The sequence below is a fragment of the Cyprinus carpio genome, chromosome B5 (assembly GCF_018340385.1).
Source record: "Cyprinus carpio isolate SPL01 chromosome B5, ASM1834038v1, whole genome shotgun sequence".
Taxonomy (NCBI): domain Eukaryota; kingdom Metazoa; phylum Chordata; class Actinopteri; order Cypriniformes; family Cyprinidae; genus Cyprinus; species Cyprinus carpio.
In genome coordinates this window covers 5,764-77,852 of record NC_056601.1, presented here as the reverse complement: position 1 = coordinate 77,852, position 72,089 = coordinate 5,764, and the positions used below count along the sequence as shown (strand labels likewise).

Sequence of the window (72,089 nt, the reverse complement as noted above, 5' to 3'; positions counted from 1 at the left end):
TCTGTTAAGATTTTCAATCTTCATTAAATTCGCAATGCTAAGCACCAAGGCCACTGAAAATGTGGGTGATGTGGTCTACTGGGTCAACATAGACACCTGACAGTGTGACAGGAACAAAGGCACAAAAGTAACATGAAATAGAGGCAGAATGAAACATTTATATATATATATATATATATATATATATATATATATATATATATATATATATATATATATATATATATATATATATATGAAGAGAAGTAGGAGAACGTTTGAGAAAAAGGTGAAAAGCACACGTCTGTGTTCCTCACATGAATGCAGAGGTTTAGTGTCCTCCAGTGAATACAGACCCTGGGTGGGCTGTCTTACCCTCTCCCTGAGGTCCTATTCTCCAGGAACAGCCTCAGAGAGAGAGAGAGATGGCAGATTCTTTAAGCAGACGCCGGTTCTCCATCCCACCTCCTGGCAATCCTCTCAGCTGTCCCGCTTATTATTTAAGAAAACATACGTTTAAATTCATTTTAACTGAAATCAAATCACATCGATTCAGCTTCATGCAAACTCAAGCAAAATCCAGGATAAAGAAAACAATAAAAAAAAATAAAACAAAAAAAATCAGCAAGAGAGAAAAGAGAAAAACCATCTCAAGAAGGGGAAAATATCAAAGAGTAAGAGAAAGAAAAGGACAAAACTAAGGACAGTACACTCTTAAAAATAAAGGTGCCATTCACAGCGATGGCACAGAAGAACCATTCAGTCACAGAACCATCTCTTTCTTAGCTTTTAATAATCTTCAGATGTTCTTTATGGAACCATTTAGATAAAAATGTTCTTCTATGGCATTGTCAAGCACCTTTATTTTTAAGAGTGTATTTCATCACAGTTTGAGTATGAGGATGTCTTTACCAACACCAAATGAAAGCAAAACTGGCTGGCTTTGTCAAGTTGGATGTTACATCTGAAAATATTATTTTCTTAAACGGTATTTTGTCAGGTTTTCCAGTTCAAATATCTACACCTCCTTAAAACAACTCATTTCATAAACTATGTAAGAAAAGATTGATTTTTAAATATTATATCATGAATAAAGTTCTTTTTTTACCCCACTGACAAACTTTTCATTGTTTTAAGTATAAATCTGATCAAATGTGCCAATTCTGCAGTGGGATAAGAAAGACAACACATTCAAGACTTTAGGGTTTGTATGATTTCTTAATGTTTCAGAATAAAATAATAATAATAATAATAATAATTATCTTATGCTTACAGAAGCAGCATTTATTTAATAAAAAAATACAGTAAAAGCAGATATATTGTCAAAAAATTATTATCACTTAAAATTCTATTTTATTACATTTTAAAATTTAATTTATTATTGTGGTGGCAAAACTGGATTTTCAGCAGCCATTCTTTCAGGATTCTGTGATTAATAGAATGTTAAAGTAAACAACATTTATTTGAAATAGAAATCTTTTGTTGCATGATAAAGGTCTTTACTTTAAATGATCAATAATGTGTATTCAAGGTTTTATTTTTTTTTTTAATCTCACTGGCCCCAAACTTTTGGTACCGTTTAGTACATCTAATTCTAAAAATTCTAAATGACATGAACAATATAAATCATACTTTTGTTTACATGTTTCAGGGAAGTTAACCAACAAATTACTTATGGTTTACTCCATATATTAAAATGTTATAGGTGAAATTACAATCTTTTTTTTTTTAAAATCACCCATAATAATTCCATTGTCAAAAGACAAAAAGATAGTATTATTTACAAAATGTTCTCAACATTGGCAGGTGTGGCAAAAAGCTAATTTTGTACCAAGTGTCTGTACACTGTGTACACGTGCATTACAGAGTGCAAAAATGTGTAGAGAAGTACAGGAAGCATATTACGCAACTGTCAAAACACTTCAGGCACTTTGAACACAGACAAACATACATCAGAAGAAATACAACTCACAACGCAGACCAGTATAGCTGCAGGGCTGAGAGACAGACAGACAGACAGACAGACAGACAGAGAGAGAGAGAGAGAAAGAGAGAGAGAGTGTGTGAGAGAGAGAGAGAGAGAGAGAGGGAGGAAACACAAACCACCTGATCAGAGGAATTTTAAAGTCTCAAACCGCACAGGTGTCATAGACAATAATCACAGAGTTTCACCCTTCCTGTTCCAGACATGCTTCACACGTGTGTGTGTGTGTGTGTGTGTGTGTGTGTGTGTGTGTGTGTGTGTGTGTTGGGTTTGGCTTGCACATTAATGGCTGTGTATGCAAAGAGGCCTGCATCTGCTTCATGTTTGTTACATTAAAAATACCAGGAGAAAAAAAAAAGAGAGAAAGAGAGATGGACCACCCACTGACTCATTGACTGCTGGAGGAGTGATGAGACCCTGAGGAGATCTGAGAGAAACAGCCACCAGGACGGAGAGCGCTGCTGTAACACAACAAAACAACACACCATTGCATACACACACCTAAAAAAACCCAACTAAAAAATCCACAGGAAGATTCCATGCATTTTAAAAAGGCAAAACAAATCATTGTTTGTTTTTCCGTCAGTACTTTTGGCTCCAAACCACTCCTGGCAAAACACACACAAACTCTGGAACTGTTAGCCTTTAATTGCATTTCCTTTCTGATTAAACCTGCGTCTTTTCAGATTCGAACAGAGGAAGAGTGGACAGCCACACCTCCAGATCCCTGCCGGTCCATTCCCAGAAGAAACTTTTAGCAAAGTGTCAAGTTATATCATGTAATAGTATCACGTTTTAAGTGGAATATCAGCTGTCAGCTATTATGTTTCTCTTAAATTCCTCATGAGAAAATAAAGAAACAATGATACAGTTGTTGAGATATACATAGAGTTTGAGAATTAATGTGGCCTGCGGAGTTCTGATAATTTGGACTTTTATGAAAGATAATTTCATTTTGAGATCTCCGAACACTAAGATCTGACTGCAAACTTTGGCATTTCAGCAAATTCAAGCACATTGAAACATTCTAGAAGAGATGCATTTGTAGTTGATTGATTGATTGATTGATTGATTTAAAAGGCACAATTTTTTTACACTATATTTATGTAACATTAACATAAATAAAAATGTACTTGAGTTTCTGCCCAAGGGATCTGAAAATTAGTCTAATGTACTTCAGTTAGGCTAATTCAAGTACATTAGACTAATTTTTATCAGCAATCCCTTTTCCCGATCTTGATTAAATTTGAAAAAAGAACAGAAGTGAATGAGAAAAAGAAAGAGAAAAAAAAAAAAAAATATAAAAAAAAAACACATACAGCTAAGTCAAATAGGACATATATGATACACTAAAATAATAAAAGTATAATAGTATAAATGTAGTCTAGTTTCTCAGGAGAAAAACATTCTAGCGAATAAGAATTATTTATCGATTGACTGATTTATGGGCAATATACATAATTTTGCATGCATGTAAATTATATTTATGCAATATTAACATAAATATAAATGCTATGCACAAATATAATACACTAAAATATTAAAGTATAATATATATATATAGCCTCATGGATGAGAAAAAAATATCAGTAGTGGGAACTTTTTCTCAGGAGAAAGGGGAGAAGACTTGTATTGATTGATTGATTGACTGAGTTTTATTCATTTGTGCTTTATTTATTTATTTAAAAGGGCAAAGCACATTAATATAACATACACGTAAAAAAAAAAATGTAACATTAACACTGACATAAATGTTACAGTACCAGAGTAATAAAAACTCTGGCTAATGTAATATAAGTAATATTTTGGTAATATATGAAGAGATCATTTGCAAAAAAAACTCAAAAATCATGTTTTTTCATTGTGCATTCCGATTTAATCTCAATCAAACTGCAGTTGGGTTATTTTGATTAGGTAAAAAATAACTAAAAAATACAGCTAACATAATAAAACAAAACATAAAATAATAAAAAACAGAGTTGTCTGATTTTGCATATAAACTCTTCATGTAAACTCTGGTATGATGGTAGAAGGGAAAAAGTAAAAAATGAGGAAAAAGCATTGGTAGCTCAGTTACATATAGTTAAACACTGTATATATTTATATGACATGCCTAGTATAATATAAATGACAGATGAGGGGGGAAAAAAACTTTTTTTTTCTCAGGAGAAAAACCGGAGAGGCAGAAGACTTAATTTTGCTCTCCATTAAATCTCACTGGTGTCAAGGAGAAACAATTGGGATCTCATTTAAGAATTTTTTCCTCTCTATTGGTTATCGGCCAGACGTTTCCACTGATGTCGTACAACCTTAACAGTGACAGACTCTTTTCACATCTCAATTACGAGCTCGTACCTCTGCGACTCCTCTTCCCCACAGAAAGCTCCTAACTTCAAGACAGGGGCCTCCTCCCCGGGGCCTCATCCTCAGCCTCTGTGGTCTGGTTTCCTCTCTCTGCAGAGAAACCAACACACGCAGCAGCTGAAGCCGCTGAAAGAAAACACCCGCTGCTGGTTTAAACCATGGGAGCTCATCTGCATCAGCAATAATGAGCTTGCTGTGCAGAGCCAGGATAAACACACTTAAAACCACCACAGAAAATCCAGCCCTGATTCAGCATGGCTTCTGAAGCTATCACGGACCCATTCATCACAGAGAGTTTATTTATAGGAGCTAAATTTGGGGGGTTTACAAGTCATAAACGTTCTTTACCTACAGAAGAATTAACTTAGGACACTGACTTCACCACAGAATCACACGGAGGCGTACAGTTTGAAATACAGTTTGTGCTGTGCCTGCCAGAATCTTCAGATTGATTACAAAATAAGATGCTAATAAAACCATTCAAACCATTCGTTTTGTAAAATCACTGCAGTCTCTCGGGGGTCAAGTGAGGTCATGCGTCAGTAACTGTACCAACCACTGAGAATGATTACCAACCCTCCGTGCCAAACATACAGCTCATGTACAGTAGAAAGGAATATTCATACACAACATGGGGATGCTGTATAGATTTCTATTATTTAGTTTACAGTTACTTAATACAATAAATAAACCCACACCAAAACATAGCCCTAAGAGAAAACTTTCTGCATGAATGAAGGAATGTATACATACAAACAAACTTCATTTTTAATGCTTAATTATGATTTAAGCTTAATTATAATACCAAACCTTTGTAAAAATAATAATAGTAATAATAATGATTTAAATTACAAATAATACATTAGTAGTAATCATGAAATGTAAAAAAAGGGGGGGGGGAGACATTAGGGAGGAAAGGAAAGGAAAGGAAAGGAAAGGAAGGGAAGGGAAGGGAAGGGAAGGGAAGGGAAGGGAAGGGAAGGGAAGGGAAGGGAAAGGGGAAGGGAAGGGAAGGGAAGGGAAGGGAAGGGAAGGGAAGGGAAGGGAAGGGAAGGAAGGGAAGGGAGGGAAGGGAAGAAGGGAAGGGAAGGGAAGGGAAGGGAAGGGAAGGGGAAGGGAAGGGAAGGGAGGAAAGGAGGAAAGGAAAGGAAAGGAAAGGAAAGGAAAGGAAAGGAAAGGAAAGGAAAGGAAAGGAAAGGAAAGGAAAGGAAAGGAAAGGAAAGGAAAGGAAAGGAAGAAATAAGAAATTTAAAAAAAAAAACTTTTTTTAAGATTCTAAAATAGGATTATAAAGTAATGTAGTAAATATACACACACAAAGCAAAAACATATTTTAATATGGTTTCATATTTGTTGATCCAAAATGAAAAAGAAAGAAAGAAAGAAAGAGAGAGAGAGAAAGAGAGAGAGAGAGAGAGAGAGAGAGAGAAAGAAAGAAAGAAAGAAAGAAAGAAAGAAAGAAAGAAAGAAAGAAAGAAAGAAAGAAAGAAAGAAAGTTGATAGACGTTTGTATTTCTATCTCTGTCTGCTCTTTCAGAGGCCACTGCTTCACTCAACATTCCATTAACAATGACAGAAAATCTACAAGCTCGGCCTCTGAAGCCTAATTTGCATCAGTAAACATTCATGCAGCTCCTTCAAAGCACTGCGGGCAATGAGCCATGATGCTGGAATGTGTGTGTGTGCGCGCGCGCGTGTTCATTTATTGATTCTTGCTCCAATGTAAATTATATTTCATGTTTACAATCCTGCATAAGTTTCCAGTATGTATTTTTTGCATACGGTGTGTATTTGTCCAACTGCACACGATGGAAAGCAAGCAGAAGCGTGCACTCTAAGTGCGTGCTTGCACACATGCCTTCACTGATGTCCTGCCACCCAAGTTGCATGGACAGGTGTGTGAAAGGTGAAGTGGTCCATCATGAGAGAGAGTGAGCCATCTCAGGCCTGCGACCCGAAAACATGTGTGTGTCCAAACACGCCTAATATAGATGGGTCACCTGATACAACATTAGAGACACAGCCCTCCTCTGATGCTCACCGCACCACAACACACCACAAACACAAACTTGAACCAAAGTGCCACGGGCAAACAGCTGAAAGTGTATGTGCCTATCATCTGTGTGTGTGTGTGTGTGTGTGTGTGTGTGTGTGTGTGTGTGTGTGTGTGTGTGTGTGTGTGTGTGTGTGTGTGTGTGTGTGTGTGTGTGTGCTTAAAACTGTATAAAGTGCTATACAAATAAAGGTGACGACTTGGAAAGTAGTATTATGGTGACAGCTCTACACAAGGGAAAAAAAAAAAAACTATGAAAACTAGAAAAACGTTTGTCTGCATTCTTTTTTATTGCTTGTTCATGAATTTGCTGGCTTCTGCAGAACCTCAACTATTAAACGAATACAGTAAATCATAACTGAGCACTAAGGCACGCAGTGTGAACATAGCCAGAAAATAAAAAATAAAAAAGTCAAATTGAGCAATAACCGTTGCATTTAGGATCCCATTAAAAATTCTTCATCCATCTGCAAATTTACATACGCATAAACAAGAAACATAAGGAAGCAATTCAGTGATCTATTGTAAAAATATCCCATGTGAAATGAAACAAGAAAACAACAATTTAGAATTTCAATGTGCTTAAAAGCATTCTTTTGAGTGGACAGATTACATGAAGTGACAAAAGCAATTATCCTGATCCCTGATAGCAAATCATTCCTGGCTCTGCACTGGCTGACACAAAACAGGGTTCCTGTTCCCTTTCCATCTGTCTGTGTCCATCTCGCTGCACTGCAGATCACTGCTGGACCACAAAGGGGAGCTGCAGCTTTTTAGAAAACCACACACACACACACACACACACACACACACACACACACACTGAACTACAAAAACAAAATACCCACAGACACGTTTCTCCATGTCTAGAAACCCCTGACAATTCAACAAACTAAAAACAGCAATCACTTTCATCAAGTCAGCATGCAACTTCAGAACAAAAGAAACTCTGCTAAATAAGACCTTCAAAATAAAACGACACTTCCATTCAGTTCAAGGGTTGAAACATGCTTCGGTAAATTTGCTCACACATGGACTGGGCCAAATATCCCATCATACAGAGTCCCACACAAAACCGGGACTGTGAAGATGAATGGAGGGAGAAATTAGACCCAAACGCGCTCTGTCTTTTTTTTTTTTACCCTCGTCTCATTACTGTGTTTTCGCTCCTCTCGTTTTATCCACATGGGAGGTTACTACAATACACTCCAGCAAGAGGCTTCACTCTGTTGTCTGTTTTTCTTTTCTTCACTCGCCTAAGATTCACTACATATTTCAGTCCGGGTGAGGGTGTACAAATAGGTCTGTGTTGTGAATTTTGTTTGACTGAGAGTAGAAAAGGAGACCCCGAAAAAACAAATACTATGCTCACACAAATCACTATTCTTTTGACTAGTGAAAATAGTAGAAATGCTGAAAAAATCCCAACATTTTTGTGTTGATATACTGGATACCGGAATTCATTTTAGGGATGAATTAAAGTCAATGGATTTAGGGTGGTGTGTGATAGCATTTTCTCAAAATCAAAATCAGAATCAACACTGAAAACATCTGCATTAGCCCGAAAAACAGAAATGCTTATAACATCTAACAAAACCTGAAATAAAATGTATCCATGTTTGAAAGTTTTTACTTTTAACAAATAAAAAACAAACAAACAAAGATCTTAAATTAGACATTCACAAAATGGTTACGTATATGCATTCTGCTCAAGAATGCAGTATGCTTTGTTGTTATTAAAGTACAAAAATATTATTATTATTTTTTATTTTTATAGCAATGAAACCAAGTAGTAACTAAATAAAGAAACTCTGTTGTCTTTATCAACTGCAAACAACAGAAACCTTATTTTATGGAACAATTATTAAAGTATATATTATTAAAATATGTGATAAAGGAGTATAGCTACCATGTATGATCTATTATTTTAAAAAGACTATGTATTTATGTTGTGAATTAAAATAAAATAATACAAATAGAGGAAGAAGCATACTAATGATCAAACAATTTAAGATCTTTGTCTATGTTTCTATTCCCCACCAGATTAAAAAATTAGGCAAATAAGTCAAGCACTATGCAAAATCACCTTAAAAATACATCTAGTATACAAATATATATTAAATATTTCCACTATTTCAGCAGCCTAAAACTGAAACAGCCTATGTTTTGATGAAGAACTTCATGTTACAGGAAATGTAATCTGCTGTACTATTTTTCTCAGTCTCAAATGTTAGTGCCATCTACTAAACATGCCTTAATGGATGCAGATGGAGGAAGTGCATGACACACATCATATATGGTTGTACGTGCTCCGCGAGAAACACAGCGGTCAGCCTCCACCTCTCCCATGACACTCTGGCCACCGTAAACAGCCCAAGCACTCACATTTCCATAACTGCTCTTTCATGGTAGGGGGTGTTGTTCCTAGAGTGCAAACACCAACATACCATGGCCTTCACACACAAATGCACACATACAAACATTTCCAGACACATCCACCTGCATATGCATGCAGCGCTGTAAATGACACATATAGAGATGAACACACTCAGACGTGCACTTCTGCATTCCTTACACATTTAGTGCACAGTATCACATCTATCTGACTGGACCACATGCTACCTCATCTTTCAGTGTCAGAACGCACTTCACAAAGAGATCAAAACAAACGTGTGAAGGCAGCCGGCGGTAAGATGATGGATCACTCTAATCTGCCCTGCGATCTGATTGGCTGTTTTTTTCTCACAAGGCCATGCCATGTTATGATGACGTCTACGAAAAAAAAAAAAACACGAAAATGGACTTGATTGCAACTTTGAACACTTTAATGGGCTGTGGTTATACTTAAGGCATTGATTGAGAGTTATTAATTGAGATTATCATGTCATTTTCCTTTAGCTCAAACAGTAAAGCAATGCCAAGGTCATTGGTTCAATTCCCAGGGAATGCATGATAAAATGTGTACAATAAATGCACTGCAAGATGCTTTTGATAAAAGCATCTGCCAAATGCATACAATGCAATTCAAATGCAGTATGCATTTCATAAATGCATAAATAAAAAAGTTTTTTTTTTTTTTTTTTTTTGCAATATATATCTGGAAAATTTTCTTACAGTTTGCTTTTGACAAGAATTCTTCCAAATGTAGTATTTCAGCCCATGTGAATTTTGAAATACATATATATATATTTTTTTTTTTTTTTTTTTTTTTTTTAGTGGAGAAAAAAATAATTAATTAAAAATTGGTAGATTTACTTCAATTTTCATTTAAAAATACCTACATTTCAAAATAAATGAAATAAAAATAAAATATAAATATAGCAAATAACACCTTGATTTAAACATGAAAGTTTAAATCAAGTAGAAAGACTGAAATACTATTTGCTTGTAAAATGCACTTGAATTTCATTTCATTAGGGGGAGTCGTGGCCTAATGGTTAGAGAGTCGGACTCCCAATCGAAGGGTTGTGAGTTCGAGTCTCGGGCCGGCAGGAATTGTGGGTGGGGGGAGTGCATGTACAGTTCTCTCTCCACCTTCAATACCACGACTTAGGTGCCCTTGAGCAAGGCATCGAACCCCCAACTGCTCCCCGGGCGCCGCAGCATAAAAATGGCTGCCCACTGCTCCGGGTGTGTGTTCACAGTGTGTGTGTGTGTTCACTGCTCTGTGTGTGTGCACTTCGGATGGGTTAAATGCAGAGCACTAATTCTGAGTATGGGTCACCATACTTGGCTGAATGTCACGTCACTCAAAAAAAAAAAAAGATTACAACTTCAAAAAAAAAAAAAAAAAAACACTTTGCAGTGCATATGTGGAATATTCTGTCAGCTTACATTTGGTGACAGACCAGAATTCTTCCAAATTTAGCATTTCACTCAAACCCCACATTGTTCAAAAGCTCATGTGACTTCCTGCTCTTCATCTGGATGGCAGAGATGAGGAGCACAGGAAAGGGCAATGGCAGATTTCCTGTATGTTTTGCTCTTTGTGAACCAAACTTCAGTTTAGATGGTTTTCCAGTCACTTTGTTCGGTCGGTGTGACCGGTGGTGATGGATATAAATTCAGCATTCTAAGATTTTAAAGCATCTTATGCCAAATTTGACTCATTTCCTGTACCCATGTGTGAAGATCATCAGTATGCACCATTGTTAAAATGGCTAAAACTCAAATCCAATGCATAAGGGAGCAGTGTCGTCGAATTACATTCCCACAATGAATGAAATTCAGAAGAAAACAGACGGAAAGTGGGAGTTTGAGGAGTTTGAGAGTAGAAATGAAGAGCAGTAAGTCATGGAGTCCTCTAATGCTGTCAATCATGCTTGCTCTTTACTGTACGCCAAGAACAAACACTCATTCACTGCAGGCTTCAGTTCTCAGAAATGGAGTGAAGGTAATAGAGAGAGGACAGCTGCGGTCAGCAGTAGCAGCAGGAGGGTGAGAGAGAGAAAGAACGGGAGAGAGATGAGCTCGAGATCTCTCCAGAATAACAACACAGGACCTTCGCATATTAAAATAAACACTGGCTTGTGTCTGTGAAGAGGTCAGCTGGAGGAAAACAGAGAGATACGGAGTCGACATTAGAAGAGGAACTACTGATAATAGTCTGAGATTTTCCATATATTTCATTCTGAGAGACACGGATGCACCAGATCCCTCTCAGATGGAGAAAAAGGTCTTAATTAATTTGGAAGATCACTGCGGCCCTGACTCCATATCATGGGTTTTTTGTAACAGGAATGCCAGCTATTTAGCAGCTGGCCAATGGGAGAGCTGGAGAGATGTTAGGTGATGATGGGCTTGCCGTCTCTGCTCAGATAGGAAAAGGATACTTTTCAAAAGCTAAAAGCTTTCCCATTTTAAAACAAAGGAGGGGGGTTGATTTTTCATTCCAGGGTCTCTCTGTGTTCTGTGAGAAATCTGCTCGACAAAATATGTTTGCGTGGCCCTTTCGAGACTGCCTGGATTTATATGCAGCGTAAACCTGTGGAAGACCACTATAGCCACATTTATCACTAGATACACGGTGAAAAACATAAATGGCAAGTTTAAAATAAAGTGTCATAAATTGACAATTTGTCTGCACATTTCACATCAAAAACAGGCACCTATAAAAACATAACCATGTAACATTTCTACACTGAAGGTGAAGTACAGCTGGAAGGATGTCACAAATATTACATACATATTTTGTTTTGGATTTTAAAAAAGGGAAAATTAATTGCAAGGTTCATCCCATGTCAGTAGAGCCGAAACGTGGAGCTCTGAATGATGAAAATAATGATAATAATTTGATGCATTTAGGCATATATGAATAAAAAATAAAATTAAAAATTCTAAATACATTTAAATGTACTCTATAAATTAAGTAGTTTAGTGAGTACTAGTCAGTTCAGTGGTCTATGAAATTACTTAACATTATGCAAAACTATGAGGGGTGGAGAAATTAATAATAATATTAATAATAAATGCAATCTGTGACAAAGTCGTTACAAATAATAAATGCTAAACAAGGACGTTTATACATCTACTGACGGGTAAAATTCAAGGTCAAAGTCAAATTGATATTTTAATTATGGGGCAAGCGTGCGTGACAAACACAAAAAGACCTTTCAAAGGTTAGAGTTTTTCTGGACACATTGTATCCATGACCATTGTGTTTTTAGGTCCCCATGCTCAAATGATAAAAATAAAAAACGAACAGTTTAAGAGGAAACATTAATTTATGAGCCAAAAAGGAAGCGTGTTTACAGTAAATGTTCTTTAACCATGCCCAGTTCATATCCCCAGTTATTGTCACATTTCCCGTTCTGACAGACAGATCCCATCCATCGTAACTCCAAAGATACGACAAACACTAAAATGTGTTCATATTGTGTCCAAACTCGATGCTTTCGTTTTAAAACCCAGGTAAAACACAACAGACATTTTTATTAACATTATTATTATTATTATCGACATACTGATGCATGTTTTAATAACAACAATTAACGACAATGTTATTATTAATCATAATTCATTACTGGCAACAGAACATGTTCTCAAAATAAAATGTTTAAAATTCTTATTTAACTTTAAAATAAACGCCTATCACCACGAATATTGTAAATAAGCGAACTTAAAGCACCTTCATAAATATTCATATTATAAAAAAAAAAAAAAAAAAAAAAAAAAAAAAAAAAATTGAATATTTTTGAAAGGACGTTAACTTACTGCAAAATACCACCAATAATAACAATCTAATACACCAACACTAATAGTATAACATCAGATTATTATTATTATTACCTCATTATTATTATTATTATTATTATTATTATTATTATTATTATTAAAATATATATAGGCCTAAAATGAAAGCCCATCAACGCAAACATAATATATTTTACATATAAAAACAATATAAAAAAAAATCCAATCTAATATCAGTGTGTGATGCCAATCATTATGTAAACAAAATGAACATTATAAAAACCACAATGCCTGTCTTCTGAAATAATACTAATTGCATATGTCTTCATTCATCGTGCACCAGCATTCAGATCAACTTTACACATGCAATATTTGCAGAATTCATTTCCAGTGTATTTTTGAGCATTCTGTGTTGTATTTGCACACGACTGCTCTGTGAAACCGGTCTGGGAATCAGGGACATCTACTCAGCAGCCCAACTGTCAGCGGTCAGCTGCTCCCTTCCTGCGAGTCTTATTCGGGGATGTGGGCTAATATTTAGATAGGATAGGATTTTATATACCGTCCCCACACATGAATGCTGGAAAATCAGCGCGGCGCGCTCCTCTGACACGCCGTGATTTATTATCTGCTAATTGATATCGGGTTCTAATTAACATCTGACCGTTTTCTCTCTCCGGGGTTTTGTAAAAATTGAAGAGACAGCTAAAAAACGCCTGGAGGCATACATGCAGTGTGGAAGGATCCCATTCATAAACACTGGATGCTGATAGACGCAAATATCACGAACAGAACGCAGCGTAAAAGATGAAAACGGTCCCTGAAATCATGCGTTTGCAAAGACTTTCCCCTCCTTTGAACGCATACAGAACATGTCTTAACATATGAAAGTTTCTAATGAGGCATCGAGTCTCGTGTTACCACAGCAGAACCCAAACCCCGAGCAGGACCACACAGTTCACTCTCTTTAGTGCAGGAAAAACTCAAAGAGTTAGCATTTATTTCTACAAAGATATTCTGATAAAAATACCAGTATCCTACAGAAGATCCAGTTTTCTTTATTATGATTAGTACATTCTCTTCTACAACATTGCTAGTAGCCTAATAACAAAAAGCACCAACAAATATAATCTATTATATGCCACATAAAATAAAATAAAAAACCCCACCTACTAAATGAAGACCGAAATAAAACGTAAAATTACTAAACTTATTCCCAGTGTAAATGTATATGAAGTCACGATAAATAAATAAATAAATAAACAAATAAACAAACAAAAAGTTTCAGTACTGTTTTCTGTGAATAATGACATTAAAAATAATTCGATAACCAAATGTGAAAAAACACTAAAACATGAACGCAGTAGTTTAATATTGCCTCTTTATTAATATACTGACAGGCGAGATTCTTTCTCATTTAATCGATTGTAATATTAATATGATGACGTTTTTAAATAAATTAGGGCAATTTACGGCTTGTCGGGAAATAATTAGCATTTACATTGGGCTAATACATTAATTTTCTTATGATCCAAAAGGTGCATCCAGCAGTTAAAGAACAATATAATATTAATATTACTGTGGAGTCAATTTATGCTAATATCTTCTGAACATTTGCATATGTTATACATTACAGTCGTGTGTTATTTTACTACAGAAGCACTTAGTCCAGAAGAAAGTATATTTCCTAACAAAGGATCCGTAATAAATGCCTTAACATAATCTCTGAATAAATGATACCACTATATATATATATAAATATATATATATATATATATATATATATATATATATATATATATATATATATATATATATATATAAAAACAATCGTTTGATCATGAATGAATCGTGCGAAGTGATTTTCATATTAAAATAATGCTTTGTCATTTTTTAAATTTATTTTTTAAACTTATTTATAGTAATTTTCATGTTGAAAATCTTACTCAAATTATTGCATAAGCATCTCCACACGGTGAAAGAGAGAATTTAGTATAACACAAATAACACTTTTTCTCAACTATTTCATAGTTATTGGAGCTCCATAACGGTTATCACGACAAAAAGAAAATATCTAACAATGTATCAAGCTGCGTGACTGTCCAAGGACGCACATCTTGACCATGTCTGCGCTAGACTACTGTGGACTGAACGTGAACTTGGCAAAAAGAATTTTGCTCAAAAGCAGATTCAAACAAACAAATCGCTGGCATTTAACATTATTTAGAGCCTTACAAATGAATAGTCACGTAATTCAAATCCTACGTTACGCAAATTGAATCAGTTCAAGCTATTCAAGTTGACTGTTGGCCTTTGAAGCTTCATACAATTTGCAATAGAATTTATAAAACGTCACACTTATTAAAAGACATGGCTTTTTGTCTTATTTTATTCTTTCTTGAGCAAAAATGGCTTCTACTTTAGATGTCAGAAAGAAATTGCACACACACACACACACACACACACTCTCTCTCTCTCTCTCTCTCTCTCTCTCACACACACACACACACACACACACACCTGGTAGATTCTGAAAGGCGCCGCTGAGAGACAAAACAGGAAAAGTGTTTCCCTTGAAAACAGCATCCAAACCACAAACTAATGACGCATACTAATTCTACTAAAATATAACTTATGTTGTACTTGTATCACTGTTATCAAACTGTGAGTGTCCAACAGCTCCGGAAGACATTACTTAGTAACTAACCAAGAAGTTTCAGAAAAGCATAAGATATTAATTTAAAGCATATTGATAAAAAGGAGCTTGTCCAGACACAAGAATAATAACAATAACAAAGAAGCCTCCAATCTTTAAAATCTGCAGTCAGTATGGAAGTTTTTTTTTTCTCTCTCTGTCTCTCTCTCTCTCTCTAAAATATGATATGATAAAGCTACGAGTGCCAAAAAAGAAGGACAAAGGGTGCACAGTATTCCGAAGCTGAAAGGCAAATTGGGTTAGGACAAATATAAATGCATTTTTGTCCCAAAATCTGAATCTGCTGTTAATGGGTTCGCTTAAACTTGTAACTGCAGATGTTGCTGTGGAAAAATCAACTGATATTTACAGAAATGACTATTATTTGAATGCAACTCATTTTTCCTTGTGCAAAATCTATTTTCTGTTGCTCAACATTACGGTCTGGCCAGTTTTTATCAAGCTCTGAACTGTGTCTGTTATCACCTGAGTATTTACAAAGAACGCTTCCGACTTGACAGTGATGAAGTGACCTGGAATCAAAAGATGCATCTGATAAAAGAAGGAAATACTTACGCACGTCTGCTGCTTGATCTTGCACAAAATCACTGCAACCGCTCCTACAAACAGAAAGAAGAAAAAATAAATAAAAACTGCTTTAGATTGAGGGATGACTCACCAATGCAACAATTTCGTTTTCCGTTTCATTGCTGAATACTGTAAAAAGTTGTGACATCTAGGCTACTAGGCTAAAATAATAATGCAACAATATTGCGTTTAATAATCTTTACGACTTTATTTTATCTTTAAGTCAAATATAATTAATGAAATCATGTAAATGGTCCAAATGACATAACCAGAAGAATATAATAAGTGAAATGTAAAGTGGAGGTTAATGCACGTTTGGAATTATTTTTTTTTTTTAACACTATAGACTAATTGTTAGTTAATCTTTGAATGAAAGGGCCACACACCTCAAATCTTTCCTTAGAGAAACACATTTGTTTATTTACGACCGATTGCATGCTAGGCGTAAGATAAACATCCAAAAACAAATAGTGTTAAGCTGAAGTGAAAACAGTGGTGTAGTTAACTAGGTTATCTCATTAGTGCCCCGCTGCTTGTGCCTGTTATTTAATCGCACGAGTGTAAACTAGATTCAATCCGGTTGCTATCGCTGCAGGTCAACAAAACATAACTTTTGTTTCTATTCATTAATTATGAACCTTGATAAGCCGATAACCAGTCAGATATTGTATACAAGAGAGAAGGGTCAAGTGCCTAAGCCACGCGATACACTCCTTACGTTTCACGCGCACTTGGGTCATTATCTAGATGCACAGACCTGAAAGGCGACTGAATGATTTGAAGAAAAAAATAAAATAAAATACAGATATGTCAGCAAGCATGTATGCCTTGCTTACAGTTACTGCCCACTGAGAACGGGCTAATAGTACTAGAGCAATTTTAAACAAATGATTTTATTTTAATTTCGGACTATTGTGTTGATTTTGAATAAATTAAAAATAAAATAAAATTATCATCAGTGTACAATGGCATTGTCCTAAAACAAAGAAGAAGAAGAAAAGCTTGATTAAATTATTTTAAAAAAAAAAAGCCTTATGCATTTTTAAAAATAAATGTAAACCAAGAAAAGGCTTGCAGCCTGGCATCACAGTGGAACTTTCTTAAATAAAAAATAATAAAATAACTTTTTAAAACCCAGAAACCAACATGATGATCTGATACATCAACATTAAGAGCAGTCAGCAGCTCAAGAACAATGTACAGTGAGCCCAAGATGTTGCAAAGAACCACCGAGGAGCCTTTGTTGAATGCACTGATAGGTCAACCACTTTAAACTGGATTCATTGAGAGCGCAGTTCATTGGCGTACAGTACAAAGCGTCTGCGCGCACCAGCGGGAAAAGGCACGACATATAATTTGCTGTAGAAGTACAGCAGGTCATTCGTGTGACGTCTTATTTTACTCTTTTCTTTGCCAGTGAATTCAAATTTGCTAAGGTGATTGACAAGGTCGCATTCAAATAAAACATCCCGCGGAGAGCATGCACATTTTTTTTTTTTTTTTTTTAACCGCGCGCTGGAGGCGTGGAGCTCGCGCTTTTGACATTCTCTCCCGCAGTAGCTCTTCTCCAGCGAATCCTAATGACATCACCCAGACACCGCGGATGAAGAAAACTGTTTTTTTTTTAGTGTGTGTGTGTGTCTGTGTGTCTGTGTGTGTGTGTGTGTGTGTGTGTATGTGCGTGCATGGAAGCGCGATGTTTTAATACCGCCGGACGTGTTTGAGCAGATCTTTTAATTGGAGCATATAACGCAGAGCAAATTCCGTGGGAATAGTTTGTTTTGCAAACACTGGAGAGCACCGACGCCGCCAAAAGGCCCTTTCTCAAAGAACGCAACTTTGTGTAGCCTACTTCGAGTTGTTGTTTGTAGCCTACTGTCTGTGTTCTCGACATGGAGTAGCTCGGAAGCGCTGTTCCTTGACTCGGTTTCTCGCTTATGGACGACTGTAGTCCCCTTTCTCCGAAGGCAAACGCTTTCAGTATTGCCTGTCTGATTTCAGCGAGGGATCAAGCGGGAAACACAGCGTTTGACAAACACGCCACTAGCCTGGACAAGCAAGTGGTGCAAAACTGTTCCAGTTCCATTAAAATGCATTACAGCACAGTCACGCGGGAGATGGAAGGTACGGGCACGATCTTGACGATAACCTTGTGATTTGTCGGGCTCGCTCAGTTTGTTGAGAAACTTTCAGCTGACGCCAAGACACGCGTATTTCACTATTGCACACATATTCAGCAAAGCACGTTCTGTCGATTTACGCCCGACGCACTGAATAAATAAAACGCCGCGTGCTAATCTGTACAGTAGGCTACCCAGAAATGCAACTATAATTCCCCCGAGTTACACTTCAACTACAACTTGTAAAACAGGCTAGTCATTGCGTGCTCCTCGGATAACATAACCCCTACAGTTAGCGTGTGCGGTGTAAACCGAAGCTTGCAAAGTGTCAGAAATCTAGGAAACTCAGATTCCAGAAGGATGAGCCTGTCAGTCGAGCCGTGGCGCGGATAAAGCCAATGGAAAAAGAAAAAATAAAAATAAACAAAAGGAAATAGCATTCTAGAAATGGACCGGATAGTTGTTCCTTCGCAACATTAGTTGTTTGTCCGTGTTGCGCGGGTGTTTGTTTGCTTTGCGGGGGGAAAAAAGTGTACTCTCCGTCGTGCCAGCTAGCCAGTCTATTGTTAGAGGAGGGCGGTGTGGGCGATACACTTATCCAAAAGTAAATGGGTGCCGGAAAGCCCATTATAAGGGGCGCACTTCTCTGTCAATCAGTCTCGTCCCAAGGCGAGGAAAGGCACATTACCTGCAGTTCCTTATCTAAATAGAAATAAGAACCGGTTTTATCGCAAAGGGGAGGCCCTATGCGAGAGATAAGAGAGAAGTCTGTATTTGAGTTTAGCAGAGGGGCAGGACAGAGGCCAAGCTTGGAACAGTTCACAGCGCGCAAGGCTTTGAAAACAACGGAGCGCCAATACGCACAGGTTTAGACCGTCTACAAAGCCAATTAGGACGGCGTTTTTACAGTTTTAAGACATTTCTAACGCGGCTTTTCATCTCAACTGCTTCGCCTTGGCAATATGCGTTAACCTAGAAGGAGAACGAGTTCTTGGATTCATCACTTGGGACGTCGTGAAGTTACTTTCTCTTTGATAATCATATAGGCGATCCCCTGCATTCACTTGCATATTGTTGCTGTTGAAGTCGAGTCCTGCGCAAATTGTAAATCCAGTTTTTGGAATGATTTCAGCAATATCAAGCCCGTGGCTGACGCAGCTGTCCCATTTTTGCGATGTTGCAGCCTTCACGACCAGCAGCCTGAGCAGTCTCAATACGCCTGGGAGTTACCATCTCTCTCCTTCCCCTGGGGATCCATACAGCCACCATGAAAGCCAGTTTGAGCCGTGCCCTGCTGCCCAGCACGGCTACAGCTATTCCGGATCCAACCCAGCGCAGGCCCCGGCGCAGGCGGACACCGGAGGGTCCAACTGCTCCTCGTCAAGCTCAACGCCGAACAAAACGCTGGTGAAAAAGAACCCTAAAGTAGCCAACATTAATGTACATTTGGAAATGAAGGCGCTCTGGGATGAATTTAATCAACTTGGGACTGAAATGATTGTCACAAAAGCTGGGAGGTGAGTTGACAGATTTCTGTAGTGAACTTTTATTTAAAATAAAGGTGCTTAAAGGGTTCTTCACAGCGGTGCCATGGTAGAACCATGTTTGGTTCCGCAAAGCACCATTCAGTCAAAGGTTCTTTAAAGAACCATCTCTTTCTTACCTTTTTACAATCTGAAGAACTTCCACAAATAACATTTTGTGAAACAGAAAGGTTCTTCAGGTGTTAAAGGTTCTTTATAAAACCATTTATACAAAAAAAGAAGGTTCATCTATGGCATCGTGAAGCATCTTTATTTTTAAGAGTGTATGCACAAAAAAAATACAAGAGACTAAAATCACTTTTAAATTAACATCGAAACGTCGTATAAAGTTTAACATACAATTAAATGTACATTTCAGTAGTTTGAAATGTAAATTAAACTTTATTGTCAATGTAATTGAACTACTGATGTGCTAAGCATTAGCTATATTTTGAGATAATCTGTCATCTGTTTTTTTTTAAGTACAATTACTCGACATTTATGCTTACTTTAGTATTTTAACTTAACATTAACAAACGTTGTATAACGCTAAACATACAATTAAATGCACATTTCCGTAGTTTTAAAATGTAAACACAATGTACTTGAACTACTGATGTGTTATTATTATTATATTTTGTCATCTAGTTTTAAAAAATACAAATTCTCGACATTAATGCATTGGAAAATACTTTAGTATTTTTTAACACTGACAAACGATGTATATAATTAAATGCACATTTCAGTAGTTTGAAATGTTAATTAAGCTTAATCATCAATGTACTTGAACTACTGCTGTGCTGAGCATTATATATCGTTTGTTAAAGAATTAATACGCTCGAGAACGTTTTGGAGCAACTCAAGACATCTTCAAATCTGCTTCTTGCACGGGAAGGATACATTTATCATCTTATTGTCAGAAAGTTCAATAGGTCCGATACTGAATAAATACCATGAACAGTGCATTAGCTTAGCACAATCATGGCCGTTTACAATGAAGTGTAAACAGTCTATTGTGTGTATTTACACAGTGATAAGACAGATAGCATGAGATACAGTACATTTTTAGCTCACCTGTGTGCTAAAGGGCCCCTGACTGGCTTTCACCATTAATTCACTAGCATATGCATAGCTATAGTGTCTTATTTTTACAGGCCGGTCTGTTTATTCAGGTGAACCTCGAGCTTTAGTTTGCATTTACTTCGTGAAAAACAGACCGTGATTAAATGAATGCAAAATAAATGAATATATATACACACTGTAAGACTAAGATAAATGCGCTCGAGCGTACACACACACACACACACACACACACACACACACAGAGAGAGAGAGAGAGAGACAAATTCACACATGTATTTGGATATGGCCAGGCCTCAGCCAGGGAGTATTATAATGTGATGCTGTAAGGTACGTTTCTATCAGCAAATTATCTTTTAAATTAAAACGACATGTGGGGAAAGCAAAAGGGAGCACTGCAACTGCATAATAATGACAATGAGCTCACTAAACCAATAGAAGCGCCGTTCATCTAGTTTAGTGTTAATTTCTTGCAGCTGCTGTGGCCTACTAAAATTCGGAGCAGTTCAACGGGGAATAATATTACATGCATCGTAATCAATACTTAGATTGCGCAAGCAACTTAGACTTTTATTCTGATTAAAGGCAGCAGAACATCGCCTTTTAATATTGTGTCAGCTTTTATTATTGGCTATACAGACCCTAGACATGTTTTGCACATAAAAATGTAGTTTTTGCCCCCAAAGCCCGGAGTGTTCTAATAATATTTTAGTCAAATTTGCTTTGTGTCTCAAACATTTGCGTAGAACCATATATATTTTTATTTCAAGATTAATCAGGTGGCGTCACTATCCTTTCCAATTAGAAAAGTAAAGCCTACATATTTAAAATTTTTAAATGTCATGTTTAACAATAACATTTTTATTACACTGGTTTAGTTTTTCACAATTTCTGAAAATATTTTACCCGATCTTTTATGACTACGAGGTTTCAATAATTATATTTTCTTCCATAAGTAGGCCGGATTAAATTAAAAATTGTCGAAAATGCAAAGAATTTACCACTTCAGCTGACCTATCACTGTAAATTTAGCATCAATTTGATTTCAATTAAATAAGTAAATTATACATAAATAAAACTACTTTAAGTGTTCAATTTCTTTTAGATTTATTATTATTATTATTATTTTACTGTGTGTATTTCAATGTAAGCATTGAAAGAAACAGACAAGTAAAGCTGTTAGTTATTTGCATGCTTAGGATGAAAACGAAAGAAACGAAAAGAAAAGAAAATTTGGGTCAAGTATGAGGAAAAACTAATTTAAAACGCAAATATCCAAATGCGTCAAATATAATTCTCACAATTTTAGGTATCTATACACTTCAAAAACAGTACTTTTATTTAAAAGCAAATAATAAGGCCACAAATAGGCTACCGGTTCAATAAGCAACAACAATGCCCTTTTCTTTATGGACGCGTTTTAATACTGATTTAAATGCAGGCTAAACGTTATACATTTATTTGCAAGGTGGCATATGGAATAGATAGGCTACATTTTAATCGTTTTACATATTTACTTGTGGATATAATCGTGACTTCTATTTAACAAGATTAATGATCTCATAAAGTCACGGCCTTGATTCATAATGATCTGCTTATACAAGATACTAAAGGGCGACAGATGCGGATAAAAGAGGAAGATTAAGGGACAATAGTAATAAAAAAGTAAACATTTTAACAGCTAATAGTTGATAGCTTAGGGTTGTCCGCTTATATGTGTGTGTGTGTGTGTGTGTGTGTGTGTGTGTGTGTGTGTGTGTGTGTGTGTGTGTGTGTGTGTGTGTGTGTGTGTGTGTGTGCAAGGTCATCTGTCATTCTAAAGGTACTCACTACACTAGATCTAAAGGAAAACCACTTTCAAAGCTACTTTAGCTTCATCTATCCACAACTAGCGCCGTGAAAAGACTCTCACATCCACTGAACAATGATTCCAGGATCACTTTCACTGGTGTGCAGCATGTGGTGTGCCTTCAGAAGGGGCTTACACGGTTTCAGAATAATGTATTTGTAAACACAACATGCGTTTATTCTGCAAAATCGAGCACTGCATCCTTGTGCACAGGCTTGTGTGTGTGTGTGTGTGTGTGTGTGTGTGTGTGTGTGTGTGTGTGTGTGTCTGTGTGTGTGAGAGAGAGAGAGAGAGAGAGAGAGAGAGGGATGCTCTGCAACGTGCGCTGGAAATAAACATAGGTAGGCCTAATACTGTATTTGTAGGCTATGTTGCAATTTGTCAACAACATTTTGCACAAAAATAGCTCGACACCACAATTAAAAGAGTCCAATTACAGAAGGCTTTATATAAATGATTGCATAAATAGAAAACGTAGCAGATTGTTTACTCGTTAATGCAGTATATAACTAACGGATTACCACTGCATTCTCCTCCTCAGACGAATGTTTCCTACATTTCAAGTCAAAATATTTGGAATGGACCCAATGGCAGATTACATGCTCCTGATGGATTTCCTACCAGTGGATGATAAACGATACAGGTATACCATGAACCTGAGTGCCTGATGTGCATTATGCATGCATTTACATTTATGCATTTAGCAGACGCTTTTATCCAAAGCGACTTACAGTGCATTCAGGCTAACTTATTTTTTTTTTACCTAACGTGTTCCCTGGGAATCAAACCCACAATCTTTTGCGCTGCAAGACGCAATGCTCTACCACCGAGCCACAGGAACACATAAATGCATATATAATTATGCATCAAAACGAATAAACACATTAGATCAACGTTGCGTAATGTCAATAATTTTTGGTGAATCATATTATTAGTGTTATCCAAAGAGAACAGTTGTCCCAAACGGAGCACTCATTCTATTTCTTCTTTTTACTGAGTATGCCTTCCACAGCTCATCGTGGCTGGTGGCTGGGAAAGCTGATCCAGCGACTCCTGGAAGAGTGCACTATCATCCCGACTCACCTGCCAAAGGAGCACAGTGGATGAAACAGATCGTTTCCTTCGACAAACTCAAACTAACCAACAATCTACTGGACGACAACGGACATGTACGTTTACTTATTATTTTGTTGTTCTGTTTTAACGGAAACCTACTTAAAAATACTATTGCATAAAAAAAAGTGTTATGAGATTCGTCTATTGTCATCTTTCATATATATTTGAAAACAGCACAGACCAGTGGAAGAATGAGTAAACATTCCTAAATTACTGCAGATCTGCATATTTAAAGGCACTAGGCCTATTTAATATCGCTATTTTTGCTGCAGTGGAAATAATTAGTATAGGTTATCACTCCGGCGTATACATATTTTGGACGTTAATTATACCTATAATTATAAAGTTAAGGACACAAATGAGCAGGGGAGACGTGTAATAGCTGTTCTCATTAATCGTTTATGTTTATTTATAGCCTGCGATGGATTGCTTCTTAGTTTTTCCACATTTAATGTTTTTATTTCCATGCATTAATTTGAAGTAACTTAAATATGGCAAATTTGAAGTTTATGTCTATGCGTGAAGCGCGGCACGTAATTCACCCCGATTCTCCCTTTTCTATAGAGTGCATGCTTTGTAATATTTTTTTAAAGTCGTGTTCAATCATGCATTGCTTTCGCAGATCATACTGAACTCAATGCACAGATATCAGCCCAGATTCCACGTGGTCTACGTGGATCCTAGGAAGGACAGTGAGAAATACGCCGAGGAAAATTACAAGACCTTTGTTTTCGAGGAGACCAGATTTACCGCCGTCACAGCCTATCAAAACCACAGAGTAAGTGCTCATCTCAGACACGAATTATTGCTGCTTTTTAGAAACACCTTTCTTTTGTCACATATGCCCACTGATTATAATATTACCGCAATCACACAATTAAAAACCCGCAACCAGTCGACTTTATGGGGAAATATAGCCTACTTATCTGTATAGTATCTGCTATTGTTTGTTTTGAACCATGCCACTTTATGTCCGAAAGAAAATTAAACTCTAAAAACTCGAAAACACGATCCTAATAGAAATAAATTAGTTAGATAGTAGCCTATCATGAGAATATGTTAGAATTGACTTTAAAATGTGGTTTTTAATAGGCCTATTAAAATGATTTTCACATGATCTCAATTTACATTTATGAATATATATACTATATTGTTTATAATCAACATACATTGGACACAAATAATTTTTACAAAAAGCAAAGTTCAAAAAATCTAAATGTACTTGAACGCTGAATAGAGTGTGTGTCACTGATGCGCTCACGCAGCTGTCCAGTGTTTTTCTTCTCCTTCTTCTTTCATCTGTCTTTCCTGCTCTGTCTTCTATCAGTTTGACCTCTTGATCTCTCACCGCGGGCTTTACATTTGTTTTTCAATTCATTCCGGACAGTCACGCACACATCTTCATCGAGCGCTTTAGCTCGCGCGTTCATATTTAACATAAATAGTTTCCAATCTGTGTCCAAATAAATGTTGAAATGTGTTATTGTTAATATAAATACAATCGTCGAGTATCTATATTCCCTTTCAGGAACACCGCGCATTCGTTAACACTGTTGTATACGCAATTAATTGGAGCGTAACGTGGCAGAAAAATGAGTTTACAGTTTAAAGAACGCCTTATAAATAACACGAGCTCTGGAATGGACTTTGAGAAATGATTACCTGTATAAACAATTTCATTGTCAGAATTGAAATAAATGAACAATATTGGAGGTCAAAAAACCTTTATTTGTTCATTTGGCATCCGCACATTTTTCACGTTTTCACGCTCTTTCTCTAAATAACGCAACTGAAAATCGCCAGCAATCCGTTTGCCAAGGGCTTCAGAGACTGTGATCCGGAGGACTGGTGAGTTTTCCTTACTGTCTTTGTAGAAGTAAGATTAAAAATGCACATGAATGCATACAGAACAAACATGCAAATTAGGTACTAAATTGGAATTTGTAGCATAACTGCATTTTAATTAGCCTACGTTTTTTTGTACGTTTTTTTTTTTTCAACTTTACCTTCTCAACACAAACTCAGCACACCTGAAGAGACCATAGGTGCATAGGAAAAATAGTCCAACAACACTATCGAATCAAAAATGTAAAAAGATGCAATCCTGCACACTATCAATACTTGCTAAATATTTAAATGCATTGTCACAAACACAAGTACAAGCAACGGTGGACCGAAACGTTGCTTGTGCTTGTGATAAAGAATGTCAATATTTAGCAAGTATTGATAGTGTGCGGCATTGCATCTTTTTATATTTCCAACTTAACCTTAAAAATAGAGTTGAAACTATATTTATTGCCTTTTTAAATATCGTACACGTTTTATACAGTAAATTATGCATTCTTTCTACTTTTAAAACTTTGTTGACAATATGAAAAAAAAATGCTGTCATCCACACACACACACACACACACACACACACACATATATGACTAAAGTAAGCAGAAATATGATTTATTGCTCTGAGTGACAATTCTATTTATGCTAGGATTCTGTCAGACATAGCACTCATTCATACAGACTAAAACAATGCATGTCACTGATTTTATCTTCAGGCCCAGGAATCACAGGCCGGGCTCTCTGCAAATCATGAGTGCATTTGCTCGAACCAGGAACCCCATGTCCTCTCCCCCACAGCAGAACGGCACAGAGAAAGGTCTGTATATAAAACACAGCTAACAAAATCTAATTTAGCATGAAAAAAGTGTTTTAAAACAATATTCTTAGTTTACAAATGAACATTGCTACAATATCACAAGACAAATGATCACATTTGGTATATGGATTATATTGTGTGCCTATTACTGATCAAACAGTGCATGTACATTCACATAATAAACACTGAACCGTATTCAGCTGTGATTACTGCGTAAAAGCCAATTTACTAGAAATGAGAAACAGGCTCCAATAAAGTCAGTTAGGATTTTCAGCCGAGTAATGGCTCCAGTCTGTTTGGTTTCTCAGCATCTACGTTCCACTGGGCAAAACAGTTACATTTGTCTAGTTGAGCGCTGCAAATTTCAGTACACAAAGGTTTGAACAGCTGCATGCCCAGAGGACATGCTCAGACTGAGATTTTTCAGTCCTGCGCTCTGTGTAAAATGATTTCCTGTGTGAGTTCGCCTCTTTGGCTGAAGGACACTTATGACTTATCCTGCCAATCAACCACAGCACATCTCACTTCACAAGCGAACTAAATTACACCGCTTTTTCATTACAGTTCAGCTCACTGTCAGGGTTTCCTAAAGAGCCATTCAGAATGGTGCATCTATACAAAAAGGCCTCTAATCAACGGTTTCGATTGTGCAAAAATAATCCTAAAAATAACATGACCATTGTGACTCACACCTGCTTATATCTCACACCATACATTATTTAAGGCAAGGATACCGCAAGTGAATAGCGTAAAGAATTAACTAATGGAAAGCACCATACTTTTTCCAGTTGAGTGATTACATTAAGAATTGCAAACATTGTTTTTATTACAAGCTTTATGAAATGGCTTAGTTTTTTGCTTAGGGGTTTTTTGCATCTCATAAAATGTGTGATAATTTGATACATGTCCAAAACAGAAATCTGAATACTGGATAGAGATGGTTTCATTTTGTTCACACAATAGAGTTACAAAAGTTGTTACAAAAGGGATCTTGGATAAATCTCTATTGTCACACCAAAAGTCTGTGAAATCACCTTGTTTTTAGGGATAAAATGTTGTCTAAATCCAGGAAAATCATACGAACAAACCCCTTTGCAAAAAAAAACATTCAGAATATAAACTGAAAAAAATAATTGGTGTAGAAACACAGTGACAAAGAAAGTGCTTGTATCATTAATTTAAAAAAAAAATAAAGTAGAAAAACTGAAACAGTATTTTCTTATAATACATAGTTTTATAATCTTGTTTTAGTTACAACTTTGTGTACAGTGTAGATAGGAGATAGAGACCCTGGACCACAAAACCAATCTTAAGTAGCATGGATATATTTATAGCAATAGCTAACAATATCATTGTACAGGTCAAAATGATCGCTTTTTGTTTTATACCAAAAAATCATTAGGATATTAAGTAAAAGATCATGTTCCATGAAGATATTTTGTAAATTTCGTACCATAAATATATACAAACTTTTTTGATTAGTGATATGCATTGCTAAGAGCTTCATTTGGACAACTTTAAAGGCGATTTTCTCAATTTTTTTTTTTTGCACCCTCAGATTCCAGATTTTCAAATCGATACATCTCAGCCAAATATTGTCCGAACCATACATCAATGGAAAGCTCAATTATTCAGCTTTCAGATGATGTATAAATCTCAATTTAATTTTTTTTTTTTTTACCCTTTTCTGTGGTCCAGGGTCACATTTTACAATAACAAAGAAACTGCTTTTTGAAGCAGAAAAACTGAAATTGCATTTACTTGTAATCTGTTTTATTCACAACTTTTTGTACAGTGTAGATAGGAGATAGGAATAAAACCATTTTGGTGCTACTGAAAATAAAAAAACTTTTAAAGATACATACTGAAATTAAAATCTACTGACACAAATTGATGAGTGCATTAAGTGTGCAAGTGAATTTTGGATGTTTTCTTTCCACTAGTCTGAAACAACATTACAAAAAGCCAAACAGCCTTAAAAATGACCGATGCATGAAAAAAATAAATCCTTAAAATTTTGTACTCTTTCTGTTTTTTTCCCCAAAAACGCAGAGGACAGCAGGAGAGAATACGAGCGTGACCCCAGCGGCACTACCCTCCATTCGGACCCCACTCACCAGCTGATGTCCCGAGTCCTCAGCCCGGCCCTTCCGGTCCTTGGCAGCCTGCACACCATGCCCCTCACAGCCGGCCCTCGCAGCCCACCGCACGAGCTACGCCTGGAAGGACACCCACAACCCCCAGACACCCTGCACCATCATCCATACAAATACCCAACCACCTACGAACACTATCTGGGAGCCAAAACCAGGCCGTCTCCGTATCCCTCACCGAGCATCAGAAGCCACGGTTACCATCCTCACATGAACCCAGCCACAGCCACACAAATGTACTCCGCAACGAGCGCCGCCGACTATTATTACGATTACGCTCCCAGATAATGACCCCCCAAATCGGATTCAGATCGAGAGCCGTACTGAGAAAAACACACACAAACCTTGAGTCCCAGACTCATGAAACATGTTGAGTTTTGGGTCGGGCACATCTTTTGCAGTGGCTTCTAAACATTGGAAAGAGAAGCGGTCATATTTATTGATGGGAGAAATGTCACATGTCCTTGTGGAGCATTAGGATGAGCACTGTGGACCCAACATTAGCTCTGGATGGCAGGGCACCTGGAAACTGCAGCATAACTAGTGTTTGGAGCAAGGAGACTTCTTTAGACAAATAATGCATTATCACGGACTGGAATTGAACTTTTGTGTTGGATGCACTTTTTGTTTTTGCTTTTAAAAAGCCATAAATTATATATCACCCTTGAGCCATTGAGCTTCTAGATAGATGGAATATTTGCATGTTGCGCTGTTTTGAAGGTGCTGAAAAGCCCTGAAATGTTTTTTTTTTTTTTTTTTTTTTTTTTTGAAAATGCTAGACCACCTTTAGCAGGTCCGTGAAGCTTGTAACGTGGCACTGAAGTACAGCAATTCAAATCAATAGATGAACAGAATGACTGTGCTGAACTTGTAAAATAAACACTAAATATTTTACCTTTAAGCATGTTTATTAGCATTTGCTATTCTTCCCCAGATTTACCAGAAGCTTTATCTCATTCTTTCCTTACTCTGAGGCAATGCAACTCCCTGATTTCATTCTCTCCAGAACTCGAAATATGTTTGATTTGGAAAGAAATTATTGATGCACTTTTAAATCATGATATGATCAGTTTGGGTCTATTTCAACCTTAAAAAAAAAAAAAAAAACAACTAACAGATTAATGGACAAAAAAAATGGTTGAATACTAAATCATATATACTTAATATAGGTTTACTTTTATTTATTATATATTTATTTTGGCCCAAGTCAAGCTATGCAAATTATAAACAGACTCAGACTACAAAATGAGTAATAATAATAAAAGATTATTATTAAACACAATTTAAACAAGATGAATAAGAAGGCGGCTTTGTACTTACTGTGCAGTTACAAAACGAAAGGCATGCACAGAATAAGTAGGTTATAGATGTTACTGCTCAGATTTGATGCAATTCCACTGTAAATGAAAGTGAGCAGTTTTTTAAATAGATTCGCCGCGTTTGGCAGCGTCTACTGTTTCTCTCCAGCGTGATTTAATCCCATGGTAGAGGAAAGAAACGCTTGCACACCATTTGACCTCTGACAGCTAACGACTTTCTGAAGCATCGGTGGTTAAACAATGTTTCCAGCTATTTTGAGCGACGACTAATTGGTCGTATAATTTTTTGTTTGTGGTTACAACTCGATGCAGCGGGACCAGCAGCGCCTGAAATGCAGACATTTCAAATTACGCGTGCGTTAATAGCGATTCAAACTGGAGAAGAAGAAAAAAAAAAAAAAAAAAAAAAAAAAAATTGTAAAAAACTGACCTGTGAAAAAAGGCAATGAAAAAGATAAAACAGGACCGAGGATTTCATTATTTTTACGCGTTTTATGCATGCTAAATAGACTGCCAAAATCATTCTTAATGCCATTATAAATGTATTTCTGTTCTGGCTGAATTACAGCCTATAGTATTTAAATTGTAATATACATTCATACATTATAATATTAAAAATAAACAATGATGTTCAGGTTCCCTTTTTGAAACGAACAAAATAAATTATTAATATACAATATAGTGTAAGTGTGAAAAAAGGAAAAGAAAAGAAAAGAAAAAAAAAATAAGTATTATTTGTAGCAATAGCCTCAAAATACATTGTATGGGGTCAAATTATAGTTTTTTTTTTTTATGCCAAAAATCATTAGGATATTGAGTAAAAATCATGAAAATATTGTGTAAATATATATACATATCAAAACTTCATTTTTGATTAGTAATTGCCCTATATACTATCGCTAAGAAACTTGCATTGGGAAACTTTAAGGCGATTTCTCAATATTTTCGATTTGATTTTTTTGCACCCTCAGATTCCAGATTTTTCAAATAGTTGTATCTCGGCCAATATTGTCCTATCCTAACAAACCTACATCAATGGAAAAGCTTATTAATCCCTTTATAATTATTTTGTACCTTTTTCTGAGAGTGTACTAGTTTATCAAAACACTTGCTTAAAACATGTACACAAAGTAGCTAGTTTATATATAATATATATATATATAGCATGCTTATATTCATCCTAGCTTGAAATTAAATATTTTAACAATCCGTCCCATGTCAAGTGAAGCGCACATGTTATTTCCCTGCTTTAGTAGTACATTTGGGTCCGGAAGAGCGCGTTTGGAGGATTGGGCCTCCCTTCGCCGTGAGCCTGCTGCCGGCTCGAGGTAAATGAGTTTGGCCCTCAGGAAGGCCGGGACACCCGGACCCAGGGCTCTTCCGTCAGGGGTCTACCCATCTGTGTTTTCTCTGGTAGCGCTTCGTCTTGATGAGAGGGGCCCGCCGGTGTACCTGCATCCATGAATGATGACTGACGGCTGTTTCCAACAATTTCTAAAAATGCGCATTATTTTATGGGCACAAATGCACCGAAAATGTTATCAGTACTTTGAAGTCGAACCATGATGCGTGAGAAGTTCAGCATGGAAACACAGTTTGATCCCCCATGGGAAATATCTGCAGCTTTGACCACACACACCCACGATCATAATATAACTAATTTGAAAAAGAAAAGTGGTAATGTTTTTGTACGCAGTAAATAATTAAAAGAAGAAAAGCGTTAAGCGTGTGACAATAAAATAATAATAATAAGAATATATAATAATAAAGAATAATAAATAATGAATAAAGAATAAAAAAACTCAACAAAATGGCGGACAATAAATAAAATTAAAGTAAACAATTAAACGTAATTGTTATGAATTCCTGGGGTCACAGGAGCCGCATGAGAATATTTAATTCCGCTTAAAAAAAATAATAAAATAAAAAATGAATTAAAAAATAACCCCAACAAATGGACCCAAGTTAAAAAAAATAAAAAATAAAAAAATTATTATTAAGTTTTCATTAAGTATTTTGTAAACCCTGACACTAGCATTTGCCATGCAAATGTCACAGATGTATAGAATTATCAAATTAAAAATACTAATCGATCTGTTAACGCGTTGGGGGGGGGGGGGGGGCAAAAAGCAACATCTCTATTAGGCACTGAGTATTGTTGCAAGGGAACAGTATCAGTTAAAACACTATGGTTTAAGGGAAAAAAAAAAAGAGCTGGTCCTAATCTGTGACACAGGGTCGCATCTGGAAACATCTGTTGTGACAAGACTATTTCTTTTGTGTACATTTCAACGACAGATCTTCAAAAAAAAGAAGAGCCAGCTAAGTGATGCACCAACTCTGACAAAGATGTTTACCTAAATAAATGACAAGTGGTGTTTCAACTATCCCGCCGTTTTTCATGCGCATTTGTGTTCCATTTGTCAGCGCCGCCGCCTTGGAAAAAAACAACTCACCCCAGCGTGGTTATCTCAGACAACAGAAATCGGTTTCAATTCCGACTGGAAGCTTGCCAAACATATAAAACAATTTACTGTAACAAAGCCAGCGCTGGGTTGTCTCTCATTCAAAGGGCCATTTCCTCTAGACTGTGATTACCTGGGATTTATTGTTGTAGTTTCCCAAACAATACATTCTCCAGGCTTCTTTACCGCCAGACACACATGCCATGTAGAGTCTATTGGGGTTTGAATAGGTGGTTTGTTTGAGCTGGGTCAGGTGGACCTCTGACACTGCGTGCAAAGACGGGGCGTGTGTCTGTTGTCAGGGAGCCGCAGGTTTTCGTCAGTGGCCGCTTGGGTCGAGGGGCTGCTTATACTGATTTTTTTTTTTTCGACTTAACGTCCCCCCCCCCCCCGCACCCGATTCGTTTACTTGGGAGGTATAAGCAGAAATCGCCAGCAATACGTGCATATTCACCCAAACGGATGGAAGGGACCCCTGGAATGGTATACCCATTCTATAAAAGTAGGAAGTGGCTTCCAATAGGAGACGCTCTACCGAGGGGTCATGGACAACATGTACATGAGAGTCCCTAGCCCCCCACTGACAAGGCGAAGGCTAATGACTAGGCGGACGATGAACTGGTTTGTCTTCCTCGCGGCCGGCCGGGACTCCTCGCCCGCTGATGTTTTCCTTTAGAAGGGACGGCCTCCAAAGTTCCCCCGAGCTTTCCTGTACCGTCTGCTGAGAATGTCCCAGTCTGGGCACGTCCCCAAGGGACGCGTTGCTTTATGGGGCCAGAACGGCTGTGGCTGTTGGAAGTTGCATGGAAATCCCATTTAGCTTTAGTTAGTACCCAAGGATGGCTATTATGACGAATACGCTGGACACAAAGATACCCTTTCAAACTCTTGCGCATGTTAGTCAAAAACTCTCATGTCTGTTTTCGATTAGTTCCGATTGAGTTCTGCAAAAATTAAAACCATATGTTGGTGCCGCGAGTTTGAACCCCAACAGGTTTGGTTTGCATCTATGTGAAGTTTCGATTAAACGTTCTTTAAATAACTTTTGAGGACGAAACATTTGGGAAGAAAGTAGCCCAAAGTTTCTAAATGATTCAATTATTTTAGATTTAAACCTTTTTTTTTTTTACACTTGTGGATGATTTTCAAAAGCTAATCATTAAAAGAGTCATTATAGGGAAATATCACAACTCAGTTCAGTCAGCGTGTACCGTTGGTGATTCCAGAAATTCATAAGTTCATAACAAGTCAGTTATCCCGCAGAAATATTAAAAATAAACAGATCAATGTTGTATTGTTTAATGAACCAAAAAGAAGCATGTTCGTATATGATGTTTTCTTCCTATTTCATGTCTAAAACTACACCCCCTTCAAACAAAACATCCTGTAAAACCATAAGGAACTTGGTTCTTGTTTTTGGTTCCCAATCTCCATACTTACGAATCTAATCCATTTAGATTACATATGAGAGAATAAAAGAAAAGGAACTACTATGGTGAGGGAGCCACGTTTGTACTCGACCGAGCAATAAATGCAAAAATAACTAGTTTGTCTTTATGAGCCACATCCGAAACACAGAGGTCAGGCTGTCTTTAGGCTGACTAAATAGAGGCCGCCTTCTCAGCTCATGCGCTTGAAGGGAAGAACGAAACGAATCCTGCTCAAATGAATCTTGCTAACAAACAGGCCTGTTCTGCGGAAGCCGAGCCTTCGTGATGTTAACCATGCGTGAGCAATGCCGGTCAGTACAGAGAGGGCAATCTCAAACTCAGAGGCAGAAGATTCGGGAAAAAACAGCGCGGATTACTTTGGCAACTCAGGTGCGACTTCAAGAGCAAATACACAACCTACTGAATGCACATCAGGCCCGGGGTAAAGCAAGCAGATCGGAGCGGCGGTTTAAGCTCTGCCTTTGGACAATAAAACACGTTCAGCTAACTATCTGCTTGGGTGTGGCAAACTGCAACCAAACTTGGAGGAGGAGGTTTATTAGCTGTTTTGGTTGAGTTCGACGGGCATTTCACCATAAGAAACTCATTCCATTTGGCAGTAAGTAACGAAAGTCGTTGTATGGGGTGTATTACTGTGTCTATTTGTTATGTATTATATAAATACACGTGTGTGTATAATATGCATGAAAATTATTTATATATTGGATATATTTATCTATAAGATTGACAAATATAAATGTATAAATGTAAGTATTTTCAAATATATCCTGTTGTGTGTATATAACTATACAACGTACACACATATATATAACATATATAACCAAAAAAACTTTGGATTTTGGATTCGCGATTAATCACGATTACCACGTTGACAGCACTACCTCAAGTGATTATATAAAAAAAAAAAAAAAGTTAAGTGAGACTTTTGTTGTAGCTCCGCCTCCGGACTGGCAGCCTGCCCACTAATTTTAAGTGCTTATCTATTCATTTCAAAGAAAATATATTAGCCCCATGTGCAAGCATGTAAATAAAGCTCAGAGTAATTTGCAACAATCAGTTTGAAGGAAATAGTAAAGTGGGCCTCTGTCTTTCAAACTCAACTTTCGCTATAAATAGACCACACACTGATCCGCTGGTCCTTGGACCCCGCGGCCAGAAGTCTCTGTGGGGGGTCCTGATGGTCTGAGAAGGCCACAGTATTCACCATGTCAGTATGATGTTGCAGAACAGCCAATGGCTTCAGTTTCTTCAAGCCAAACACTCTGATGTTGTTGTCCCATCCTGCCGTCGCGAGGATCTTTCCGTCGGCACGAATACGTAGCTGGGAGACCCCAGGATTGGTCATCTGAACAGAGTCGTGCATCTGTAAGGAAACACAAGTCAGACATCAACCCAAAAGAGCCGCGATAGACAAATGCAGGATGGTGCCGTCGGGATCCCTATGCAAGGACGTAAACTGAATATAAGATGCGAAACTAAAAGTTTTGCTGTAAGTTTAATTTTGCTATGAGTTTCGCAACATATCTGTCCCTGCAGCACAAAAGCAGTCTTAAGTAGCACAGGTATATTTGTAGCAATAGCCAAAAACACATTGTATGGGTCAAAATTATCAATTTTTCTTTTATGCCAAAAATCATTAGAATATTAAGTGAAGACCATGTTCCATGAAGATATTTTGCAAATTTCCTACCATAAATATATCAAAACTTAATTTTTGATTAGTAATATGCATTGCTAAGAACTTCATTTGAACAACTTTAAAGATGATTTTCTCAATGTTTAGATTTTTTTGCTCCCTCAGATTCCAGATTTTCAAATAGTTGTATCTCGACCAGATATTGTCCTCCTAATAAACCATACATCAATGAAAAGATTATTTATTATGTATAAATCTCAATTTCGAAAAATTTACACGTAAGACTGGTTTTGTGGTCCAGGGTCACACATGATCATTGCAGTTATAGTCTGATTACATCATTAACTAACTGCATGACTTTTACTGTACATTTCTGCCATATAAACTTGTATTAAATATAATGTAGAAACTTCAAAACAGAAACGTAAATTTTCTGTAAAGCTGCTTTGCAGTGATTTGTATCGTGAAAACGCTATACAAATAAACTTGAATTGAAAAGAATTGTCACCATATGCGCCGGCTAAAAAAGGATTACCGTTTAAATGCACGACGCGTAAACTATTTACCAGAAACAAATGAGCTTGTTGTTTAATGACCTGAGCAAGAGCGAATTTAAATCCATAAAAAGATCAGGCCATAGAGCGAGAGCGATTCCCACCAGCCGCCTTCAGGCCGATCTGATGATTGAGCCGCAAATGAACGCTAAATAGCTGTTGAACCTGGCAGAGAAAATACGAAGCCTCAATCGTCGGCCGAAAACATTCAATCACGAGCAAAACGCTATTTGGATTGAGCGTTAGATGTTAGGGTTACCTTGTCACCGAGCAAGGACTGCTCTGTTTGTGAAGGCCTTGTTGTTTTAACAGTCTCTGGTGAATTACATTTGCATTGAAAGGTTTGGTCAACAAACGCTGGCTAAAGATTACCTTCCCTGCTCTCTGTGATCTACGGCGGCCGGAGACCAGATAAATCTCAGTAATGGGCAACAATGTGACGTATTATAACGTATTACCAATCTCTCCTCTGAGGACGTTCTCGAGGTATTTCCTGGAGAATAGCGCACACGTGTGCTAAGCTTGTGTGTGTGTCTCTCCACGGAGGCATCTGGTCCCAAAGCTGGAATCGAACTGGACAGCGTAAAATTGACTTCATAAGCCGGTGTCCGGAGAGACCTAATGGCTCTCATGCTAGAAGACAGTGAAGAATTTGTCGCGTGCTCCTGTTTTTCTGCCTGGAAAATCAGAGCCAGTCACTCCTGCATGTGGAAGATATAAGCCAGTCAGGTATTCCTGACCCAAATCGAAATTCTGGTGCACGGTAATGATGTCAACTGCGAGCTGAAACTTTCCCACAAAGGGAAAGGGAGAGACTGGTTTGCATGCTGCGGCCAAGAGGGACATCGAAAAGATGAATCGCTCCGAGCCGAGGTTGGTATGCCTGAACTAAACGCCCATCTGGTCCATATTACAGAGCTGATAATGATGGGTTAATGTGTCTATCTGTGTTTGTTATGCTTCCCATAGTTTGTGTCAGGAAAATACATTAATTTAATTAAGAGGTCACAGCAAAGCGATAAAAAAGGTAAATGGGTGTTTATAAAGCGAGCCGCGAGGCCTATATCGAGAAAGAACCATTAGAAAAGCCTGATTTACAGACTGACACACTTTCGTTTGTGTTTTTTCCCCTACAATTTTCCTACAGCTTTCACTCTTTTTAACACAGAAGTTTAGAGATTAAACATTACGGGCTGTGTTTAATTCTAAAGTCTTGGTACATTAGCACATCTGGCTATTGCTTTTACACACATTTAATGGTGTCTGTCCCATATTCGTTCTCGTTCGAATGCAATATGGAAGCATTCATTTCAAACACAGCCTTTAGAGTTTAAGAATGGTTATTAGCTTTCATTTATGGAATCTGTTCTCCATGGGTCCATATTCTCTTCAATGAACTCGCAGACTTCAAAGAGTTCAGTCTTTGTGAACTATCTTTCATTTCTCCACTGGACTATTGATTCCTGATGGGGGATACATAGCAAATAGGTCATCTGTGCACGCAACAAACACATATGCATGCTCTGTTGGAGATTTTCCCAAAACAAACCTCAAAACTCACCTTTGGCTCAACGGTGGACTGGAAGATATACGTTTACTTGGTTATACTACACAAAGTCTAACGGAGTGCCAACGAAAGAGTCCTGAAATTGGAAATAAGTTGGCATTTTTGCACTTGTGGTTCAATCTGGTTATTACAAGCGTAAGATATTCTTAAACTTGAGATATTCATCATTACTCCAGTCTTCAGTGTCACATAATCCTTCAGAAATCCTTCTAATATGCTGATTTGCTGTTCAAGAAACTTTTTTTTAAAACCGCTGAGTACATTTTTTTTCCAGATTCTTTGATGTGTGTTAATGTGTCGTCTTTGATGAATGTTACAAAAGATTTCTATTTCAGACAACTGCTTTTCTTGTAAACGTTCTATTCATCAAAGAGACCTGAAAAAATTATACTCGGCTGTTTTCAACATAATAATAATAATAAATATTTTTTGAGCAGCAAATCAAAATAGAATGATTTCTGAAGGATCACGTGATTGGAGTAATGAGGCTAAAAATTCAGCTTTAAAATCACAGGAAAAAATACATTTTAAAATATATTCAAATAGCAAACAGTTTTTTAAATAGTAAAAATATTTCAAAATTTTGCTGTACTTTGGATAAAATAAATACGGCTTGGTGAGCAGATAAGACTTCTTTAAAAAACATGAAATATCTTACTGTCCAAAACTTTTGTCTTGTAGTGTACCTTACTAATTATACAAGCAGCAAATTATGAGTTCATTGAGACAAAAGTAATAGTTAATGATTTCTTAATAGTGAGAATTGGACCTTAAAATAAAAAGGGTTGCCCAAAAAAACACACCCAATGTGCGTTTTAAGCTTTCCCCCGGTCTTGAAAAGGCGTTGCTAACAGTTTGCTGAATTGGTCAAAAAACTCATCACCTTTGAGCTGAAAACTCTTAACTCTCTAGTCCTTTTCTCTCTGGTGTTTTAAATGCACTCCTCCACTGAACGTTAAAACTTGTGCTTTAAAAAAAAAAAAAGAAAAAATTTTTGGGGGAACCCAAATAGCATTTCTTGAATTTGGAAGGCGTGATTTTTCATTTGGGTTTCAAAAGTTGTTTAAATTGAAAAGATTACTTGGGGAAAAAAACCCAACTTTAAACTTCTTTTGGTCCAGAGCCGCTATTTTTTTGTCTTTCGGTCAAGGGAAAAAATCCTAAAAATCCCGGTGATGCTAACCAATTTGGGCCAAAAAAAAAGGCCGATAATTTCTTTAAAGCGATGCCTGAGACAATTTGGGATGCCAATTAAAAAAGCTAAGTGTCGATTTTTGGCGCAACTAATGGGAATTTAAATGCAAAATTTGTTTCCCCCGCAGGAATCGCCTCAAACTATCACTGAAACCAGTTTTCACCTTGCCCCCTTGACCCTGACTGTCCAGTAAAATGAGGGGTGTGCTTGCTTTTTCCCAAAACCTTTTTTTCCCCCCTTTCACTTTTGATTGCTTTCCCATTATCATTTTTTAAAACCCTGCAGTTCTAGTTTTGAAAATCCCCCAGTAAGATCCCTGAAGCCAGAGTCGGTGTGAAAGCAGAGGGAGGGCCGTTTAATTGAGAAGGTGCAGGAATGTGGGGACAAAAAAGTAAGGGAGATGGGGAGAGGGCACCTTGATGCGCCCGTCCCCAAAAGCTGAAAAGAACAGCCAGCTTGATTTAACAAATCTTTACACCTAAACCCACTCGCCTCCCCCTTTAAAATTTTGTCCTCCACATCTGTCATTAGTCAGGAGCGCGACCCCCCCATAAAAAATTTATCAACAAAGTCTTTCCCTTTTTTAAAACCATTACACACACCGCTGCGACCCCAACATGCAAGTGATACCAACACACTCTTTTTAAAAACCTGTACAGATGGTTTTTCAGCAAAATGCAACAGTTGCTGACAAAAATAGATTTTTCATTCAAAATGACAACAAAGTGAGAGAAAAATGCACATATTTACATTTTTCTGTGCAAAAAATAATTGCTAAAAACAAAATAAAAGAAACATAATGTACAAAAAATGTTTTTGAAGAAAAAAACAAAAAAAGGAAGGTTTTTTTTAAATAATATACCATTTTATTTTTTTTATTTTTAAAAAAAGCTTTACCTCCCCAAAGGGCCCAAATTTTTTTGATGAAAAATTTTAAATTTTTTTTTTAATAATGTTTCAAATTTACTATTTTAAAAAAACCAAAATTTTTTAAATTAAATTTTTTCCCGTTAAGGCAACCTGGGTCATTTTTTAAACATCAAAATCCCGTCTTCATGTCAGTGTCCACAGAAATCATTTTAATATGATGATTTGCTGAACGAATTTTCTTCTAATTTGATATTGAAATTTTTTGCTGCTTTAAAATTTTTTGGGAAAAAAATTTTTTTTTTTTTTTGTTGTTACAAAAAAAAAAAAAAAAAAACAGCATTCATTTCAAATGCATTCTGTAGCATTATAAACTTTTTTGCTGTTCTCTTTCCAAATTTTGCTCCTACAGAAAAAAAAAAAATATGTTTTTTTTGTTAAAAGGGGTATTCATTTAAAATTTACATACCTGTTTGGGGAAAAATAGACAGGATAAATTTATGAGTTTAAAATTTTTTTTAGTGAAAACCGCCCCGAATTAATATCTAAATATACAACCAAAAATATTGAATTTTGGTTTGTTTTAATTTTCTGGGCCAAACTGTAAACCTACAATTTAAAAATGCAAACTGCTAATTAAATATTTTCCAAAAATTTTAAGTACTCTACCGTCAAAAGTTCTTGACAGGGGGATAATTTAAAAATTTTTTTTTTTTTTTTTTTTTTAAAGAAGTATCTTATGCTCACCAAGGCTGCATTTATTTGATCACACACAGCAAAACAGTAATATTGTGAAATTATTTTCTATTTAAATATCTGCTTTCTATTTAAATTTTTTTAAAAATTAATTTATTTCTGTGATGGACAGTATTTTTTCCCCATCATTACTCCCGTCTTCGTGTCCCTGTCTTCAGAAATTTAAAAATGCTGATTTGGTGCTAAAACATTTTATTAAATTTTGATATTTTAAAAAAGTTAGTAAATTTTTTTTTGGATTCTTTGATGAATAAAAAGATCACATCACTTTACTGAAATAAAAAGTTTTTTTAACTTAATTACCTCTAACATTCAAAATTATATAAAAATTTTATTTATTTTATTATTTTGGGGGGAATTTTCTTTTTTTTTAAAATTTAAACTTTTATTTTCAATATGCTTTTAAAATTTAGATAAATAATATTTCAATAAAAGCTGTTCTTCGAACTTTCTATTCCCAAAGAACTAGAAAAATCTACTCAAAAAAAAAAAAAAAAATAAAAAAAGTTTTTAGCAGCAAAACAGAATATTAAATTATTTCGAAGTTATGGGAGTCGACGCAAAAAAACGCTATGAAATAACTGGAAAAATTGTATTTTAAAATATATTTTAAAAAGAAAAAAGTTATTTTAAAAAAAAATATTTCCCAATTTTACTGTTTTTGCTTCCGTTGGATCAAATAAAAGCGGCTTGGTGAGCAGAAGAGCCTCTTTTTAAAAAAATTAAAAATCTTACCTTAAAAATTGACTAGTAGTGTATACTAAAAAAAAAAAATTAAAAAAAAAAGCTAAAAAAATTAAACGGTGCGGAGGTTTTGGTTCTCCCCAGCCCGTGAAGGCGGGCGGTGGAACCTCCTCAGCCTCCCCCGTGAACTACTGCTCCTTAAGAGCTCACAGCGGCTGTTTGTTTAGCAGCCTGCGAGGTTTTGATGTTTTTATTACCCCAGCTCTACCTCCGCAAGAAAAAGTACGTCTGTGGGAAGAGCTCACAGCGTCTGCTTTACGTCACACCCTGCGCTGCACTTTCAGGTCTTTAAAACCCCACTGACCTCCTTTTATCAAGCTGTTCTGTTTTTTTTTTTTTTTGTAAGGCGGTTTCTGCCAAGAATTACATTTTAAATCAATTCTTTCTTTTTTGACATACCCAAAATAAACCGAACCGTCGATACAGCTCCTATTTTGCGGAATAAAGCGCTTATTACCGCAGATTTATTGCTTGACAAAACAGAGTGGGAAGGTTTGGGAACATTTCTCAATACATCCATTCCATGTGTTAAAGCGCTTGAAAAGAATATCAATGCGTGCACAGGACTATCAAGAGCCTTTTCAAGACAGATTTCTCAAGCGCTTATGAAATACTGAACCCGTAAGACCTGAGGAAATCAGCAGAGAATATATGGCTGCTAATCCAGGCATTACACTCAGATGAGTACAGTGTTATGCACAAGATAAAGCATGGCTCTGGTGTGTGCTCAGTTTTTTAAGAATGCTGTATAAATATAAAAGCATTTGTATGCGCCAAGAGTATTGTAGGGAGAAGAGGCCAAATCTGGCCCCTGGACTTCAGTATGACATCACGGTGTAGCTGAGAGCCGCCAATCTAAAGTAAAAGAGACGATTTATTATCCAGGCGAGACCCGAGGAAACTTTATATTCTAGCCAAATACTTTCAAAGCATGGCCACATTGCACACCGCTGCAAAACAGTCAGGGTTACTAATTACCAGTTACTAATTGGACCGAGAACCAGCAGCACGTAATAGCCGGCGCACCAATAACCAACGAACAATAATAATAACATCTCTAAGGACTAATATTACTATGGTCAGAAATAGCTGATACCAGACTTCTGGCACCTCTTGTTTCTTGCATACAAAAAAAAAAAAATAATATAATAACAGCAAAATATATATATATATATATATATATATATATATAAAAAATAAATCCTTCCATAATGTGACAAACGTATGGTCATATTAATATTCATAAAAAATAAATAAATAAATAAATAAATAAATAAATAAATAAATAATAATAATATGGAACTGAAATTGACTTTGCAGTTACATATCTAAAACATTAGGGTTTAAAGGGGTGGAGAAGAATTGTCAGTAAATTTCTGAAACTTTCCAAACTCCCTGGAATATACCAAAAATCCTAGAAAGTTTCCAAATTTTCAGGAATATTTCCATAATTTACAGGAAATTTTTCCACCTTTTGCAACCCTATAAAATATCAACTTCAAAAAATACTGGAAGGCAGCAAAGTTTGAGGAGGATTTTTATATAGATTTAAAGGGTTACTCCACTAAAAAACCCTGTTTGTCTTCGGAACACAATTTAAGATATTTTGGATGAAAACTTCTTCTGACGCTTCTTTTTTATTTATTTTTTTATTTAATGCAATTTGCAATTATTGGTGTTCTAAACCAATGCATTAACACAGCATGATTTGGGGAGAAAAAAAATAAAAAAATCAAACTGATTTTTCTGATAAAAATTGCAGTTTGTGTATTTATTTAATAAAATCACAGTTTGTGTAATTTGATAATTGCAGTAGCAATATTGCAATTTCAGTTTTACTTCAATTTCATCATGCAGCCCTATAATTTACTGCCGGCAGGATTGAAGAAAGGCTGTATCGTAAACAATGCATAAATTGATATTTGGGTATTGGTTAATAATAATACTAGCTAGATAAATATAAAAAAGGTAGATACTACATTAAAATATTTCAAAGACAAACATTTTTCTCTTAATTAATGCATTACGATAGTAAACAGGGCAGAAGAATGTGATCTCACCTGAAGGTTTTGCTGGTTGTCAATTGTCCAGGATTGAAGGATCTTCTCTGAAGACCCGGAGATGCCTTTTCTGTTGTGACATACATCAAACGCTCTACCACCGCTCAGATGCCTTCAGACAGCTGTATGGGATCTACATGGGAACATCCATAACACCAGAGAGCCATCCTCATAAAACGGCACACAGAAACTCGGGAACAGAGTCCTACCTGCAGAGAGCATCGTAAACAAACAGATGAAAGACCAAGGAACACAGGAATGCAGAAGTAGTGAAGGGTTAGGGAAGAGACAAACCGCGAACAGAAGCAGATTGCGGCAGTGTTGAGCACATCAGTTTATCCAGTCTGCTTGTGACTCCCGATGAAGAATAGCATTAATCATCTGATGCTGGCTTGGCTCAATCACAGCACACCTCACTGCAGACTTAACAACAGCAGACACTGGCAGATATACTGATACTAGTATATTTTTATATTATATAGATATATATATATATATGATATCGCGCTCTCACCTATATTTGTGACCCTGGCCCACAAAAACCAGTAAGTAAGTGTCATTTTTTTCAAATTGAAGTTTTATCCATCATCTGGAAAGCTGCATAAATAAAGCGTTCCATTGATGTATGGTTTGGTTAGAGAGGACAATATTTGAAAATCGCAGAATCTGACTGAGCAAAAGAATTTTAAATATTGAGAAAGAAAAGTAACTTAAAGTTTGTTCAAATGGGGGGTTTCTAAGCAATGCATATTACTAATCAAAAATTAAGTTTTGATTATCATGTTACAGTAGGAAAGTTACAAAATATCTTTATAGAACATGATCGTTCCTTAATATCCTAATGATTTTGGGAACATAAAACAAAAATCTAAATTTTGCCCAATACAATGTTTTTTTGGATTGCTACAAAAAGACCCCAGCGAGCTAAGATGCTTTTATACACATGAAATATAAAAAAATAAAAAAAATAAAAAAGTTCATTTTAGAACAAATGCATAAAGATAATATATACATACATATATACATATATATATATATTTATATATAAGATATAATATATATATCTATCTTATATATCGATAATAACACACACACATTATATTATATATATATATATATATTTATATATATATATTTATATATATATATATATATATTTATATATATATATATATATATATATATATATATTTATTTATATATATTTATATATATATATATATATATATATATATATTATACTCATATATATATATATATATATATATATATATATATATATATATATATATATATATATATATATATATATATATATATATACATATACACACATACATACACATATGCATAAAGATAAAGAGACACATCAAACATTTTAATTTTAGTGTTTGGTTATATATCACCCAGCCCTTCACTACAGCTGCAGAGTGAATGAATACATATGAATACAATAGAATAGAATAAATAGAAAAAAAACACAAACAAACCACAAAAAACAAAAAGTAACATACCCACATATAAAAATAATAACCACATTAACGCACTAAAACGCCACTATAATCCTTAATCCAGAGCTCAAGCGTCACTCTATACAGTGTGACCTCTGACTCTGCGTTTACCTTCGGTGACCTCTTCTCACTTAACCTCATAAAACAGCGACAGCTCAGGTGTGTGTGCTTGTGTGTTTACTCAGATTTACAGCACCTCCGAGGTTCCCCGCTCATTATCTGCAAGGAGAAGCGCTTGAGCTACACGCAGAACGTTGTGTCATAAATCAGTTTAGCGGATAAAAGCAGAGTGAGAGAGCTGATAAAAGCCTAAAACGTTCAAGTCTCATAACTCAGAACAGAGCTGCAGGCGCGTGCTGTCTACACACAAGATTTACAACAGAGGTGTCCTTCCCCTCCTTTCTCAGATACACACACACACACACACACACACACACACACACACACACACACACTCCAGAAGATCATTTGTCTCCTTGTGCAAGTGACAATACAGTGTTGACATTTACCGGACTTGATTTTGCTAACAATGGCGATGCATGCAAATATCAATTGTACAATAAAAAATGCTTTTTATATAGCACACATTTATTGGGTTTTCTTTATTACTTTTATTACCAACAAGCAGCATTGACATACACAACCATTCACATGTTTAGGGTCAGTAGGTTTAATCTAAAAAAAAAAAAAAAAAAAAAAAAAGCGAGGATGCATTAAATTTACTGAGAAGTGAAAGTAAAGACCTTTATAATGTAAAAAAAATAAATACAAAATAAAATAAAATTGTCAAATGAATGTTGTTCTTTTGAACTTTTAAAGAATCCTTAAAAAACTAAATTAACACAGTTTCCACAATAATATTGAGCTGCACATCGATTAGAATCAGAAATGTTTCTTGAGCAGCAAATCGACATATTACAATGATTTCTGAAGATCATGTGACACTGAAGACTTAGTCATGATGCCCGAAAATACATCATATATAAATAAACATCACACATACATATACGATACGATAAATAAACATACATATCCTTCCCAACTACAACAACATGAAAAGCTGAAAAAACTACTTTTTTATATTTTATTTCAAGTAATGAATTTGTTTTCTGCTTTTAATTTTATCATTTAATTTTTTAATAACCCATCATTTAATTTTATAAGATAAAAATACATGTTAAAAATTTAAAAAACACTATTTTTGATTAAACAAATGCAGCCTCGGTGTGCTTCAAAACTTCATTAAAAAAATCTTACTGACCCCATTTTTTTAACGATAGTGTATGTTCAATGATAAACAAGAAACAATGATAAAAACTCACACACAACAACAAAATATTATTTTAAAAAATCATGCACGATGGTTGACTCAGGAGTGTTTTGTGCTCGTTTTGGCTACAGAAGGATGAGAAATGACAAATCATCTGCCCTCGGGCAGCGTTAGTGTACAGGCAAATCTGGCGAGGGAAAAAATTCTTTCCATATGTGTAAGGCCCCCTCGTCTTCTTTTCACACGGTATTTATTTTTTCCTGGTATACGCTTAAACCAAATTTCCCTTGAATCGCGAACGCCATGCAAACACATCATCGGAGCGTAGTACAGGGTGAAATAAAAACTACAACAACTGGAAATCAATCCCCAAGCCTCATAGACAGTTGTTAAGCATTACCGTCTGTTGCCCTCTGGCCCCTGCACTTCAGCTAAGTGTAGGTGCTCCTGATTGATGATGTCACAGGTCAAGGGTCCGCGGAACCCTGGAGTGAACACCTAATTCATTATATCCTCCATGGCTGGTCTACAAGGGGCGCTTTAGCCGGATTGGGACTCGAGGCTTCAGGAAGATTCATCATCAGATGAACGCTTCAGACTGAAGCCACAACAGAACAGCAGCGTTCCACTGGATGGCAACAAGTGGCCCCGCACCAGAGAAACCGCATCTCCGGGGCCTTCAAAGGAAGATCAGGAGAGAGGACCGTCTCTAGGTCGAGTCGTGTGAAGGACTGTGGGTGGCGTGTGTGTAAGACACACCTAGATCAAGAGCTGACAGATGTGATGTGCGACAGGGTTACTGGAACATAGATCACGCTGATGAAAGTGAAAACGATTTACAGAACTGTAATGAGGAGCCAAAAGAGGCCAGAATACAGAACAGGAAGGCTGGTGGAGATCGAAAGCGGCGTTTAGGCATTTCCTTCCTCACGCGACCGCACAGGCCTACCGTTCAATCTCACTACGTTATACAATAATCAGGCTAAAAGCAGTTTTTGTTTTTGTTCCAAGTAACTAAGCAGCTGAGAAAGTGACATAGACATACTTGTATGCGAGACAAGCTGGATGAAACTGAGGCCTACCCCATTATCAACTTGTTTTTAAATACGCAAGTCACTTGTGCAATTTCAGTATGATTAAAGCATTTAAATGGCACTTTAATTATAATTTTTTAATTACACAAAATCAACAGCAAATTTTTGCTTTAATGTGGCAGTTTGAATATTTAAAGTGCATGTTAAATAAGGAAGAAATTATTCTAAAAATGACCAATAGAGATAAGCTGATAGCTATTTTCTATGTTAGGGTTGATGAATGATTAATTCTAAACTATTCTGTGAACAATCAATCAATCAGAAAAAATTAAAGTTAAGTCTGAGATTAAGTTTAAAAAAAAGTTATTAAACAGTGTCAATTAATTCTTCATGTATTAAATATTAAATGTGAGTGTTCTACAGTTTAAAAAAAACAGAGCATAATAATGTAAATAATTAAATATCCCAAATCGACTGCAGTATTATTTTAGTATTAATTAAAGTATTTATTAACATACTCAATTAGCATCTATATTTTCAGTACTCATTTATATTTTAGTTTACATTTAGCAATGCTGTGTGTTTCTGTCATATTTATTAGTTTTTTTTTTAAATGTTTTATTAAGCTTTATTTTTATTTCACAGTACGTTAACATTTTAAAATATTTTATCTCCGTTATTGGTCAAGGCAAGGTTTCTATTTTATTTTAATTTTTTCATACAAGTTAAATTTCAACCAAATTTGTATCCGATTGCATTAATTAAAATATTTTTGCTATATTTCATTTATTTAGCTAATATTTATGCTTTTTTTTGCAATTTAATAGTTTTAACTAACAAAAACACCACACTGAATAGGCCAATAACACACTACCAACACACACACAAACAAATCAATATGCTCATTACCAATATTTCATGTACCTCTAATAATCTAAAAGCACAGACTGAGACGCTCTTCACAATTTTCTAACCAAGAAGAGGGTGTGGAGTGTGGAGTGAGTTGAGAGTGAGTGGAGTAGAGTGTGTGGTATTGTGTGTGTTTGTGAGTGAGGTGTGAGAGTGTGTGTGTGAGAGAGAGAGAGAGTGTGTGAGTGTGAAAATGAGTGTGAGTGAGTGAGGTGAGTGAGTGAGTGTGTGTGTGTGTGAGTGTGTGAGTGTGTGTGTTGTGTGTGAGGTTGAGGAAACAGCGGTCTGCACAAACAGCGGACTGCAACGAAAAAGGAATACTACTAGGACAAAAAAACTACTGTCTCATGATTGATTGACACCAGGAGCGAGCAGTGTGTTACAGCCGCTGGAGAAGAGTGCTGCACCGAGTGAAGACGAACACGTTCACGCTGGGCTCATCATCTGTGCAGACGGGTGGCTCTGAACTCGAGCGAGACAGTAACAGATCTCCTCGTCTGAGCAAATCAGAGCCATTCATATAATTATAGGTTTCTTTAAAGGGTGTACGTCAGCAGTCCTTATCCATCTCCAACAAACAAATAAAAGCACATCTCTTCCATCTTCATCTGACCCTCTAACTCTATTAATTACCTGTGAAAATAATTATAGGTTTCTTTAAAGGGTGTAAAATAAAATTTTCAGCTGTGTTTACCAAACACACACCTGATATACGGCACTGAAGTGAAGTTGTTCCAGACACTATGATTACAGTGCACAGAGGCAAAAAAGCTAAAGAACAACCAACACACAGGAAACGTCAAACATCCATAAATCAGACCAGCTCTGTCGCTTTACACGCTTGCCAACTGCTCGGCTTCTCTGTGAGCTCTAGGTTAGCTTGTCACTACTTCAAAAGGCAATGCTTGATAGTGTCAAACTTGGAAGAACAACAACATTATATCAAACCTCGGAAAATCAGACAGGGCTGAAAACAATGAGACTTTCCAGTGCAACCAAGAACATTTTCACGCATGCATGAGAAACTAAAGCACGGACATGATGCATGTATGAAAAAGTCAGGCGTCAGACAGCCATATATATATATATATATATATATATATATATATATATATATATATATATATATATATATGGATGTTTGAAGAGTTAATTTGCAAAAACAGAACACTAAAACAGATAACAGACAATTACAGCTAACTAACACAAAAACATAACATCATAAAAAAAACATGATTTTTGAGAATAAATAAATAAATAAATAAATAAATAAATAAATAAAATATAAATATATAAATACAGACTCACAATTTATTATCATTTTAAGCATGCTTACAAACAATTCAGGGATTTTTTTTTTTTTTTTTACCAAATAGAACTTTTGTCCAATGCTAACCATCCTAACTACTTTTAACATTAGAACCTGGTGCAAGTAATAAAACAAAAAGAAACAACTTATTTTAAAATAAAAAATAAAAAAATAAAAATCTATTTAATATATATACGAAGAGTTAATTTGTGTTATAAAATAAATAAATAAATATAAATAAAATTAAACAAATAAATAAATAAATAAATAATAAAAAAAGAAAAAGATTCAATTAACAAAAAAAAAACTCAAAATAAACACGAAGAGTTAATTTGAAAAAATATTTTTGAAAATTAAAAAATTATTCTGTTTTTTTGCAAATAAATTTTTTCATATACACACTTACAATTTGTGTGTGTGCACTTTAGGCATACTTGCACAAAGAAATGTAGTGGACTGCTGTGACTCTTACCGCCACATCTTTATGCATAGGCATCCCAGCTTTGAATCTGGTTTCCAGAGGCAAACTGAGTCCAGCCCTATCTCCACCACACTCCCCTGAAAAAAATCACAAAAACCTAGTTGCTTTCTGTGAAGATGAGCATTTTTAGAGAAAAAGATTAAGTTAAGAGACTCATTAGGGTACCACCATTAAGCTAAAGTACTGCAACTGAATACCTTGTCGTTTCATAATCATTTATAACTTCTCTTGTTTTTTAGAATGTTACCCTAAATCCACGCTAAAATGAGGTAAGTAATTAATAAATCCAAAAAAGATAGAAACGCCCTTTTTGCCGTATGGCCAGCTGCTCGGGCTAAAATGAAGTTTCCCCGTTTCCGGGGGCCCTGCCTCATCAAGTCTCTTTTTTCCCCCAAAAAAGAGGCAAATGAGTAAAAAAAAAAATCTATTTAACCGAACCCAGACTATAAATAATGACAACCTAACAGAAAAACAATGTTTTTGATAAAAATACCCAAAATTGTGGAGCAGCCACTTTCCTTTTAATCAAAGATGGGGACACTAAAAACCCCAAAAACAAGAAACTTTTTAAAAACCAGGGGTGATTATAATTGGCCCAAAAGGTGATTTTTAGGGCGTTCTCCCCAGATTTTATCAATATCCAAAACATGATTCCCAATGTTGAAATGCAGAATGTTTCCAAACAGCAATTTTTTACTCAAAAATTTTTTTTTAAAAATGCAATTTGGTTTAATATTTTGCTAATGCAATCCCTTTTTTTTTTAATATTTTTCAAATTTTTTTGGGTCACTGTAAAAACATGATATAAAAACCCCTGAGGGATCGGGGGGTATTCTGGCCTGTGCAGGCAGCCAGATTAAAAATCCCCCTAATTTAAACTAATTTACATCTCATTCAGACCAAAGCTTTTAACACTAAGAACATTGCACCTTCTACCGTTTTCCCCGTAACTATAAACAGCAGAGAAGGGAGCCTCATCCCCCCGGTTAGAGAGAAGGGGAAAAAGGGAAGGAAAAGAAAAAAAAGGAGGGAAAAAAAAAGGGGAAAGGGGGGGGGAAAAAAAAAAAAAGGGGGAAAAAGAAAAAAGAAGGGGGGGAAAAGAAAGGGGAAAGGTTTGGGAGTTCGGACTCCCATTTTCCTTGCCCACCCCCTTGTTTTTGGGGGGTTTTAGGGCGATTTAGCAGGTTTTGGGGCGTTTGCCTGCAGTTATCGTGGGGTTATGCCTTGATGGCTTTTTGAAAGGCTTTATTAGAAAAACAAAGTGGGAAGGTAAAGTTTCCCTATGCGAAACCTAGGGAAAGAGTACATAGGAAATGCCCTATATTGAATATAAGGAAAATGCCCCCTTTTCACCTAAGGGTAAATATTAAAATTTTTGGTTTTTTTTAAAAATTTTTTTTTATTTTTCTAATTTTAATGAAAATGTAAAAATACATCTATTTTTAAAATATTAACCGGGGGGGGGATAAAAGGCTGCCCTTTTTTACTTTTAGAAAGCAAAAAAATTGTACAGGTTTTATTTATTACAAGTTTTTACTCAAAAAATTAAAACTAAATTTTTTATTATTTGTCATGAATTTTAATAAAGAAAGTATAAAAAAGTCCATACATCCTTTATTATATTAGCTGGGATGAGAGCTGCCTTTCTCTAACATTTATAGTTAAAAGCATAAAATGCATAGAGCATACAGATGTGTATTAGTATTACAATGTACATTTATACTTTACAAATATTAAATGCAATTTCATTATCTTACTTTTGTGGAACATAAAAAAAAAAGCCTTTTTGAAGAGTATGGTAACAAAGCTATTTTGGTTACCAGTGACTTCCGCGTGGGTGCAATGAAGTGAAAAAAAAAAAACTGAGAATGTTCTCAATTATCTTCTTTAGGTTCCATTTACCTTTGTAAGCCTCAAGGTTTAGTGTTTATAATTTTATGTATGAATCAATAAAATATTTACTTCGGCCTGCCGCCCTAATGTATATATAGTTTAAAAATTATAATATAATATATAAAAAATGTATAATACAAACAATATATAAAACAGAAATTTTTGCATATTAGATTTCGAAGTTTTTTATTTTTATGATTACCATAATCTTAAATCATAAAAGACACGTATTTATTTAAATATGTTTGAGACTCTATCATTTTCGGGCTGCTGCTAGCTGATAACATGGCTCAGGTCTCTCTCAAGTGAGGATCTGGCAGACGGGATGGTGAAACATTGAATCTGGATGCAATAAAACCAGGACAGAGCATAAACTCCACACTCTCTCTGCTTTCTGTTGCCTGCTCGACTGCACAAATCTGCAGACATTCCTGAATGACCGTACCACAAACGTATTCAAACAATGATTGAAATAGTAATGTCACTTACCGTAAGACCTCCAATTCCCCCTCTCCGTCGATCTTGAAAACAAGTAAGATAGTTTTTTTTTTTATATCTGAGAGCGTCTCGTGACCCTATCATAGACAGCAACACAACTGACAATCATGTATGCCATAGCATTTGGCTCATACGGTTAAAAAGAAAGCACTCACAAAAAAATTCGGTTTAACGAATGCAAGGAAAATGGTACATCGCTTGGTTTTAAGCTGAAAGATGCACATGGCTGTAAACGCTACAACGCTTTCTGTCGGCTTATTGGACGGGAACGTGTGATGCAGAGACAGGAACGCATCAGTAATGCAGGTTTAAGAGGCACATTTAGACAGAGTAAACGTTTTGGCGTAAATAAAGGAGGAATAATATCCACAAATGCACTCTTTCATGACAGAGAAAATGATACAAATGTGGTCTCATCTCGTGCAGCAGCTGTAAGTGGTTCAGTCGAACGCTGCTGCATTATAACTGCAGAGAGGATAATATGTGTCCCTGCAGCCACCAGAAGCAGGCTTAAGTAGCACAGGTATAAGTTTGTAGAAATAGCCAACAACAACATAGTATGGATCAAAATTATCCATTTTCTCTTTTATGTGTCAAAAATCAATAGGATATTAAGTAAAGATCATGTTCATGAGAAATATTTGAGTAAATTTCCAACCGTAAATATATTCATTTATTTATTCAATTTTAACTTATTTTTTGGTTAGTAATAATAAGAACTTCATTTGGACAACTTAATTTGATTGATTGTCAATATTCATTTTTTAAAAAAAAAATTTTTTCCCCTCAGATTCCTGAACATAACCTGCTTTAAATTAACTCTTGCCCTGCACAGTTTTTTTTTTAAGTTTGCCGCCACCACCCGCCAGCGTTTTGATTTATCACCAAATTTGATGGCCAGTCCAGTATATTTGCTGTAATGAATAGTGAATATGCATACACCAAATAGATCAAGCCTCTACTTTTAAACATAAAATTTGTAGTTTATTCTAGCTTAAGCATTCTTTTTTTTTTTTTCTTTTTTTTTTCAGTTTTCATTTATGGCGGTATTTGCCTGTGATCGCATTATTTTCATATGCATCTGTTACAATAAGAAGATCTCTCGTTTCGCCCGGCCTGTTCATGTGTGTTTTTGTTCGGGAGGTTTGTGCACTCATTCAGAAGATGTGTATTAGCGCCCCCTGAGTGTATATAACAACCATGAAAACATCTAAAAGTCAGTAAAAACTCTCGGCCAACAACCGGAAGTTGTTGTCTTTTGTTGCTCAATGACCAGTATTTTCATTTTGGGATGAACTAACCCTTTAAACAGACTAACCGCAGAAAGGGAGCGCGCCAAGGAGTTGTTGTGAACTTGTGTGATGAAGCAGTCCCTCACCTCCGCCGGTAGGTTCTGTGGTGTGGGCCAGCAGAGCGTCTCCGGGTCGGGTCTCCAGCACAGAGCACTGACAGAAGCCCACGCTGGCGGTCAGGGAGAGTTTTCGTCACCGCGCTGCGGTCTTCAGACAGATCCTTAAAGCGACGCATCGCGACAGTTCCTAACCCTGACCGACAGCCGCGAAACACATAAACACAAGCCCACCACAAAGCAGCATCACCACAATGCAGCTGAACGCATTTAGCCAGATGGGCGTTTAGGACCAAGAGCGACAGGGCCGTGTGGAAACACTGGGAACACTGGGAAGAAGTAAAGATATATTCCCTATGTTTTCCACGATGCAGAAAACGACAGACAAATCAAGGAATCCCACTCTAAAAATGCAAATTTACAGTATAAATGTGGAATGAAAGAGTTTTTTGGGGGCTGTACACTTAATTGGTCATAGTGACGAGTGTTAGATATATGTTTTGATTATGAATCATAAATACTGAAAACATTAAAAATTTCATAGCCCCTATTATTGTAAAAAAAAACTATATATTATTAAATTGTTTACTCTTTTTATGACTTCACTGGATTAGAACATGCTTTTGATTGATTAAAAAAGTAAAAAGTAAAAACCGAAAAACACAGAACTTGGGAAAAAATAAATGGATTTTATATGGCACTAAAAATGTGGTCTTCTTTTTCTTTTCTTGTTTTGCCATGTTTTTCATGATTTCAGTTGATTGTAGAACACCATTAACTAGGGGAAAAAAAATTATAACTTCTTACAAAAAAAAATATATTTATTTAATTTTTTGCGACATAAAGAAAGACATACATGACATCTTGGATGACATGGAGGTGAGTAAATTATCAGGAAATTTTATTCTGGAAGTGCACCTACTCCTTTTAAGGATCGACAGACTAAGGTGACATATAGACCCCCCCCCCCCCTTTAGCCTGAGCAATCTGCTTCTGCTGGTCTCTGGAAAGTGTGGAGCCGTATAACTGTGAGCTCCCAGCGCGGCGCTCTAGAATGCGCTCTGCTCTCCTGGTGATCAGTGTCCACACATGGATTGCACTCTTTACTGTGACCTTAATCATTGCAAACACCAAGATTACTGTCCACAGGACGCATTATAAGGCAAGTATAACCGCTTGCTGGTTCATTTTAATAAGTGGGCCACTTACCCAGAGTAGAGGACTGGCACTCCATGGCCATCACAGCCTGAAGCTCAGTCTGTTCAACGGCGGCCTCCTGAACCTCTCTCAGAATGTACTGGCGGACTGCGGTCCTGTGAGGCGGACGGGGCATCACCACTGCAGCTGCATCACTTAAACATCTGTATCCTAGGAACATATCAACACGATATCACCTTGCTTGTTCAGTGCACCACGGCTCTGTTTAGTGAAAAGCCGCTCAATCTGGAAAGCAGGTGAGATGTTGGATTTCTCTACAACTAATCACGGGACAGGCTTTACACCCTAAGCAACACCCTAGCAACCAACACCCCTTTACTAATAGCAAAACCCATATAACACCACCCTAGCAACCCCCAGAATAACACCTTAGCAAACTTCTCTCACATAGCAACAAACACACCCTAGCAACCACCCAGGGTACCTTAGCAACCGCGATAGCATAACATCTTACCAACCATCCCAGGTGACCTTAGCAACCACATTGCAACACCCTAGCACCCACCCAGGGTACCTTAGGAACCACACAGTAACACCTTAACAACCACCCCTGGATAGCCTAGCAATACCACCTTCCCCTGGGGTACCCTAGTAACTGCATAGTCAATGCCTTACCAACTGCTCAGAGTACACAGAAAACTGTCATAGCAACACCCAAGCAACAGGCCCAGGGTACCCTAGCAAATGCATAGCAACACCTAAGGCACCCAAACAAGCTACCCTAGCAACCACACAGAAAGCACCTCCTAGCAACCATTCTGAGGACCTTAGCATACTATCTGTCTATCTAATCTATCCATCTGTCTATCCTATCTGTCCTGTCTGTCTATCTATCTTATCCATCTGTCTATCTATCTGTCTGTCTGTCTATCTATCTATCCATCTGTCTGTCTATCTATCTGTCTGTCTATCTATCTATCTATCTATCTATCTATCTGTCTATCTATCTATCTTTCTAGCGCTATCTATCTATCTATCCCAGTCTGTTCTATCTATCTGTCTGTCTATCTATCCATCTATCTGTCTATCTATCTGTCTGTCTGTTCCTATCTATCTATCCATCTATTCTGTCTGTCTCATCTATCTATCTTCTATCTATCTATCCATCTGTCTATCTATCTGTCTGTCTGTCTATCTATCCATCTATCTGTCTATCTATCTATCTATCCATCTATCTATCTATCTATCTATCTATCTGTCTGTCTATCTGTCTGTCTGTCTGTCTGTCTATCTATCTGTCCTATCTATGCTATCTATCCATCGGTTCTATCTATCCCTGTCCATCTATCAAACTTTAAGCTTTCAAAACTACTTTTAAACTTCAAACTATTTGCAGACTGAAAACTTGAAACCACTTTTAAACTTACAGCTTTTCAAAACTTTCTGGTCAGGCTTTCTCAAGCCAACTTAAAGTTTGTCTTGAACTTTTTAAAAAATTTTTTATCTAGTTTTAATTTAGGATTTATGCAGAAAATATCCCGAATAATGTTTCACAGTTTCTACAAACAAAAATCTTTCAACATTCCAAATCAGCATAACTTCTGAAGGATCGTGTGAAATTGAAAATGAAAATTCTGACATTCATACAAACAATGGAAATTGAATAATTTAACCCACTACTCAGCACTGGAGGAAATTGTTTACACAACTTTAACAAAATTATTAGCATCATCGCCATATGTCAACACTGGTCTGATATCTCTTAGTTAACACAGTAAACACTAAAAGCCTTTTGGGCCAAAAGGAAGCTCCTGTTATTTTCCTTGCCTTTCTTCTCTTTGTAAAAGCGCTTTCCTCCATATGTCATAAATCATGAGCTAGGACAACTTAATTACTGTAAACAGACCTGGAATCGTGTCTTTTTTAATTTTTATTTACATCAACATCTACACAAAAAAAAAAACATTCAAAGCACACGCGGCTCAAATGCTCTGAGGCCACTAGTGGAGATGCAACAGTACCACAAATATGCAGACGTAAAATAGACCTAATCCTTTTTCAAACTGCATTGCTGCGCAAAGCGAATCGGTTTTTATGTCTTAATAACGGAAAACATTATAACTTGACACACTGATGTGTTTGAACCTAAGAATGTCATAAAGACAGTTTTTGACCCTCTTTATAATGCTTATGATTAGGGTCTTTTTAGCATTTTGCATCATTCACAAATCTCTTTTCTAGAGATTTGTGAATTGATGACTTGATCTTAGTGCTGTGTTCGACACGCATAGATCATGACAACTCATAGATATTCCAAACTATACAGTTATCCAGAGGAGCAGGCTTTAAGATTTTTTAGAGCCTACCTCTGTCCGATCTCTAACCACTTTGTTTAGTCTAAATGGGGATCCATCTACATTTATCACCAGTAAAATATGGGAGTGCCACAGGAGATTCGTCCTAGGTCTATCTGCTATTTTCAATATACCTGTTGCCCCTTTGTAAAAATCATCCTTACGAAAATACATGATTAAAAGTTTCCACTGTTATGCTGATGATCACTCAACTAGATCGCTCAACGAGACCCGATGAAACTCTAAGCTATGGTAAGCTACGTGTGTGGTAAAATTGTGGTAAATTGGATTGCGCCTCATTTTCTCCTATTAACATTCAGGATAAGACAGGAGATAATTACTGTATTGGACCAAAAAAACATTACACAAAGGACAGACAGCTACTAGATTACAATTTGCAAGTAAACGGAGATACTGGTTACTTCCTCTAACGTCAAAAAGCTGGTGTTGGGGAGATTAGTACGTAACTTGTCGTTGTGAAAATCATATTCCCATGTGGCAAAATCCAGCATTCTTCCATCTTAGAAACATTGCCAAGCTTACGACATGTTTACCTGTTGCTGGGGATCAGAAAAGCTAGTTCCTGGGGTGGAGCGTTCTGCCCTCTAGCCTAGGTATTGTAATGCCTACTGCTAGGTGGGTTGTCCCTGCCTCCTCAATAAACAAGCTAACGGGAGGGCTCGGTAGAAAGGGCGCGGGCGGGTAGAGTCCTTACCTGGATGGCAAGAAGAATAGGGAGGTGCAGTTGACCGGCCAATAGCTTACAAGGCGCTTGCACTGGGCTACCCTAGGTAAGGTGCGGCTGGGGGGGGGTCAGCAGGACAAATATTAGTTACTTACTTATAAGGGCGCGTCGTAAGGGGGGTGGTTAGCCGCTGGTCTACGTACCTAACTGGTCTTCGACAAGTACGGCAGAGCGGTTCCATCAGGCTCGCTAAGGTCACAAAACGATGGACAGGTTAGTAGGGCCGAAGGAGAGCAAAGGCCACGAAAACGAGGTAGAGCTTTTTCGTCAATTTTGTGCTCCCAAACTCTTGGAAGAGCCGGCCTGAAAGGTTCGGGGGTTTCAGACACGACTGCCGCTGTGTAAATCTAGATTAAACACACACCGCTTTTGAGCCAAGCATATCAAATAATGCATCGTCGTGCTACTGGACTGCAGTTATATCTGATCAAATGCGCCGGAGTATTGTAGCGTGGGCTTAAACGATGTAAGTGTTACTTGGCTGGAACAGCATCTCCTGCGAGTAATGGTCTCTATTGGTGGCCTCTGTTGTTTGGCCCGGATGTAACTAGTATTTACACACAGCTCCAGCCTGGATCCAAAACACATTAGAAGAGGATGATGCCACCCCTCAGAGAACCTTCAGATGAGGCTAACTCCAAAGACAGAACACCACATTTTGCTATAAGTTTTGATTGTATAATTGCGCTGTTTAAGAGTGTTTAATCGCTTTTGTTTAACGTCTTTTATTGCATTTTTCTGAACATTTCTGCTGTATGCACATAAACTGACAGTCACCACTTATCAGCTACTACTAAATATATGGTAAGAAACTTATTTTTCTGTAAAGTTGCTTTGCAATGATTTGGAATCGTAAAAAGCACTATACAAATAAACTTGAATTGAATTGAATAGTTAATATTATAATAGGTAATAATAATAACAATAACATGTATGTGTGTCGGCAACAAAATAGCAACAGCAATGCAGGAGGTAAAAAACAAATACAATCAACGTGTTGTAAAGTTTTATATATAATTCGGGCATGCACGATATATCGTGCCCCGTATCGGTTTTTAAGCCGATAAAAATAAAAATGTTCATTTTAATATTATCGTTACTAAACCGAATTAGAAAATTTTGCCGATATTTTAAAGCTGATATAAAATTTTCATTATTTCCCTGCAGAGTACCCTTCAATTGTTCATGGTTTTTAATTGCTTGAAAAATTATCGGACTCAAAAAGGAACACTACAGTGAATACAGTGCAGGGCAATTTGGGTCCATAATATAATGAGAACATTTAACTGTTAAATATTGATCTTTTGTAATTTTGGGGAAGTGTTAATATATTTTAATTTATTAAGAAGTTTAAGTAGTCAAACTGATTTCTTGAATCTATAGGACTGGCGTGTTTTTGTATCAAAATACTGTTTTGTTTGATGTCCAGCGTGCACCAAACAATTGAGTGAAGAACGTGAAGCGTGATTTAAAAACGTGAATCGATTCATAATCAAATTGTGACCCCAAGAATTGATATGAATCAAATCATGATGGTACAGAAAGTACTCCCACGTTGATACTTACACATGCCTTGAGAAGAAATGTTTGTCAATAACTAACCATCGGCCACCTTACCAGAAAATAAAACCTCATCTAAATTGAAAAGAAAAAAACCGCCCCCCTCCCCCCCCACCACCCGACCCAACCCACCGAGGCTGGGTTTCGCCTCTTGAGTGGCGATCCATATTGCTGATTTTTTGATATGACGCGGTCCACTAAATGAAAGACCGTTCTGCTCCGTTGTCACCTCCTTCCCTCGCGCTTTGAAACCGGCCCCCACAGTGTTCTTTTGGGGGAGCATCATTTTTGGAAGGTTTGTGTTAAATTGTGGCATGTTAATCTGTCAAAGCGGAGATTTCACTGCCAACCATTCGCAACCTTCTATTAAGAAGTCGAGCCCACACAGCCGCCAATAACACCCCCTCACAAAGGGGACAGTCACTAAAACGCCCCTCTAGTTTCGTACAGGTGAGGCGCGGGATTAGAACCCCGTGACTATCCGTCGCCCTTCAGGGCTGTATGGAGCCAAGACCCCTCTACTGCACATATAGGGCTGGTTTGGGTCAACTTAAACCGATGCTATAGTCACTAAGAGTAACGGCCTAGTTGCTATTTTGTTTTCTCTTTTAACTACATTCACAATGAAAACAAAAAACTCCAATCGTCGTCTGTGTGGACAGCAAGTTTTCATAGCTTTAGAGATGGATTAACACCCGTATTGTGAAGGTTCACTGCATCAGCGGGTCTGGAAACACCACGTTCTCGATGCAAACACTAACGCATCAAAACATACCTCTGCTGATAAATTGCTGTCCAGCATGAGATGAGATAAACTATAGATAGGGATGGAGTTGAATAACAGGCTGGGAAAATGGAAAGAGTCAAGTGCATTTTTATGGTTTTTTTTACTTTTGCCCGAGACACCGGAGAGACACATATGCATTATGGGTTCAAAGACGTTAAGAATATCTGCAATCAAAAGAAATTTTACAAAATGGTTTGATGTTCATGAATCATTAAATGTACGTAAAGTGTCTACCTTTTTAGTTTCAAATACGTTTTTGGAGACTAAAAATTGTCAAAATTTGGTTTGTATAATGTTACAATCGGCATCCATGTAACACAATATGTATGTAAATTTATGTAAATTTAGGATTTGTTGTAGTAAATAATGCCTGACAAGATTTTTACCCTGAATGACACTTTAGTGGGTGTCTTCTTAAATCATGAAAAATGTATGATATTATTTTTTGGCTCGAAAAACAAAACAAAACATTAATTAAACAGAAAATTTAATTTAATTAAATTAAAGTTAATTAAAAGGGGGGGGGGGGCATAAAAAAAATGGTTTAAAAAAATAAAAAAATGTTTTTATTAATTTGTATATTATGTTTCTTTTTAACAACAAAGATAAAATAATGACAAGATTTTTTTTAATTGCCCACTTTGTCCTAAATGTCTGCCATTATTTTTCTTAGCTTTTGTATTTTTGCCTAGCAAGGCTTTTGCTTTTTAATCAGTTAATCAGTCCTTGGTGTCAGCTGAATCTGGCTGGATTCTTTTCCTTCATTTTTAAAAAGTAGTTACTCTATCATCTCAGGTGCATGAGAATTCTAAATACGCACAAAAAACATAGGCTTGATTTGGTTTGTTCTAAAGGTAAACAAAAAAAATAAAAATAAAAAAATACCATTAAAAAATGAATGGGAAAAAAAAAAAAAAGAGTTCACGTTTTTTTTTTTTTTTTCATTTTGTTTTGTGAAAAAAAAAAAAAAAAAAAACAGTATAAATCTGAAAATTTCTTACATTTAAATAAAGAGGACTGGTCCTAGAGGGCATAAACACAAATTGGAACAAACTTTCTATCACCATACACACACACACACACACACACACACACACACAAGCGTGGCTGCAACAGAAACATTTTTTATAGGAGTGTGGCAAAATAAAATAAACAGAACTGGCATAAATCTGATGAAAATTTCCATACATATATGAAGGACTAATAACACAGAGCACAAATGCAACATGGAACAAGCATGTTCACTCACACACACTCACACAGGTAATACTGGGCATTTTTGAATGCACAACAGTGTGAAGGTAGACATAGCACACCCCCCCCCCCCCCCCAACACACACACACAGAAAGCGAGGGAAAAGGGCAGATAAACTGTCAACGTCGTCAGATGTGCATGGACTTGTAAAAACTATACCTCATGATACGTAGTCTCATTCTCAGTGTTTTGTATTGCGCTCGTTCTTTCTCTTGTTATTAGCCATGTGATTTATATAAAACATTTTTATTGTTCTGTGTATCCTTCCACTCCTGTTCATTACGTTTATGGTGCTGTTGTTTTGTTTGTATTACATTGTTTTATTTACTTTTTAAAATTCATCTCTTGTTCTAAAAATAAATGAAATTTATTGAAATAAATAAATGAAATAAATCTGAAATAACAGTATATGATTATGAAAAGGTTGATGTCTTTTAGTGTGACTTTTAACGTTTCTGCAAATTAGTATAATAATTGCAAAAGCAGACAATTCAAAGATATTGGACAACAACAAATCCTAACTCTGACAAAAATACAGATTTTTTTTTATTTTTTTAGAAAGGAGTGTTTTTGTACAAATACTGTTCCCTGTGTTTGATGTCCAGCGTTGACAAACATTGATGAAGACTAGTGCAATCGATTAAAAAACGTGAACGATTCATAATCAAAATGTGACCCAAGACTTGATCTGAATCAAATATGAGGTACAGAAAGACTCCACTTATACGTCGAGGTGAGAAGACATGTTTCAAAAACTAACCAGCGGCCCCATTTCCAAAGAAAATAAAACATTAATTGAAAAGAAAAAAAAACAGCCAAAAACAGAGGCGATGTCTCCTCTTGAGTGGCGACCAATATGCTGATTTTTGATATGAAGCGGTACACTAATGAAGGACCGTTTCTGCTCAGTGTCACCTCGGCCCTCGCGCTGAAACCGGACCCACAGGTAGTTTGGGGGAGCTCATTTTTGGAAGGGTAGTGTTTAAATTGTGCATGTTAATCTGTCAAGCGGAGATTCCTTCACTGCCTTACCCTTTCCTAATTAAGAGTCGAGCCACCAGCCTGACGCCAATTACGCAACCCCTAACAAACACCGGGACAGTCACTGGAAACGCCCCTCTATGTTTCTTACAGAGTGGGGGCTTTGGCAGAGCGGCGGGGATTAGAACACCGTGACTATTCAGTCGCCATCAGGGCTGTGATGAGAGCCAGCCCCCTCTAACTGCACATATAGGGGCTGGTTTGGGCAACTTAAAACGATGCTATAGTGCACGAAGATTAACCGGCCTAGTTGCTATTATTGCTTTTCTTTAAAAACTAAATTTCACAATTGAAAACAAAAACGGCCAATAGTCGTCTCTGTGTGAGCAAAGGCAAGGTTTTCATAGCTTTAGAGCAGGATTAACAAGGCCCGTATTGTGAAGGTCACTGCATCATGCGGCGCTGGAAACACACGTTCTCGTTATGCAAACACTTAACGCAGCAAAACATACCTCTGCTGATAAGTTGCTTCGTCAGTCATGAGATGGAGCGAAATATAGATAGGGCTGGAGTTTGAATAACAGGCTGGGAACTACGGCCAAGAGTAAAGACTGCATTGTTAGGGGTTATATTTTACTTTATTGACAGAGGACAAAGAGAGAGCACATGATGCATTATGGGTCAAAGACGTTAAGATATCTGCATCAAACGAAATTTACAAAAGTGGTTTCGTTCATAGAACTCATTAAATGTAAGTAAAGTGTCTACTTTTTAATGGTTTCAAATACGTTTTTGGGAGAATAAAAATGTCAAAAATTTGGTTTGTAATAATGTTACAATCGTCATTCAATGTAACACAATATTTATGTTAATTTATTGTAAAATTATGATTTTTGTAGTAAATATGCTGACAAGATTGTTACCCTGAATGACACTTTTAGTGGGTTTTCTTCTGTTAATTCAGGGAACAATGTATGTATTATTTATTTTTTGCTCGAAAAAAACAAAACAAAACAATTAAATTAACCAGAAATTTAATTGAATTAAATAGTTAAATTTAAGTAAAGGGGGGGGGGGGCAATTAAAAAAAAACTTGGTTTAACAAAATAAAAATTGTTTTATTTGTATCATTATGTTCTTTTTTTTCATAACAAAGATAAAACTAAATGACAAAGATGTTTTTTAACTTCGGGCCCACTTTCTGTCCTAAAATGTCTTGCCATTATTTTTTCACTTTGTTATTTTGGTCGCCTTGTAAGGCTTTGTTTTAACCGTTAATCAGTCCTTGGTTGTTCCATGCTGAATACAACTGGATCTTCCTTCATTTTTAAAAAAGTGTGCCTTCATCTCAGTGAATTCGAGAATTCTAAACAAGCACAAAAAAACATGGGCTTTGATTTGGTTGTTGCTAAAGGTAAACAAAATAAAAATAAAAATACCATACACATGAATTGATTAAAACAGTTCGAAGGATACAACACCCGTTTGCGTTTTTTTTTGTTTTTTCATTTTGTTTTGTGAAAAAAAAAAACAAAAAAAAAAAACAGTATAAATCATGAAATTTCTACATTTAAATAAAGGACTGGTCCTAGGGCATAAACACAAATTGAACACAAACTTTCTATCTCATACACCACACGACACACACCCACACAAACAAACGTGACCCGCAACAGAGAGTCATTTTATAGAACTTTGCAAATAAAATAAAACAGAACTGGCATAAATCTGATGGTGAAATTTCCATAATCTATAAGTGACTTAATACTAGAGCACAAATTGCAACTGGAACAAGCAGTGTTCACTTCACACACTACACACACACTCACACAGGTGTCTGGCCAAGTTTTATGACATAAATGACAACAGTGTGAGGGGGTAGACATAGCACACCCCCCCCCCCCCCCCCCCCAACAAACACACACCGAAAAGCGAGGGAAAACGGGCAGATAAACGGTCAACGTCTGTCAGATGTGCATGGACTGTAAAAAATATACCTCATGATACGTAGTCAATTCTCAGGTTTTGTATTGCGCTTTCGTTCTTTCTTTGTTTAATTAGCCATGTGAATGGATATAAAACATTTTTAGTGGTCTGGTATCCTTCGACTCCTGTTCATTACGTGTTATTGGTGCTGTTGTTTGGTTTTGTCTTAACATTGTTTTAGTTTACACCTTTTTTATAATTCATCCGCTTGTTCTAAACAATAAATGAAATTTATTGGACAAATAAAATAAACATGAAAAAATCTGAAATTAACAGTATAGGATTATGAAAAGCGTGATGTCTTTTCTAGTGGTGACTTTTAAACGTGTACTGCAACTCATTTATGTATGATAATTTGCAAAAGAGACACAAATTCAAAAGATATTGGTACAAAATAACAAATCTAACTCTGACAAAAATACAATTTTTTTTTCTTTTTTTTAGAAGTTAAAATATATATTCACAAACAATCTATATCTGAGCAAAGTGTTGAGGAGAAGTTGAGAAGTTGTTTATAACTATAATGTCCTAAAGTTTTTCCACAAACCGGCAGATGGCAGTTCAGTTCCATATCCACTTAAATATAGAGCACTTGGCCAAAAACTATTCGATTTAATTCACGATAACTCAGTTAATTTTCCATGAGACACAACTCTCGTACGGCGTTTTAGTTTTACAGTAATTTTGTGCCCAGTACCATAGGTAAAAAAAAACCTACCAATATCCACACCACACACTAGCTCTATAAATGTATAGTTGAGAAGAAATAAAATCACACTACATGTACATACACATTCCATACATATATAGTAGTTTGCTATATAGATCTATATTTAGATATATATATATATACTGAGATAGATAAAAAAAAAGTATAATGGTCCTTATGCAATCGGCTCTGTCAATAGTTTGGGGTACCTATCCTCTGACAACCAAGGACCACAAAAAAGGTTAAACTAGGCGAAATTTTGTATGCCTTTGGCTGTATTGCTCAGATACAAACTGATGCAACATGTAGCCAAAAAACAACATGACAAAGCAATCGTGATTCTTCCCTTTAAAATGACACAAAATTATTAAAAATAATAAAACTGTGATATGTGGATTTTTGCTAAAAAAAAATCTCGCCGCCCCTAGAATGAGTCGTGAAAGATCATCGGACTTCTCTCGAACGATCACTGCAGGTAACTGATGCTGACAAATTACAGCAGTGTGCATCACAGGAATAAAACTACAATACATACAACAGTTACATTTCTGTAATATTTCAACAATACTTTACTGTAGTTTTGATCAAACAAATGTCAAGCCCGGAAAACGCCTGATTACGGGGCCCTAAACACAAAAAAACACTGTGGCTCTGTAATTAAATGTGTACAGTCAACCTTCCTCCTTTTTCCCCTGTGCCCCAAGGTCGGTTTCTGAAGGGATGGTGAAGAGAGGTTTTTCAGCTCTCGGGGTGTCACAGATAGACCGTCTCCATGTAATCTGCAATCTAAGATCATGCTGTCGATAATAGCGAACGGTTTGCTCTCTCCCCTTCGTCGGCCCGCCCGTCTTAACATCTACCCTGTGGGTAATTAGTGCCTACATTATGAGGACAGATGTTCTGCTTTCTTCCCCTTCATGTGTAGTTAAATAAGCAGCAGCGCACGTCAGCCAGGTATCTCTAAACTCTCTTACGGGCGAAGGCGCGGTGAGACCCCTCGGATCAAACCACTGGTCTCGTATCCTGTGGCCCCTGACGATGGGACTCACCACCGGATGAGGGGCCAGTCACTTCAGCCAGTGGGCGTAAAAGATCGAGACATTCCTGCCTTAAACACGAAAGAATGGTATTTTCTTCAAACTACATAAAAACTAGTGCTGTCAAACAAATTAATCGCATCCAAAATAAAAGTTTGTTCACATAATATTTGTGGGTGTAGTGTACATTTATGATGTATTGTATTTGTATACAAACATGCATGTATATATTTAAGAAAAATATTTAATTAAACATTTATATATATATATAATATTATTATATGAATATAAATATAAATATTATACATGGGTCAAAGAAGGAGGTTAAGGATGTCCGCATCAAAAAGAAATTTACAAAAAGTGCTTTTATGTCCATAGAAAAACATTAAAGCGAGCTCCTACCATTTAAGTTTCAATAATAATGTTTGAATGAGTAAAATGTCAAAATTTTGGTTTATATAATGTACTTGTCTTCAGTGTAAAACACTTATAGTTGTTAAAAATTCAAACAACATGCTTATTCTGACAAGTTCATATTAAAATATATAAAAAAGAATAAGGGCAGCATATGACATTTTATTGGGTTTTAAATAGTAAAAAAAATTCTTAATGACAAATGGGCAAAACCTAGGATAGTGGCAAATGTAAAAATAACAAACTAATTAGTATTAGTATTAGTTTGTTTTAATGTGTCATAAATTGTTTTTTGGTTGTAAATATGCCGACAAGATTGTTTACACTGAATGGCATTTTAGTGGGTGTCTTCTGTAAATCATGGGCAAAATATATGATATTTATTTTTTTGCTCAGAAAAACAAAACTAAACAAAAAATACAATTACATTAAACAGAAAACTTATTGTCATTTATTGATTACTGTATTTTTTGGGGGGGGGGGGGAAAAAACAGCCACAAATTAAAGGCAGTATTATTTTTAGTGTTAAAACCTTTTTCATCTTATTGTGGGACTTTTTACACATTCTTTTTTCTTCCAAGAAAAAACAGAAAAAATAATCATCTCAACGACAGTTAATTGTTTGTTTCGGCTGCTGTGACAAGAATTTTCTGTTAGTAAAAATAAAACATCAGCATTGCTATGAACAAACAATATTCACATTGGCTCAACAAGCAAGCTTTACTGAGCGAAACTTAAAAAAGTATTGTTAAGACACACTCAAACGTCTTACTGCATCATAATTTTCACTTATTTTATTTTTTTTACGCGTTTTCTCAAACTATTTATTTTTTTACAGTGCATCTTACTTTGTGTGCTGGTAACAATACAGAGACAGACTTCTCAGATGACCAAATCTGGATTACTAGTGCTTTATGGAGCCCCTAAAGGGACATGGTGATGAAAAAAGTAAAAAGAGATTGGGGGGGGGGGGGGGGGCAAATGTTTTGAATTCTGGTTTTGCATTGCATTTTCACAATTTACTACTAATGACTGGCCAATGCAGTTTACAAATCAGTGATTTTAAAAAAAACAAACAACTTTAAATTAAAATATCTTTTTGTTGATATGACAGCTGCTGGGGATTTAGGGATTATTACATGTTACAAATGTTGTCTTTTTTTGGACAAGTTGTAAAGGTCCTTTTTTTTCTTTGAACATTACACTTTTTTGGATGTGCTAGAATATTTTATGGTTTTATATGAAGGTGTCATAGATTTGGCAAATTCATTTTTCATAAGTTTATATGCACGGACATCTGTTGTAGGCGGTTCTTGGCCGTTTTAACAAGGTTTTTTAAATAGTGTTCATACTGACTATTTTGTAGTTAAAAACATATAACTTAAACATTATGATCACGTAAACACTGAGATTCTTACAAAAAACCCAAATATTCTCTTAAGAAGATTTGTAATTTTTTTTTTTTGTGGAATCCACACAGCATCGTCTCTCAGAATACAACAGCAACCACACAAAGAATGTAAACGATATTTTAGACCAATATATGTCTGGTGTAAAAATTAATTAAAAATTGCAAGGGCTCTGACAAAAAAAAAATAATAATAATAATAAAAAAAAAACAATGCTTTTAAATTATTTTATCGGCAAATTGTTTTTTAAGTTTAAACTGATGACGCATACCGATAACATAAAAATGCTTAATATCGGTGCCGATAATCGGTCGACCCCTAATCTGAATGCAATTCAAATAAAACATCAATAATCATAATTTAAAGAACATAAAGGGAGTAGCATGATTTTAAATGCTGTGCACTGATGCAGTGGCCGGTTCGACTGATATAATACCTCAGATATTACTCACTCTTTTCTTTATTCTTATCTCGGTTTCCCTCCTCTCTCTCTCTCTCTTTCTGTTACTTCATTGGCATTTCCACCTCACCGAGCCCAGCGCTCACATAATCATTTACTCATCGTTTCGTCTCCCCAGTTTACACACGACCTCCCTTGTGCCAAAAAAGGCAAATTCTCCCGTGAAGGAAAACAAACGTGGCGAGAAACAGACGGCAGGGTCCATTCTAAATCTCAGTTAAACAAACAGAGGAGGAAGTGTGGGGTACACACATGCCCTTATTGTCCGCCGTGAGTCAGTGAGGAAAACGGAGGGCAAGGGGGGTGTATCTGGACTGGAAAAAAAAAAAAACAGCTCTGTGGAAGATAGAGAGACACACAAGTGCTTCACACCCACTGTCACTCATGCTGACGGAGGCGAGCGACAGGCCGCATTGTTCCTGTCTATGGCGTGAATGCCACGCTGAGGCTGACAGAGATAAGAGCTGAATGCCCATAGCTGCTGATCAGTATGTATGTGAGGGAAGTGACGGTGGCCACTTTGTCATTGGCACCCGCTCTTAAGGGGCTTTAGAGCTGATTACCAAAGAGACCTGCAGGTTACACGCGCTTATCTGTGGACGTTATCACCTGCTTCCTTGCAATGATGCATTGAGGGATTCGGCTTTACTGGGCCGATGCAGACAGGTTCATGTGCACTCGCTTTAGCTTGACTCACTGCTTAACACCTTAACTGTCACTCACATTTTTTAAACATAGACTTGCAAAATGCATGCTCCAAACTTAAATTTTTTATAATTCATGAACGAAAACATTTTGTAGCATGGTATTGATGTACCATTTTCAGGGTAATGCAATGTCTGATTTTAAAAATGGGTTTCAAAGGATGCATTTTGAGATTTTAAGTTTTCAGATGATATATAATTTCTGATTATTTCTGAAGTGTGGTAGAGAAGAAATATCTATTTAGGAGTCTTAGACCTTTCCAACGATATATAGTTTGTCATGATTAGATTAGGATTTAATTGTAAAATAGTGAAGTAAGTTTAGGTGTCCCGTACATGGGACGGTGACAGCTAACAGGTTAAACTATTTACTTCTTCTGGAAAGTTTGTGAATATTTCTCATTTAGAGTCATGCATGCCAGGTTTCGACACACTGATGCGTTTTGGAAAGGCTGTACAAATTTTGCAACTTTTTGTGATACAAAAATTGGTTTCCATCATGCAATGTAGCAAAAAAGTCAACACTGAAAAACAGCACAAAAAAAATAAAATTATTGTAGACAGTCAAACACAGAAATATAAAATACATGAAAAACTCACTCAAAGTTTACTTGAAATTGAAGACTCATCGTCTGAATCACTTTTTTGTTGTTGTTTGTTTTTTGGGGAACACTTTAGTATAGGGACCAATTCACACTTTTACTAGTTGTTTACTAGCATGCCTATTATTAAATATTAAGTGTTTATTAGTACGTATAAAGCATATATTCTGCATGACCCAATTCTACATCCCTAATCCCAACTACCTTACTAACTTTTACCATAATAAGCTGCAAATTACAAGTTTATTCAGGCATACGTTTCTTACTAGTAAGAACTGGACCTTAAAATAAAGTGTGAAGCATTTTGTTTTGTTTTTAATCTTGTTGAGTTTCACGGTCAAAAACAATCTGACAAAGTACTGTATGTTTTTGTTTTTTTAATTACTAGACTGTTTCAGAAGAACTGACAAGATATCATTGTTATCTTTTAGTTTCTAATAAGCTCCAATGGAGCTTTTCTGTTTTTACATGAATCATAAGTGTTGCTCAGAGTTGAAACTGGTGGATAAGTTGCAGCCAGAGGGTTGAATTGTGCGAATTGCATTGCATTAGATACAAAATATTAAAACGTGGCATCTGCATATATGTAAAGGATGCTTTTCTTAAAACGAACAACAACTTCAATTTAACATATGCATCACATCTCGTCTACTAAGATGCAGTACTTTGTTATTAGCTTGTACCTGCAATTGTTGATCAGTTAGTACACTATAAGAAAAATATTCCAGGGCATTATCCTTTATCTATTATCCGTTGTAACCCTGTATCCCGGAAACGCAAAATACAATGCGTAATTAAAAATGCAGGTAAAAAACCGATACAGTAAATTCCTTCATATTAACAGTAGATTGTGTCCTATTTTTACAGAAACTTCTTGTGTAGCATACTAACTACGAATGCGCTGCTTAAAAGTATTGTTCAGAATGTGTAGTTTTGCTTGTTTACTAGCTAATAAATAAAAAAAAACTTAAATTGTAATCGTTCAACAATGTGTACATTTTCAATTATTCAACGTATTTAAAAATAGTTATTTATATGTTAATATTATATTATATAAACACGCCTTCACAGACATAACCGACTGTTTTTGTAACTCGTGTGAGTTTTTAATGTAAACCTAGTTTAGTGCTCACATGCTGTGACAGCCGCTTTCTGTCCGAGCGCACTCAGAAAACTGAAAACTTTAAACTAATGTGGTTTAAAACGCATGATTTCGGTGCAATAAACATGATAATCAGAACCAAAACAGTTGTGTTTTAGCAGGTATGAGCTGTTATGGCTTCTGGAAAAGGGGGCGGGGAGCAGCAGCTCATTTGCATTTAAAGAGACAGGCACAAAAACAGCGTGTTTCCCACTCCACTCAAAATAGGCATTTTTAAAATGATATTATAAATGATCTGTGGGGTATTTTGAGCTGAAACTTCACAGACACATTCTGGGGACACCCGAGACTTACATTGTAAAAAAAAGGGGGGGCATAATATGTCTCCTTTAAGGACACAAATGACCTCATTAAAAATGCCATTTTTAATCCCAGGGCCATTTAACTCTAAAATGATGCTGTCTTTGTTAATAAGCTTTCATTCTACTGGCAAGGCTTCAGTATATATATATATATTTTTTTTTTTTTTTTTTTTACCAGGTGGTGCCATTTTTTTCAGCTTTGGCCTATAAAGCAAATACTCACTAATTTTCCTGTTTTGCTGTACAAACAAACTCTTATTCAAAGCTCATTTTTTAAAATATCAACCTCAAATTTGGAACACAACTTGTTTAAATGTATGGCTTCGATTTTCTAGCAACCTTTGGGTTTAACGTGTTTTATAAAACATGTATTTTAGATTAAAAATTGCTCATAAATCATTTTCATAAACTTAGACCTCTGTAACATTTTTGGTTTACATTTTTTACAACTTTTTAAACTTCAACAATAACCTGCCAAGGGTCTACTTTAAAATGAGACCAAACTTAAGTGTGTACTCCCAGGCTTTACATATTTATGACATTTTGTGTCCTCTATGAACCTATGTGTAACTTTTTTAATAGACTCACAAGAGTTAACATGCACTAATAGTTTGACCACCTTGTGGCACTAATCAGACATCAGTAATGATCCTGTATTAGTGCAGATTGAGTGTGAACTCTGCTGTCCAGATAAACCGGTCTCTGATGAGTGACAGCTGCAGTCACTGCAAACACGAGCAAACAAACACGAGGAACCCACATTAGCCCCGACACAACAACACATAACAAGACGCGACTATTTTAAATGCAATCGTCAGCAAAGCTAAAACAAACACTGCGCGATCCGCTCGATGTAGAAATGTAAACACGGTACCTGTTTGAACTGCGGAATCCCGCGTGCGACGGATGAAATCAAAACATGCGACGGTGAAACTGATAAGCCCCGCAGCGGAGGAGAGCTGTCTGCGGCACTGCCTGAATTTTTTGTTTTCGTTTCGTTCTTTCGTTCTTTCTTAAAAAAAATACATTTAAAAACTGAAAAAATAAAAATAACATTGAGTAAACAATCACTAATTACTCTTTAAAAATTGACCATGGTAACCATAGATTCTATTAAAAAAAAAAGAAAGAAAAAAAGAAAAGCCCATTATCAACTGTTTATTGACTATAAACCAGTATTTAAACACAATAAATCAATTTTACATTTATTTAAATAAAAAATATATTATTTACATTACAGTGGTG

General features: G+C 36.2%; 1 protein-coding gene and 1 pseudogene across 2 annotated transcripts; one reads left to right on the top strand and one right to left on the bottom strand.

The window, feature by feature from the left end:
• The first annotated feature begins 17,191 nt into the window (after positions 1–17,191).
• LOC122133854 (T-box transcription factor TBX1) lies at positions 17,192–28,640 on the top strand. 2 transcript variants are annotated; one of them, XM_019075530.2, is made up of 8 exons: positions 17,192–17,979; positions 19,159–19,492; positions 22,969–23,070; positions 23,425–23,596; positions 24,166–24,321; positions 25,324–25,391; positions 26,099–26,199; positions 28,252–28,640. In XM_019075530.2, the coding sequence occupies exons 1-8, from the start codon at positions 17,793–17,795 to the stop codon at positions 28,638–28,640; spliced, it is 1,509 nt and encodes a 502-aa protein (XP_018931075.2). In that variant the 5' UTR covers positions 17,192–17,792. The 2 variants fall into 2 exon arrangements, with proteins under 2 accessions (XP_018931075.2, XP_018931074.2); XM_019075529.2 differs by having other exon boundaries at positions 19,108–19,492.
• A 5,988-nt stretch (positions 28,641–34,628) lies between these two features.
• On the bottom strand, positions 34,629–54,552 carry LOC122137411 (annotated as a pseudogene).
• Between the last annotated feature and the right edge of the window lie 17,537 nt (positions 54,553–72,089).

What these genes read in the sequence shown, in the direction of transcription:
- LOC122133854 (XM_019075529.2), top strand. Translation starts at nt 17,793, where the DNA reads ATGGACGACTGTAGTCCCCTTTCTCCGAAGGCAAACGCTTTCAGTATT. An exon ending in ATTGTCACAAAAGCTGGGAG is followed by an intron (nt 19,493 to 22,968) that starts GTGAGTTGACAG and finishes TCTCCTCCTCAG; the next exon opens with ACGAATGTTTCCTACATTTC. An exon ending in GCAGAACGGCACAGAGAAAG is followed by an intron (nt 26,200 to 28,251) that starts GTCTGTATATAA and finishes CCAAAAACGCAG; the next exon opens with AGGACAGCAGGAGAGAATAC.